This window comes from Lepisma saccharinum, chromosome 3, assembly GCF_977018435.1.
Source record: "Lepisma saccharinum chromosome 3, izLepSacc3.1, whole genome shotgun sequence".
Classification (NCBI taxonomy): domain Eukaryota; kingdom Metazoa; phylum Arthropoda; class Insecta; order Zygentoma; family Lepismatidae; genus Lepisma; species Lepisma saccharinum.
Window position 1 is genome coordinate 12,254 of NC_139231.1, and position 71,920 is coordinate 84,173.

Below are 71,920 nucleotides of genomic sequence, written 5' to 3' on the forward strand. Positions count from 1 at the left end.
GCAATGGACGTAAGGGTGGCCGAGAAAGAAGTGAGGCTGGGAAAACGTATCACATGTGTCGTTCTACGGAATTGGCACCAAAGATACTTGGGGGGTGGAGGGTATCTGGGTGACTTGACACAAGTCTTTCCCAGTTTGGGCATAATAACGGCAATGGACGTAAGGGTGGCCGAGAAAGAAGTGAGGCTGGGAAAACGTATCACATGTGTGGAAACACGGAATTGGCACCAAAGCTACTTGGGGGGTTTAGGGTATCTGGGTGACTTGACAAAAGTCTTTCCCAGTTTGGGCATAATAACGGCAATGGACGTAAGGGTGGCCGAGAAAGAAGTGAGGCTGGGAAAACGTATCACATGTGTCGTTCTACGGAATTGGCACAAAAGATACTTGGGGGGTGGAGGGTATCTGGTGACTTGACACAAGTCTTTCCCAGTTTGGGTATAATAACGGCAATGGTCCGCAGAGTGCTGGTGCGAATTAAAGAGGAGAGGTGGAAAGCTCCATGGTTTATACAGAGCGGATCAATCCTTAGGGATATATAGGTGGAGTAGGTGCCCTGTGAGTAGGTGGCGACCACAGGGCGAAAGAGCAAGTTGGGTCCGCTTGCGAGTCACGGAGAGATGGAGCAACCACTTGCGAGGGCGATGGTACTTGGCTGGAACCACGCTTGCAGTTCGTGATAGATTGCTCTGTCTGGGAAAAGTGAATAATGATTGAGTTTTCCCAGTGTGCTTGCACAAAAGGGCAATACCTGCAGAAGGAACCGCATGTGCATTGAGTCTGGGAGAAGTGTGTGAGAAAGAGAAGTTTCCCAGGCTGTTACCGTATATCGGTAGTTAGACCGTCAAACGTTGAGCTTGCGACTAAAGTCGCATAGAAGCAAAGAGAAAGCTTTTTCCAAGCTACTACTCTTTGACTTAAGTTGAGCTTGTATCTGTTGCTTAACGTAACGATAGAGGTGCAAGTTTGCATGGTCAAAAAAGAGTCAATCAATTCATTTTGATATATGGTGGGAATGGTGGCTCTTGGGCATGATTAGCATGCTCTTGAGCGATGCCCTGTGTATATGTGGCGAACACAGGGCGATACAGCACCTTGGCCCAGGTTGCGAGTCACGATGAGATGGAACTACTACCACCTCCGAGGACGATGGAGCTTGGCTTGAATCACGCTTGCAGTTCGTGATAGATTGCTCTGTCTGGGAAAAGTGAATAATGATTGAGTTTTCCCAGCGTGCTTGCACAAAAGGGCAATACCTGCAGAAGGAACCGCATGTGTATTGAGTCTGGGAGAAGTGTGTGAGAAAGAGTTTCCCCAGGCTGTTACCGTAGACAAGCTTGAAGCTTGCGTGAATTGAGGAGGAGAGGTGGAAAGCTCCATGGTTTATACAGAGCGGATCAATTCTTAGGGATATATAGGTGGAGTAGGTGCCCTGTGAGTATGTGGCGACCACAGGGCGAAAGAGCAAGTTGGGTCCGCTTGCGAGTCACGGAGAGATGGAGCAACCACTTGCGAGGGCGATGGTACTTGGCTGGAACCACGCTTGCAGTTCATGATAGATTGCTCTGTCTGGGAAAAGTGAATAATGATTGAGTTTTCCCAGTGTGCTTGCACAAAAGGGCAATACCTGCAGAAGGAACCGCATGCGTATTGAGTCTGGGAGAAGTGTGTGAGAAAGAGTTTCCCCAGGCTGTTACCGTAGACAAGCTTGAAGCTTGCGTGAATTGAGGAGGAGAGGTGGAAAGCTCCATGGTTTATACAGAGCGAATCAAATCTTAGAGGTACATGGGGGAGTAGGTGCCCTGTGAGTAGGTGGCGACCACAGGGCGAAAGAGCAAGTTGGGTCCGCTTGCGAGTCACGGAGAGATGGAGCAACCACTTGCGAGGGCGATGGTACTTGGCTGGAACCACGCTTGCAGTTCTTGATAGATTGCTCTGTCTGGGAAAAGTGAATAATGATTGAGTTTTCCCAGTGTGCTTGCACAAAAGGGCAATACCTGCAGAAGGAACCGCATGCGTATTGAGTCTGGGAGAAGTGTGTGAGAAAGAGTTTCCCCAGGCTGTTACCGTAGACAAGCTTGAAGCTTGCGTGAATTGAGGAGGAGAGGTGGAAAGCTCCATGGTTTATACAGAGCGGATCAATTCTTAGGGATATATAGGTGGAGTAGGTGCCCTGTGAGTATGTGGCGACCACAGGGCGAAAGAGCAAGTTGGGTCCGCTTGCGAGTCACGGAGAGATGGAGCAACCACCTGCGAGGGCGATGTTACTTGGCTGAAACCACGCTTGCAGTTCTTGATAGATTGCTCTGTCTGGGAAAAGTTAAGGATTTGTGTGTTTCACAGACTCTTACCGTATATCGGTACATAGACCGTCAACCAATGAGGTGAGGACTGTAGTGGGAAAGAGAAAGTTTTCCCAAGCTAATGCTCTTTGACTTTAGTTGAGCTTGGATCTGTTGCTTGATGCAAGGAGAGAGGTGAAAAGGTCCTAAGTTCAAACAGAGCAAATCAATTCATATTGATATATGGTGGGAATGGTGGCTCTCGTGCTTGCTTAGCATGCTCTTGAGCGATGCCCTGTGTATTACGTGGCGCACACAGGGCGATACAGCACCTTTGCACAGGTTGCGAGTCACGAAGAGCTGGAACTACTACCAACTCCGAGGGCGATGAAGCTTGGCTTGAACCACGCTTGGAGTTTCAGATAGATTTATCTGTCTGGGCAAAGTTAAGGAGTTGTGTGTTTCCCAGACTCTTACCGTATATCGGTACATAGACCGTCAACCAATGAGCATAAGACTCTAGTCGCAAAGGGAAAGTTTTCCCAAGCTATTACTCTCTGACTTTAGTTGAGCTTGCATCTGTTGCTTAACGTAACGATGGAGGTGCAAGTTTGCATAGTTAAAAAAGAGTAAATCAATTCATATTGATATATGGTGGGAATGGTGGCTCTCGTGCTTGCTTAGCATGCTCTTGAGCGATGCCCTGTGTATTACGTGGCGCACACAGGGCGATACAGCACCTTTGCACAGGTTGCGAGTCACGATGAGATGGAACTACCACCTGCGAGGGCGAAGGAGCTTGGCTTGAACCACGCTTGGAGTTTCAGATAGATTTTTCTGTCTGGGCAAAGTTAAGGAGTTGTGTCTTTCCCAGACTCTTACCGTATATCGGTACATAGACCGTCAACCAATGAGCATGAGACTCTAGTGGGAAAGAGAAAGTTTTCCCACGCTATTGCTCTTTGACTTTAGTTGAGCTTGGATCTGTTGCTTGATGCAACGAGAGAGGTGAAAAGGTCCTAAGTTCAAACAGAGCAAATCAATTCATATTGATATATGGTGGGAATGGTGGCTCTCGTGCTTGCTTAGCATGCTCTTGAGCGATGCCCTGTGTATTACGTGGCGCACACAGGGCGATACAGCACCTTTGCACAGGTTGCGAGTCACGATGAGATGGAACTACCACCTCCGAGGGCGAAGGAGCTTGGCTTGAACCACGCTTGTAGTTTCAGATAGATTTATCTGTCTGGGCAAAGTTAAGGAGTTTTGTCTTTCCCAGACTCTTACCGTATATCGGTACATAGACCGTCAACCAATGAGGTGAGGACTGTAGTGGGAAAGAGAAAGTTTTCCCAAGCTAATGCTCTTTGACTTTAGTTGAGCTTGGATCTGTTGCTTGATGCAAGGAGAGAGGTGAAAAGGTCCTAAGTTCAAACAGAGCAAATCAATTCATATTGATATATGGTGGGAATGGTGGCTCTCGTGCTTGCTTAGCATGCTCTTGAGCGATGCCCTGTGTATTACGTGGCGCACACAGGGCGATACAGCACCTTTGCACAGGTTGCGAGTCACGAAGAGCTGGAACTACTACCAACTCCGAGGGCGATGAAGCTTGGCTTGAACCACGCTTGGAGTTTCAGATAGATTTATCTGTCTGGGCAAAGTTAAGGAGTTGTGTGTTTCCCAGACTCTTACCGTATATCGGTACATAGACCGTCAACCAATGAGCATAAGACTCTAGTCGCAAAGGGAAAGTTTTCCCAAGCTATTACTCTCTGACTTTAGTTGAGCTTGCATCTGTTGCTTAACGTAACGATGGAGGTGCAAGTTTGCATAGTTAAAAAAGAGTAAATCAATTCATATTGATATATGGTGGGAATGGTGGCTCTCGTGCTTGCTTAGCATGCTCTTGAGCGATGCCCTGTGTATTACGTGGCGCACACAGGGCGATACAGCACCTTTGCACAGGTTGCGAGTCACGATGAGATGGAACTACCACCTGCGAGGGCGAAGGAGCTTGGCTTGAACCACGCTTGGAGTTTCAGATAGATTTTTCTGTCTGGGCAAAGTTAAGGAGTTGTGTCTTTCCCAGACTCTTACCGTATATCGGTACATAGACCGTCAACCAATGAGCATGAGACTCTAGTGGGAAAGAGAAAGTTTTCCCACGCTATTGCTCTTTGACTTTAGTTGAGCTTGGATCTGTTGCTTGATGCAACGAGAGAGGTGAAAAGGTCGTAAGTTCAAACAGAGCAAATCAATTCATATTGATATATGGTGGGAATGGTGGCTCTCGTGCTTGCTTAGCATGCTCTTGAGCGATGCCCTGTGTATTACGTGGCGCACACAGGGCGATACAGCACCTTTGCACAGGTTGCGAGTCACGATGAGATGGAACTACCACCTCCGAGGGCGAAGGAGCTTGGCTTGAACCACGCTTGTAGTTTCAGATAGATTTATCTGTCTGGGCAAAGTTAAGGAGTTTTGTCTTTCCCAGACTCTTACCGTATATCGGTACATAGACCGTCAACCAATGAGGTGAGGACTGTAGTGGGAAAGAGAAAGTTTTCCCAAGCTAATGCTCTTTGACTTTAGTTGAGCTTGGATCTGTTGCTTGATGCAAGGAGAGAGGTGAAAAGGTCCTAAGTTCAAACAGAGCAAATCAATTCATATTGATATATGGTGGGAATGGTGGCTCTCGTGCTTGCTTAGCATGCTCTTGAGCGATGCCCTGTGTATTACGTGGCGCACACAGGGCGATACAGCACCTTTGCACAGGTTGCGAGTCACGAAGAGCTGGAACTACTACCAACTCCGAGGGCGATGAAGCTTGGCTTGAACCACGCTTGGAGTTTCAGATAGATTTTTCTGTCTGGGCAAAGTTAAGGAGTTGTTTGTTTCCCAGCCTCTTACCGTATATCGGTACATAGACCGTCAACCAAGGAGCATCAGACTCTAGTCGCAAAGAGAAAACTTTTCCCAAGCTACTACTCTTTGACTTTAGTTGAGCTTGCATCTGTTGCTTAACGTAACGATGGAGGTGCAAGTTTGCATAGTTGAAAAAGAGTAAATCAATTCACGTTGATATTTGGTGGGAATGGTGGCTCTTGGGCGTGCTTAACATGCTCTTGAGCGTGCCCTGTGCATTACGTGGCGAGCACAGGGCAATATAGCAAGCTTGTCCCACTTGCGAGTCACGTTGAGGTGAAGCAACCACCTCAGAGGTGCATGGACCTCGGTTCAGGCATCGAGCTTAAGACTCTAGTCTAATTCGAACCCAACTGTTCACCCGCCACGCAAGCAACCGGGGAGGTAGGTATACCAATCGGTATCAATGCCTTCACTGTCGGTCAACCGCCGGTTGCAATTTCGTGGATGGAGTAGGGATCATCCTTTCGGATGAGACCCGAAGCGAACGTTAGCTATGCGTTCAAAGGCAACCCCACTCACGTGGGAAGTTGGGGTTCGAATTGTTTTCAGAAAAACATTGCTGTATTCATAGTTTTCGGAAAATGTCACGGCGCCCATCCTTGTTTCTGCACCGTGTACGAGTAAGTGACAGAGCCGCGCAAGCGGGAAGGTAGCCTTCCTTGGAAGACTGGTTGAACCTGAACCAAGTTTGTTGCTACTAACTTGTCAGCCCTCGTACACGGTGGTTCGCCTCCGACACGTGACGTAACCGTTTGTGCTCTTCCGAACGCATGTAGGTTGAGCATCAGACACCTTGAATTGACTTACCCACCCTAGTGGGGAAGCTTAGCTTACCTCGGGAACTCCGGCTCATCCGAACGACTCTAGGTTGAAGCCTGCACCGAGGTTAAGCATGGCATGTCTAAGTAAGGTGCCTCTCAAGCGGATAACTTGCCTACCTCTGTTCTTCCGAACGTCTCTAGGATGAGCACTCTGAGGGAAAGCAAGGTAAAACGTCAACCGTCGGAAGCCGAGCGAGTTAAGAGAACCGGTCCTGCGGGAGCACTTGCCCACCTCGGGAACTCCGGCTCATCCGAACGAATGTAGGATGAAGCCTGCACCGAGTTAAAGCAATTCATTTTGTCAGCCCTCGCTGCCGAGAAGTGACGAGACGTCAATCGCCGGCGATCCTGCCTACCTCGGGAACTCCGGCTCATCCGAACGAATGTAGGTTGAAGCCTGCACCGTGGGAAAGCAAGGAACGCCGACGTTTTGACGGTAACTCGCCCACCTCCTCTCTTCCGAACGACTCTAGGTAGAGTGGGGTGGGATAGTGAGCTACTTTTTCACATTTCGGTTAGCGGGAAGTGACACAAGGTACCCGACCGGTGTTCGCTTGCCTACCTTGGGAACTCCGGTTCATCCGAACGACTCTAGGATGAAACCTGCACCAAGGGAAAGCAAGCTAGCTCTCTCTTTTCTCTCCCGGTGACGGCGATGCCTTCTCCGGTTTGCGTTGCATCGTTTCTGAAGTTGACCCGTCCGCTCTGCCTACTTCGGGAACTCCGGCTCGACCGAACGACTCTAAGTCGAAGCCTGCACCGAAGGAAAGCAGCGGACGTGCCAGCCTCCGTGGCGAGACAACCTAAACCCGAAGGTTCCCGAGAACTTGGTACGGGTGGCCGTCGAAGCGTGCGTTCTCCGGAGCGCCGTCTTGAGTGGCTGCCTGTTGCCGTACAGGCACGGCTGTTCGCTGGGAGCTCCCAGCCTCCCAGGCAAGGAACAGAACCAGAATGCGGGCACGGTGCCAATCGAAGAAGTCGGTTCGCCGTTCCCGCGCGCAAACGAACGTCTCGAAGTTTCCAGCTTTAAAGAAAGTGGAACTACGTAGACCTCTAACCGAAGTAGTGGGAGTAGTATAATTATGTTTTCTGGAAAGCGGTGTAACCTTTCGTTCTTCAAGCGTCAGTGTTGCGTTGCCTAAGTTAGTGGCGAGCCGCTTTCCTTGCTTAAAACATGGCACTCTGCCTCGCGCGAGTACCCTGGTTGATCCTGCCAGTAGTCATATGCTCGTCTCAAAGCCTAAGCCATGCATGTCTCAGTACAGACTTGACCAAAGTGAAACCGCGAATGGCTCATTACATCAGTCATGGTTCCTTAGATCGTAGGCATCCTACTTGGATACCTGTGGCAATTCCAGAGCTAATACATGCTCACGGTGTCTCCGGCCGGGCAACCGGACGGGGTGCCGTTACCATTCAAAAGACCAAACGGTCCGCTTCTGCGGGCCGACTCAGTTGGTGACTCTAAGTAACATCTAGGCAGATCCGCTTCACCTTCTCATCCATCCGCCAGAGCGTTGAAGGGACTCCTGGATGGGGTCCCGGAGCCGGCAGATGGTACGTAGGTGGTTGTTGAAGGGTTAAGAATCGGTCCTCGGCCCCCAACGGGGGCATTCCCCCTCGCAGGGAATGCCTGGCTGAGCGGGTGTGCGGAGTAAGGCGATTCCCCCTTCGCGCCACTACGTTGTTTACCTCGAAGGAGGGCTCCTCCGGAGCCCTTCGCCGGAAGTTCAGACCCCGGTTCCGACCGGGGGAGAACTCCCTAACCGGCATGTGTGGCAAGCCGGGGCTTCCGGCAGGTGGCGGATAGCTGGACTTGGGGTTTTGTGGGTACCCCCAAGTCGGTACCCCATCACCCAGCCGACTACGTAGAGCTTTGCTTTGGAGCAATGTAAATGACCGGCACTTGTGCCGGCAGACTATAAATGACCGTCACTTGCAAAAGTGCCGGCAGAGATGGTTGTCTTTTGCAGTTATGTTGAACCTAACTGTAGAGCAACTTAAAGAAAGCACGGTGAGAATGAAAAAAAGTTGCCGGCAGACATGCTAAGCATGACCGGCCGGCACTTGTGCCGGCCAGACTGTAATTGACCGGCAGCTGCAAATGTGCCGGCAGACAAGGTTGTCTTTTGCAGTTATGTTGAACCTAACTGTAGAGCAACTTAAAGAAAGCACGTTGAGAATGAAAATAGTTGCCGGAAGACATGCTAACCGTATATCGGTATTTAGACCGTCAACCATTGAACTTGTGACTCTAGTCGCATGGAAGCAAAGAGAAAGGTTTTCCCAAGCCACCACTCTTTGACTTGAGATGAGCTTAAGACACTAGTCTAAATGGAACCCAACTTTACCCGCCACGCAAGCAACCGGGGAGGTAGGTATACCAATCGGTATCAATGCCTCCGCTGTCGGTCAACCGCCGTTTGCAATTTCGTGGATGGAGTAGGGATCATCCTATCGGATGAGACCCGAAGCGAACGTTAGCTATGCGTTCAAAGGCCACCCCACTCTTGTGGGAGTTTTGGGTTTTTCTTTTCCGCAAAGCATTGCAGTATTCATAGTTTGCGGAAAAGCCACGACACTCGTCGTTGTTTCTGCACCGTGTCCGAGTAAGTGACAGAGCCGCGTATGCGGGAGGGTAGCCTGCCTTGGAAGACTGGTTCCACCGAACGACTCTAGGTTGAACCTGAACCAAGTTTGTTGCTGCTAACTTGTCAGCCCTCGGACTCGGTGGTTCGCCTCCGACACATGACGTAACCGTTTGAGCGGTAACCCCTCTGCTCTTCCGAACAACTGTACGTCGAGCACCCCCGAGGGTAACTCCTTAGCCCACGGAACAACACCTTGAACTGACTTACCCACGCGTGTGGGGGAACGTGCTTACCTCAGCTCTTCCGAACGCCTTTAAGTCGAGCCTGCACCGAGGTAAGCACGACTACTTGTCAAAGTAAGGTGCCGACTGGCGACGGAGACTCCCAAAGGGTTCTTACTTCCTACCCCCCGCTCTTCCGAACAACTGTAGGTTGAGCGGTGACCCTCGGATAAACGCCTTGAAGTGACTTACCCACCTGTGTGGGGAAGCTTGCCTACCTCCAGCTCTTCCGAACGACTCTAGGTCGAGCCTGCACGGAGGGAAAGCAGAGCCACCCGTCAAAGTAAGGTGCCGAAAAATGCCTCTCAAACGGATAACTTGCCTACCTCTGTTCTTCCGAACGACTTTAGGCTGAGCACTCTGAGGGAAAGCAAGGAAGCTCGTCAACCGTTGGACGCCGAGCGAGTTTAGATAACCGGTCCTGTGGGAGTACTTGCCCAACTCTGCTCTTCCGAACGAATGTAGGCTGAGCACTCTGAGGGAAAGCAAGTTAGCTTGTCAGCCCTCGTTACCGAGACGTGACGAGACATCAATCGACGGAAAACAGGATTCTTGCCTACCTCGGGAACTCCGGCTCATCCGAACGACTCTAGGTTGAAGCCTGCACCGAGGGAAAGCAAGTTTCGCCGTCGTTTGGTGGTAAGTTGGCCACCTCCGTTCTTCCGAACGACTCTAGGTTGAGCGAAGGAGCAAGCCGACATCGTCAGACTTCGGTCAGCGGGAAGTGACATAAGGTACCCGACCGGTGTTTTATTGCCTACCTTGGGAACTCCGGCTCATCCGAACGACTCTAGGATGAAGCCTGCACCAAGGGAAAGCATGCGAGCTATCTTTTCCCGCTCGGTGACGGCGATGCCTTCTCTGTTTGTGTTGCATCGTTTCCGGAGTTGACCTGTCCGCTCTGCCTACTTCGGGAACTCCGGCTCAACCGAACGACTCTAGGTTGAAGCCTGCACCGAGGGAAAGCAGCAGATCTGTCAACCTCGGTTGCGATGCAACCTAAACACGAAGGTTCCTGAGAACTTTGTACGGGTTGCCGTCGAAGCGTGCGTTCTCCGGAGCGCCGTCTTGAGTGGCTGCCTGTAGCCGTACAGGCACGGCTGTTCGCTGGGAGCTCCCAGCCTCCCAGGCCAGGAACAGAACCAAGACGCGGGCACGGTGCCAATCGAAGAAGTCGGTTCGCCGTTCCCGCGCGCAAACGAACGTCTCGAAGTTTCCAGCTTTAAAAGCGGAACTACGTAGGCCTCTAACCAAAGTAGTGGGAGTAGCAGTATGTTTTCGGGAAAGCGGTGTAACCTGTTGTTCACGCAGCAGTGTTGCGTTGCCTAAGTTAGTGGCGAGCCGCTTTCCTTGCTTAAAGCATGGCACTCTGCCTCGCGCGAGTGCTGCATACGCACCGTATGCACCGTACCCTGGTTGATCCTGCCAGTAGTCATATGCTCGTCTCAAAGCCTAAGCCATGCATGTCTCAGTACAGACTTGACCAAAGTGAAACCGCGAATGGCTCATTACATCAGATATGGTTCCTTAGATCGTACGCATCCTACTTGGATACCTGTGGCAATTCCAGAGCTAATACATGCTCACGGCGTCTCCGGCCGGGCAACCGGACGGGGTGCCGTTACCTTTAAAAGACCAAACGGTCCGCTTCTGCGGGCCGACTCAGTTGGTGACTCTAAGTAACCTCTAGGCAGATCGCACGGTCAAGCACCGGCGACGCATCTATCAAATGTCTGCCTCATCACACTGGATGGTGGGTTATTGGCCCACCATGGTGATTACGGGTAACGGGGAATCAGGGTTCGATTCCGGAGAGGGAGCCTGAGAAACGGCTACCACATCTATGGAAGGCAGCAGGCACGCAAATTACCCACTCCCGGCACGGGGAGGTAGTGACGAAAAATATCGATGCGGGACTCATCCGAGGCCCCGTAATCGGAATGTATCCACCCTAAACGTTTGGGTGAACCTATCGGAGTGCAAGTCTGGTGCCAGCAGACGCGGTAAGTCCAGCTCCGATAGCGTATACTGAAGTTGCTGCGGTTAAAAAGCTCGTAGTTGGATCTGGGTCTCGGGCGGTCGGTTCGCCGTCAGGCGTTGAATTGGCCGTACCGGACATCTTCTCGGTTTCCTCGGTCTGCTCTTTACCGAGTGGATCGTGGCATTCCGGGACGTTTACTTTGAACAAATTAAAGTGCTCAAAGCAGGCTATTTGCCTCGATTCTCCTTGCATGGAATAATGGAACAGGACCTCGGTTCTCTCTGTTGGTTTTCGAACCAGAGGTAATGATTAAAAGGGATTGACGGGGGCATTAGTATTGCGAGGGGAGAGGTGAAATTCTTGGATCCTCGCAAGACTACCTACAGCGAAAGCATTTGCCAAGAATGTCTTCATTAATCAAGAACGAAAGTTAGAGGTTCGAAGGCGATTAGATACCGCCCTAGTTCTAACCATAAACGATGCCATCCAGCGATGCGCAAGGTTCAAGATGACCTTGCGCGAAGCCCACGGGAAACCTGAGGTTTCGGGTTCCGGGGGGAGTATGGTTGCAAAGCTGAAACTTAAAGGAATTGACGGAAGGGCACCACAAGGCGTGGGACGTGCGGCTCAACTTGACTCAACACGGCAAAACTTACCAGGCCCGGACACCGTAAGGATTGACAGATTGAGAGCTCTCTCTTGATTCGGTGGATGGTGGTGCATGGCCGATTTTAGTTGGTGGAGCGATTTGTCTGCTTGATTGCGATAACGAGCGAGACTCCTGCCTATTAACTAGGCGTCGGGGTACGTGTACCCCCGGCGCATCAAACCTCTTCTTAGAGGGACCGGTTGTCGCAAGCAGCAAGAGTGGGAGCTATATCAGGTCAGTGATGCCCTTAGATGCTCTGGGCCGCACGCGCGTCACACTGAAGGAGACAACGCGTCTTCCCCTGCCGAGAGGTACGGGTAACCGCTGAACCTCCTTCGTGATAGGGACCGGGGATTGAAATTGTTCCCCGCTAACGAGGAATGCCCAGTAAGCGCGAGTCATCAGCTCGCGTTGATCGAGTCCCTGCCCTTTGTGCACACCGCCCGTCGATGCATCCGATCGAGTGATACGGTGAGGCCTTTGGACCGGCGCCCTGCCACCTTAAGCAGGAACCGTCGGGAAGACGGCCGAACCTGGTCACTTAGAGGAAGCAAAAGTCGTAACAAGGTTTGGGTAGGAGAACCTGCCCAAGGATCATTACCGTACGGTATATCCGCTTCTTCCTCCAAAACTTATGGTAGTACGCAGATCCGCACGAGCGTGGAAGGGACCCAAGGGGGCCCTGGAGCCTGCGGATATGTATATATCGAGTATAGATCACTGTGTCTTGTGCAGCTTGGCCGACCACGGTGAGCCATGCTGTAGAGCACGAAGCACGTTAATAGGGGTAGGTGAGTCTCGACCTTTAAAGGTATCGCCCCGCTAAAACATGCACCCGAACCCCGTCTCGAGGCCTTGGAGACGGTGGGGGTAGGTATCATCCGGGGAGGCTCGCGAGGGCGCTTCCCGATGAACAGACACATTATTCCGCCGGAGTGCGACCTGTCGCACTCCAGCAAACCTAAACAACCCCAGGCGGGGGATCACTTGGCTCGTGGGTCGATGAAGAACGCAGCTAGCTGCGAGTCAATTTGCGATCTGCAAAACAGAGAGCATCGACGGTTTCGAATGCACATTGCGGCCCGGGTCTTTACCTGGGTCGGTCCTGGTTGAGTGTCGGAAGTTTCAAAATGACGTGCTCTGGCGAGCACAGCGCGTGTAACAGCACGCCACGAGAGTCTCGCGGCCGCCTCTCTCAAGGAGGTAAGAGCGGTCGCGAGGTCGAATCCGAAATAGGATCTTTAGGAGTCGGCCGCGAGGTCGTCTTCTCGGAGGACTCCATTCTAGTACAAGAAGTGGAAAGACCGGTCTACGGATCATCCCGGAGCAGTCCGGATCCGTATCCCGGAAGCAGCTTTCCGAGCATTCAGGGGCGAGCAACTTGCAGAGATGGTTGTCTTTTGCAGTTAGGTTGAACCTAGCTGTAGAGCAACTTAAAGAAAGCACGTGGAGAATGTAAAAGTTGCCGGCAGATATGCTATGCATGTCCGGCCAGACTATAATTGACCGGCACTTGCAAAAGTGCAAGCAGAGATGGTTGTCTTTTGCAGTTAGGTTGAACCTAGCTGTAGAGCACCGTAAAGAAAGCACGTGGAGAATGAAAAAGTTATGTCCGGCCGGCACATTTGCCGGCCCGACTATAGTTGCTCGCCGGTGATCGGGATGTAGGCTTCTTCGGACATTGTGGCTGGACCACTCGGATGCTCGGAAGGTTAAATTTCCAAAGTTTGGAATTACGTGGAGTGGGAGAGCCGGCCGGACGACTCAGTTTCGTCCGGGCGGGTGCCTCGCGTTGAACGCAGGGTAAGTTTCCAACAGTCGTCTACGGACGCGTGGAATAGCCTGTCTCTTCGGTTCGCGCGGAAGGAGAGCTCGGTCAAGGTTAGAGGTTTCCGCCGAAGCTCGAGAGCCGCCTTACCGTCTAGATAGGAGGACCTGCGTTGGGCGACGAGGAAGATCCCTCGGACCTCCTGGGAAACCGCAATGTAAAGTTAGCACCCGACCTCGACTCAGGGTTGACCACCCGCACGATTTAAGCATATCAATATGCGGAGGAAAAGAAAATAACAATGATTCCCTCGGTAGCCGCGAGCGAAAAGGGAGAAGCCCGTCACCCAAGCCTCCGGCACGGTTATCCGAGCCGGCAGGCGATTTGGTGGAAGGGAGCGTCCGTAAATCCCGCTCGGCGGGAGGTTCTAAGTGTAACTTGAAAGGACCAACATCCCACAGAGGGTGCTAGGCCCGTGCGAACCTCCGCCTTGCCGAGTCGGGCTGGGCGCTTTCCCAAGGATTCGGGATGCTCTGGAATGCATCCCTAAGTGGGAGGTAGATTCCTCCTAAGGCTAAATATCACCACGAGACCGATAGCGAACAAGTACCGCGAGGGAAAGTTGAAAAGAACTTTGAAGAGAGAGTTCAAGAGTACGTGAAACCGCCTGGGGGTCAAACGGATGGAGCTCGAGAGTTCGATGGGGGAAGGTGATTCAAGGGTTAAGGACCAAGTCTCCGGCCCCCGAGCGGGGTTGTCCCCTTCCTTAGGGACCTCCCGTCTGCGAGGGTGCGTCCGGGACGGTCCCCCTTCATTCCGCGCCCGGTAGGGCACCGCGGCTCGTTGGGATCCGTCCTAAGGGCCTGGGGTGGAGCTCTCCGGCTCGTCCGGAGAACCCCCGGTGACCCGGATGGAACCCGACGGCTCAAGGGCAGGCCTGGGGATCCGCCGCCGTTTTTAGGCGGAAGGCGTAGAGGTCGCAGCAATGTGGCGTGCCTGGCAGTGTCCCCCCGTCCCCCGCTCGTCCGAGCGGGGGTTCGCGGGGGGCGTACTGTGAGCCCCGGGCCCGTGCGGTGTTCAACGAGTGGCCCATCCGACCCGTCTTGAAACACGGACCAAGGAGTCTAGCGCGTGGGCGAGTCTAAGGGAATCACTAAACCCGAAGGCGCAGTCAAAGCGACTGGGACGATCGAGGTGACCCGGAGTCGCTCAACGAAGGGCCCTCGCGCAGTCCCGGGGCGATCCCCCACCTCCGGGTGCGGGGATCGTACCTAAGAGCCCACTCGCTGGGACCCGAAAGATGGTGAACTATGCTCGGCCAGGACGAATCCAGGGGAAACCCTGGTGGAAGTCCGAACCGCCTCTGACGTGCAAATCGACCGTCTGAGCTAAGCATAGTGGCGAAAGGCCAATCGAACCGTCTAGTAGCTGGTTCCCTCCGAAGTGTCCCTCAGGACAGCTGGCGCTCGCAAGGGGGGTCCATCCCTGTAAAGCGAATGACCGGGGGCCTCGGGGCCGAAACGGCCTCGACCCACTCTCAAACTCTGAACGGGATGGAGGTCCCGCTTGCCCCTAGGGCGAAGCGGGGCCTTCTTTTCAGGACCCGAGTGCTCAGTGGGCCGCTCCTGGTAAGCAGGACTGGCGCTGTGGGATGAACCAAACGCCGGGTTAAGGCGCCTGAATCGACGCTGCTCAAACCACGAAAGGCGTCGGTTGCTCAAGACAGCAGGGCGGTGGCCATGGAAGTCGGCATCCGCTAAGGAGTGTGTAACGACTCACCTGCCGAAGCAACCGGCCCTGAAAATGGATGGCAATCGAGCGTCGTGCCTATACCCGGCCGCCGCCGCAATGCTAATGCATTGGCATCAATGCAAGAATGATGCGGCGGTGAGTAGGAGGGCGCGGCGGTGAGCGTGGAAGGGTCTGGGCGCGAGCCTGCCTGGAGCCGCCGTCGTTGCAGATCTTGGTGGTAGTAGCAAATAATCTGATGAGACCTCGCTGAGGTCAGACGTGGAGAAGGGTTCCGCCTCAACAGCAGTTGCAGGCGGGTGAGCCGGTCCTTAGACCGCGGAGAACTCCCACCGATGCGTCGGGTCAGTTTCGTGCCTGCCATTACCTCCTATACCTCCGGGTGTAGTGTAGTGGTTAGCGCGACGCGCCGGCGTCTCGGCCGCGGTCGAAAGGGAAGTGGGGTATCCAGCCCTCCGCCGCGTCTCGGGACCGGGAGTGCGTCGCGGGTTCCCTCGAAGTCCGTAAGTCCAGGTAACTGGTGGCACCAGGAGAATCCGTCGGGTCCCGGGGGCAGAGTTGTCTGTTCTGTCAGAGCGATCCCCTACGCTCCCCGGAATCTTCCCAGAAGGAGAAGGGGACACTGGGGAAAGCTAAGAGAACCGTAGTTGGGTGCGGTTTCCCCGGGTGCCCGTCGGACCTTGAAAATCTTGGTGGGAACAGCGCAGCAGAGTCCCGAGGCCTGGCCGTACCCGAATCCGCATCTGGCCTCCGAGGTAAAGAGCCTCTTGACGATAGACTAATGTGGGTAAGGGAAGTCGGCAATCTGGATCCGTAACTTCGGAACAAGGATTGGCTCTGGGGACCGGGGCCGGTCGGGGCCCGGGGGGTCACCGCGGGTTCGGTCCGGCGTGGGTCTTTAGCGAGGGGCTGGCTCCCGAGCGTGGACCGCGCGTCGGACTTCCGCGAGCGTCCCTGGGCTCTCTGAGGGGAACGCACCGAACCCCTTGCCCCCCTCGGGGGTGCTCGGGGGAAGGTGCCTCCCCTCGAGTCGGCCGCCGACGAACGGTCGACTCAGAACCGGCACGGACCAGGGGAATCCGACTGTTTAATTAAAACATAGCATCCCGACAGCCTGGAAGGGTGTTGACGGGATGTGATTTCTGCCCAGTGCTCTGAATGTCGCGCTGAAGAAATTCAGGGAAGCGCGGGTAAACGGCGGGAGTAACTATGACTCTGGTACAACCAGAACAGGAAGTAAGAGGTCCAGCGAAACTGAGAGAACTCGGGGGCTCCAAGGAATCGGCAACAGTGGGGGTAGAGGTGAAACTCGTGGATCCCCACAGCCCCGAAAGCAAAGAGGGGAGAGGTGACACTCGTCGATCCTCGCCAGAAAGAGCCCCGGAGGCCACCACAACCACAAGAACAGTCAGGCTGGCCGCACCGGATGGAACAAGCTCGGAATCGACGGAGGAGCTCGGGGGAGCCAGGCACCCGGCAGCAGTGGGGGTAGAGGTGAAACTTATTGATCCTCACTGCCCTGGGAAGAGAGAAGAAAGGGAAGGCTCCCTCGAGAACCCGGCCTCTCAGGAGACCGAACCGGAGGCGGTAACGCCAAACCCGGAGCCGAAGATGAAAGAGCACACGGATGAGCCATACGTTATCAATGTTCACCTTATGGTGGACAAGTTGGTAGACGTGAACAGCCCAGAGGATCCTGGACCCACAAACATCCTAGCGGATCCATTTGTGGAGTACCTGGAAGGGATTCCTCCTAACCCGGAGGCGCGCCTGCGCGAACTCGACAGGGGAATAAGGGAGCTGTTCGACCTCGAAAAGGGACGAGCAGGTGAGAAACTGGAGGAGATAGTGGACGTTCTCACCAGTGTGCTGAAGGCGGGGGTGGTAGCTAGCACTCCACCCCCAAGGACAGCAACACCAAAGAAGGGGCGAAGGAAGTCAATGGGCAAGAGACCTGACCAGCTCTACGCCAAAACGCAGGCAATCTTCAAAAAGTGTCCACAAAAGATTGCGGACTCCATCGTCCAGAACTCCAGTGAGTTTCTGGACGAACAGGATGTCAGACCTGGGAACAAGGAATTCGTGGAGTTCTACCAGGATCTGTGGAGTCAAGAAGGCTCCTTCACAGCCACCTTCAGAGAAAAAGGAATTGACGGGGAGAGTAGATTGGCCATGATGCTTCCGATTTCGGTGGACAGTGTCCGTAAACGGCTAGCCAATCTCAAAGACAAGGCCGCCGGCCCCGACGGTCTCAGGAGGGTCCACCTGAGACAACTAGGGGTCGCAACAACGCTCACCCACCTCTTCAACTACATTCTATATGCGGGCTCGGTTCCGAAGAGGTGGAAGCAGAACCGAACGATCTTCCTTCCCAAGATGGGAAAGGACAGATCCCAGGTTAAGAATTGGCGGCCCATCACGATAAGCTCAATCGTATGCCGGACCTTCACCGGCATTCTTGACGAGACCCTGCGACGCTTCATTAGTTTCACGACTGAGCAGAAGGGGTTTGTCAAGGGTGAGGGGTGCGCGGCGAACTGCTTCATCCTGGATAAAGCGATAAGCCACGCCAAAAGACAAGCCCGGAGAACCCTCACCGGCTGCGCGGTGGACATAAGTAAAGCCTTTGACACCGTTCCACACGCAGCGATGATTGAAGCTTTGACTAAGAAAGGTGTCAATCAACACCTGATATCCTTAATAGCAGATATGTATGACGGAATCTGCACATCAGTATACGGCGAATCCATCGAGTTGCGAAGAGGGATCAAGCAAGGGGACTGCTTGAGCCCATTCCTGTTCAACCTCGTAATGGACGAGCTGATTGAGGATATCAAAGGCGCTGGTGCTGGCTACGACCTGGGCAACCAGAAACTAGCAGCATCAGCATACGCCGACGATCTCGTGATATTCACGAACAGCGCTGCTGGCATGAACACCCAGCTTGCCCGAGTAAGTCAATTCCTTGACAAACTCGATATGGGCATCTCGACTGAGAAATGTGTGGCCTTTCAAATCGAAGGTTTACACAAAACATGGGTTACTGGTTCCCCTCAGCTCACGCTGGGCGGTAAGCCCATCAAGGTGGTGAAAACGGGAGAGGTCTTCCAATACCTCGGGTGCCAATACACTCTGGCACAAGGCCTCTCGAATAAATACCACCTGCGGGAGGTCAAGGAAATCCTGATCCGTGCCTCCAGGCTCAAGTTAAAGCCACACCAGAAGGCGAAACTTATCGGCACCAACATCCTGCCTAAATTCCAATATGTATGGGTGAATGTCGGAGTTTCAAAGAACTTCCTGGAATCCATTGATGTGGAAGTCAGGAGGTTCCACAAGAGGGCCTTCAAGTTACCTGAATCCACCACCGATCAGTTACTGTACTGTAAAAAGCGCGATGGTGGGTTGGGCGTTCCGCGCCTGACCACTATCATTCAGCTGGGGATACTAGGAAATCTCTGTAGACTGAGAGACTCGCGGGACGAGGTGGTAACTCACCTCTTCCAAGAGACAGGCATGGGCGCCAGAATCGAAGGCATTGCCAGAGTGACCGGCGTCCAGGCACCTGTTACGCTGGACACCATTACTGCGGCCAGAAAGATAATATCTAACTTGGAGCCGGAGCGATGGAGCCAGCAACCACTACATGGCTTGGGAGTCAAGAACTTCTTCAACGACCCCATAGCCAACGCAGCTCTCGTCAACCAGGGACTACTAAAGCCCGGTCAGCTTAACGACTTGTTGAGGCTCAGATCCAACACAGTTGGACTGAACCACGTCCTCAAAAGCGCTAAGGTGGTGGAGTCCGATGAGTGCAGGAGATGCCATGCGGCGCCCGAGACCCTAGGGCACGTAATAGGCGCCTGCACAGCATCAAAAGGACTGCGGATCAAGCGTCATGATGAACTGCGGGACATCATAGAGGCTTCTGCAAAAGGGTATACGGTGGCTAAAGAGCAAACCTTCTCCATACCTGCGACCAAAGAGCGTCTTAAGCCGGACCTCGTCCTAGTGAAGGATAACGTCGCGTACGTTACCGACATGACGGTCAGGTTCGAAACTGAGACTTCACTCAAGGAAGCAGGAAAGGAGAAGGTAGATAAATACAAGAAGTTGGACGAGGTGGTAGCGTCCACACTTCAGGTCGATCGGGTGATCCATACTCCCATAGTCCTAGGGTCAAGAGGAGCTCTACCTTCAATTACACGTGCTGCGCTAAGACAGCTGGGCATCAGCAGCAACGAACTCCTCATGACGCTGAGCTTAACGGCAATCCGAACGACTATCAAGATTGTCAATCAGCACTTGGACTACAAATAGTCAACTACCAAAGGGCTCACTGGGGGAACCACGTGCCTGGTAACGACGGGGGAAGAGCTGAAACTTGTTGATCCTCGTCACCCAGGTAAAAGCGAGGGGAGACCTGAAAATCCGAGATCCCCGCAAACGAAAGAAGGTTCCCCCGAAGGAGAGACGAGAGGAGAGGAGGTGTCGGTAGCGTGGGAGACAGACACAATCATACGCTCGGTGGAGCCAAGCGCCCGGATACCATAGGGGGAACTCGCAGATCCGCGCGCACTAGACAGAAAGACATAGAGAAGGAGAGCAAAGGCGAAGAGAGTTATACAATTATATATTATACAAGAAATACTTATACACAGAGATTTATCTATATACAATCTAACTTATTCTAATTTATTACTATTTATTTATTTATTTATTTATTGGTCATACTATTGTATGGCCGGCAGAGGTGAGAGTAAGGTGGAGTAGGAGTTGGAAGAGTAGGAATGATCTTCAGTACAAAAGTACCTATGCTAACATAGGGAAGAGACGGGGCTAATAGGCTCAGTCAGAATAGCCAAATGCCTCGTCATCTGATTAGTGACGCGCATGAATGGATTAACGAGATTCCCTCTGTCCCTACCTACATATATGCTTTATCTTAGTTAATTATTTTATGTAATCATATATATATATGTTTGTATGTTTATTATGTATGTAACAACAACTTAACAATAAAGGTATGGCACAACAATATAGGGGGAACCGTAATACGATAAACTGCCGTCCCAGTTTATATCAGAGGCACTGGGACATAGCGCATGCCCTCGAAAGTATGCGGGTGGAGGTTTGGATACTTTCGGGGGTTCCCCCCATATTGTCCCTACCTACTGTCTAGCGAAACCACAGCCAAGGGAACGGGCTTGGAGAATGTCAGCGGGGAAAGAAGACCCTGTTGAGCTTGACTCTAGTCTGCCGCTGTCGGGAGACGTGACGAGGTGTAGCATAAGTGGGAGGGCTCCTTCGGGTGCCCGCCGGTGAAATACCACTACTCTCACTGTTTCCTGACTCACCCGGTTGGGCGGGACGCGGGCGTCGGGGTTCCCCATCCTCGTCGCACGCCGTTCGCGAACCAAGGCCCCTGCTACTGGCCGGCCGGACCGGACTCCTGGTCCGTGCCGGACAGGGGGCCGACCCGATCCGGGGACAACGGCAGGTGGGGAGTTCGTCTGGGGCGGAACATCTGTCAAAGGATAACGCAGGTGTCCTAAGGGCGGCTCACCGAGGCCAGAAACCTCGGGTAGAGCGAAAGGGCAAAAGCCGCCTTGATCCGCACCCTCAGTACGGGTGGGACCCGGGAAACCGGGGCCTATCGATCCTCCCCGTCCGAAGGATCTTCGGCGGGAGGTGACAGAAAAGTTACCACAGGGATAACTGGCTCGTGGCCGCCAAGCGTTCATAGCGACGCGGCTTTTTGATTCTTCGATGTCGGCTCTTCTTACCGTGGGGACGCAGCGCTCCCCGAGCGTATGATTGTTCACCAACCAACAAGGAACGTGAGCTGGGTTTAGACCGTTGTGAAACAGGTTAGTTTTATCCTCCTGGCGTTTAGAACGCGGCCAAGGTAATCCTGGTTAGTACGAGAGGAACCCCAGGTTCGGACCAATGGTACCGCGCTGGTTCGATCGAACCTTGGTGCGAAGCTACGTCCGACGGCTGAAGCCTGATCGCCTCTAAGGCCGAAGCTGTGCCCGGAGCTGCGTGACCGTGGGTCCCTGCACTCTGAAAGGCAGAACCACCAACGCTGGACCCCCTCACGGGGGACCGGTAAGGCGGGGAGCCACCAAACGGGTGGGGAAACTCACCCAAGGCTCCCCGCGAGTAGTGCCATCGAGACTCCGCCCACTTGCCCCACTGACCGAGGTCTTTGGGATTCTAGATGGGGATTCACGGGGTAATCAAGCACTCGGACGTAGGGACCCTTGAACCACTCGTAGACGACTTGAGTATCTGGCGGGGCGTCGTGAGCGGTGAAGCCTCCGTACGGTGGCGACCCGTTGAAAGGCAGCCCTCGCTTGCAGGTTCGTGCTGTCGGCTGCACGGCACCTGATTAAAGCAAGCAAGCAACTCCTATTCTCTGTTAGGAGGACCCTTCCGGGACCTTCGCCGGGAGTCCAGACCCCGGTTTCGACCGGGGGAGGACACCCAAACCGGCAGCCGGCACTACGCTGGTGGGTGGTGCCGGCCACCGGGGCTTCCAGCATTTGGCGGATAGCTGGACTTGGGGTTTATCACCCAGCCGGCCAAAAGACTGACAACCCAGGTTAACCTGGGAGTGCGGAAACGCTTGGAGAATGTCAGCGGCGGGGAAAGAAGACCCTGTTGAGCTTGACTCTAGCCTGCCGCTGTCGGGAGACGTGACGAGGTGTAGCATAAGTGAGGGCTCCTTCGGGTGCCCGCCGGTGAAATACCACAATGTAAGTGACAGGCACTTGGAAATGTGCATTCATGAATGAATGCAATGCGTGAGTCTGCCACCTTGGAACCTGATGTTGAGCCTTTCGATGACGGTATCTATATAATAGAAACTTGAGGAGGCGACATACTGCCAGGAGCACATCACCGGCGCGGGGGAGCGAAGAGAGCTCTCCCTTCTCCGGCTCGGCGGTCCCAACGTTTGGTTGGAGATCGGCGAGCATTCGGAGGCGCTTGGGTTGGTCGGCTTGGTGCTGTCCATTCCTCGGATGTGACTCTACACGGCGGTGGACATTTAGGAAGGCCTTCTGGGCCTTCCCACGGGGGTCACCCTTTCTAATAAGGGCGATCCCCAAGCCATCGGCCGGCATGCGGCCGATGGGGCTTCCGGCGGGTGGCGGATCGCCGGACTTGGGGTTTGTGGGTAACAGATTGCGTTGTACCTATAACCCAGCCGCCCAAATGCTTAAGACTCTAATCGGCCTTCGAGGACGGGACCTATATAATAGGAGCTTGAGTTGGCCAAATTCAAGTATGTGCCAAATGAGGGTCCAACTTTGGTAGGGTGACGTGGAAGTAAGCGTTCCTCACTATTCCGTGCCGCGGAGGGGCCCTTGGTACGTGGTACGATGGATGCTGTAGGTGGCCGAAAAATCCTCACCTTCTTTGCGAAAGGCCACTCGCGGAGAGGTTTGGTTCTGTCATCCCTATCGTCGTTGGAACCAGATTTGAGCACTTGCTGAAATTGAGAGAATCCGCACTCTCGCAAGAAAGAAAGACCGATGCCTGCCAAGCATCTTAAACGAATGCAGTTGGCCGACCAAGGTGAGCCACTGCGAGCAAGGTTTGAGCACTTGCTGAAAGCGAGAGAATCCGCACTCTCGCAAGAAAGAAAGACCGATGCCTGCCAAGCATCTTAAACGAATGCAGTTGGCCGACCAAGGTGAGCCACTGCAAGCAAGATGGGTACTTGCTAAGAACAGATCCGCGCGGAGTTCGTGATGTCGGTTTCACGGCACCCGGCGGTTTCTGTCTGTCTCTTTAAGGATGCCCCCTCGGGGGCATTCGCCGGGAGTCCAGACCCCGGCCGGTTTCGGCCGGCCGGGGGAGGACTCCCTAACCGGCAGCCGGCACCCACGTGCCGGCCGGCGGGGCTTCCGGCATGTGGCGGATAGCTGGACTTGGGGGTTTTTGGGTCCGTGTACGGCACGGGACCCTACAACCCAGCCGACCAAAATACTGACACCCCAGGTTAACGTGGGAGTGCTGAAAGGCTTGGAGAATGTCAGCGGCGGGGAAGGAAGACCCTGTTGAGCTTGACTCTAGCCTGCCGCTGTCGGGAGACGTGACGAGGTGTAGCATAAGTGGGAGGGCTCCTTCGGGTGCCCGCCGGTGAAATACCACCAATCCCGACGGTCGGCTCTTGCTGTAGAGCACTGGAAATTGGCGTTGATGGTGCTTGGCGGAGGTAGGAGAATGCGGATGATTATGCAATGAATGGCAATCGGTGCTGGGTAGCCGAGTGCTGGGCTGAAGAGAGTGTCGTCTTGAAGACGTACACCTGCGGAGCTTGAGACTCTAGTCGGCACGTGTGTGCCTGCCTCCTTGAATCGAGCCTTCGATGACGGGACCTGTATAATAGGAGCTTGAGTTGGCTTGCATTCAAGTATGACGCCCTGGAACTGGTCCGCAATCTTTCTTACCTCACCGCCTTCACACCGAGCTGCCGCGGAGAGTCACATCCGCGGAGTGCACGGCACCGACGCGGGGGAAGATTATTCTCCCGCAGTTACCAGTTTACTTGGTGACATCCGATCCAATGTTTGTATAGGTGTGCAATTTTATCTCTAAAAGAAAGGTGACAGGACTTGCCCGGCAGTCACATCCATCGGAGGAGGGCCTCCACCCGGGGCTCTCCGCCGGAAGTCCAGACCCCGGCCGGTTTCGGCCGGCCGGGGGAGGACTTCCAAACCGGCGGCATTCACGCAAGTGTTCGCCGCCGGGGCTTCCAGCATGTGGCGGATAGCTGGACTTGGGGTTTTTGGGTCCGTGTACGGCACGGGACCCTACAACCCAGCCGACCAAAATACTGACACCCCAGGTTAACCTGGGAGTGCGGAAAGGCTTGGACAATGTCAGCGGCGGGGAAAGAAGACCTTGTTGAGCTTGACTCTAGCCTGCCGCTGTCGGGAGACGTGACGAGGTGTAGCATAAGTGGGAGGGCTCCTTCGGGTGCCCGCCGGTGAAATACCACCAATCCCGACGGTCGGCTCTTGCTGTAGAGCACTGGAAATTGGCGTTGATGGTGCTTGGTGGAGGTAGGAGAATGCGGATGATTCTGCAATGAATAGCAATCGGTGCAGGGTAGCCGAGTGCTGGGCTGAAGAGAGTGTCGTCTTTAAGACGTACACTTGCGGAGCTTGAGACTCTAGTCTGCACGTGTGTGCCTCCTTGAATCGAGCCTTCGAGGACGGGACCTATATAATAGGAGCTTGAGTTGGCTGCATTCAAGTGTGACGCCCTGGAACTCGTCGGCAATCTTCCGCAGCTCACCGCCTTCACATCGAGCTGCCGCCAGCGACGTGGAGAGTCACATCCAAGTAATGCTCAGCACCGACGCGGGGGAAAATGATTCCCCCGCAGTCACATCCATCGGCAGCGCAGGTGCGCGCAATGTTTCCACCGAAGTGGAGAGTCACAGCCAGGCCAAGTGTAGCAATAGAACCTGATTGAAACAAGCAACTCCTAGAGTAGGAGGGCCTCCACCCGGGGCCCTCCGCCGGAAGTCCAGACCCCGGCCGGTTTCGGCCGGCTGGGGGAGGACTTCCAAACCGGCGGCCGGCACGCATGTATCGGTCGCCGGGGCTTCCAGCATGTGGCGGATAGCTGGACTTGGGGTTTTTAGGGTATCCCGTGACTTGGTTGCCCTACGACCCAGCCGACCAAAAGACATGCATCCCAGTTTAGCTCGCTGTAGAGCACTGGAAATTGACCGGCACTTGTAAATGTGCCGGCAGATAGAGGTGTCTTGTGCAGTTAGGTTGAGCTTAACTGTAGAGCACCGGACCAAAAGCACGTTAATAATGATTGAAATTGACCGGCACTTGTGCCGGCCAGCATTCAACCGTATATCGGTTGATTGAGCTTAAGACTCTAGTAGTCGCATTTAATGAAAGTGCATGAATGAATGAATGCAATGGAGTAGGAGGGCTTCCACGCGGAGCTCTCCGCCGGAGGTTCAGACCCCGGCCGGTTTCGGTCGGCTGGGGGAGAACTTCCAAACCGGCGGCCGGCACGCATGTATCGGTCGCCGGGGCTTCCAGCATGTGGCGGATAGCTGGACTTGGGGTTTTTAGGGTATCCCGTGACTTGGTTGCCCTACGACCCAGCCGACCAAAAGACATGCATCCCAGTTTAGCTCGCTGTAGAGCACTGGAAATTGACCGGCACTTGTAAATGTGCCGGCAGATAGAGGTGTCTTGTGCAGTTAGGTTGAGCTTAACTGTAGAGCACCGGACCAAAAGCACGTTAATAATGATTGAAATTGACCGGCACTTGTGCCGGCCAGCATTCAACCGTATATCGGTTGATTGAGCTTAAGACTCTAGTCGCATTTAATGAAAGTGCATGAATGAATGAATGCAATGGAGTAGGAGGGCTTCCACGCGGAGCTCTCCGCCGGAGGTTCAGACCCCGGCCGGTTTCGGTCGGCTGGGGGAGAACTTCCAAACCGGCGGCCGGCACGCATGTATCGGTCGCCGGGGCTTCCAGCATGTGGCGGATAGCTGGACTTGGGGTTTTTAGGGTATCCCGTGACTTGGTTGCCCTACGACCCAGCCGACCAAAAGACATGTATCCCAGTTTAGCTCGCTGTAGAGCACTGGAACTTGCAAATGTGAAGTTAGGCACTTGTGCCGGCCAGCATTCAACCGTATATCGGTTGATGGAGCTAGAGACTAGTCGCATTTAATGAAAGTGCATGAATGAATGCAATGTTTGGTTAACGCTCACACCTCCTGTGTTGATGGTGCTTCGCAGAGTCGCAAACCCATACGAATGCTGTGCGGGGAGAAGTTTGTGGAGAAGGGTTATTCTCCCAGCACCTTTACTTTTAGCGGTAATCTGTGGAGCAAAACCCGTATAGAAAGTCAAGCTGGGAAGAAAGCAGAGATAAAAATTTCTGTGTACCATTGCCACATTGCGGTGCTGGTAGAAGAAGTTTGTGGAGAAGGTCTATTCACCCAGCACCTTTACTTTTAACGGTAATCTGTGGAGCAAAACCCGCTTAGAAATTCAAGCTGGGAAGTAAAATTGAGGAGGAGATTTGTGTTTATCATTGCCACATTGCGGTGCTGGTAGAAGAAGTTTGTGGAGAAGGTTTATTCACCCAGCACCTTTACTTTTAACGGTAATGTGTGGAGCAAAACCCGTATAGAAAGTCAAGCTGGGAAGAAAACAGAGAAGCAGATTTGTGTGCCTTTGCCACATTGCGGTGCTTTTGTAGATGTTTGTTGGGAAGATCCATTCTCCCATAATTTTTGCCTTTAACGGTAATCTCTGGAGCAAAACCCGAATGGAAAGTCAAGCTGGGAAGCTTCATTCTCCCAGATCTTTTACCTTTGACTGTAATCTCTGGAGCAAAAGCCGAATAGAAAGTGAAGCTGGGAAGAAAACAGAGGAGGATGATATTGTGTCACTGCCACATTGCGTTGCTCGTACAAGTTTCTTGGGAAGCTTTATTCTCCCAGAATTTTTGCCTTTAACGGCAATCTCTGGAGCAAAAGCCGAATAGAAACTCAAGCAAATACCGCATAGAAAGTCAAGCTGGGAAGAAAACAGAGAAGCAGATTTGTGTGCCTTTGCCGCATTGCGGTGCTTGTAGATGTTTGTTGGGAAGATCCATTCTCCCAGAATTTTTGGCTTTGACGGTAATGTCTGGAGCTAAACCCGAATGGAAAGTCAAGCTGGGAATGAAACAAAGGAAGATGATAGTGTGTCACTGCCACGTTGCGTTGCTTGGACAAGTTTGTTGGGAAGATTTATTCTCCCAGAATTGTTGCCTTTAACGGTAATCTCTGGAGCAAAAGCCGAATAGAAAGTAAAGCTGGGAAGAAAATTGAGGAGGAGAATTGTTTGTGTGTGCGTATGCCTTTGCCACATTACCGTGCTTTTAGAAGTTTGTTTCATTCACCCAGAACTTTTAGCTTTGACGGCAATCTCTGGAGCAAAAGCCGAATAGAAACTCAAGCTGGGAAGAAAACAGAGCAGGATGATATTATGTCACTGCCACATTGCGTTGCTCGTACAAGTTTGTTGGGAAGATTTATTCTCCCAGAATTTTTTTTCGCCTTTAACGGCAATCTCTGGAGCAAAAGCCGAATAGAAAGTCAAGCTGGGAAGAAAACAGAGGAGGATGATATTATGTCACTGCCACATTGCGTTGCTCGTACAAGTTTGTTGGGAAGATTTATTCTCCCAGAATTTTTGCCTTTAACGGCAATCTCTGGAGCAAAAGCCGAATAGAAAGTCAAGCTGGGAAGAAAACAGAGGAGGATGATATTATGTCACTGCCACATTGCGTTGCTCGTACAAGTTTGTTGGGAAGCTTTATTGTCCCAGAATTTTTGCCTTTAACGGCAATCTTTGCAGCAAAAGCCGAATAGAAAGTCAAGCTGGGAAGAAAACAGAGGAGGATATTATTGTGTCACTGCCACATTGCGTTGCTTGTACAAGTTTATTGGGAAGGTTTATTGTCCCAGAATTTTTGCCTTTAACGGCAATCTCTGGAGCAAAAGCCGAATAGAAAGTCAAGCTGGGAAGCTTTATTCTCCCAGAATTTTTTTCGCCTTTAACGGCAATCTCTGGAGCAAAAGCCGAATAGAAAGTCAAGCTGGGAAGAAAACAGAGGAGGATGATATTATGTCACTGCCACATTGCGTTGCTCGTACAAGTTTGTTGGGAAGATTTATTCTCCCAGAATTTTTGCCTTTAACGGCAATCTCTGGAGCAAAAGCCGAATAGAAAGTCAAGCTGGGAAGATTCATTCTCCCAGAACTTTTACCTTTGACGGTAATCTCTGGAGCAAAAGCCGAATAGAAAGTAAAGCTGGGAAGCATTATTCTCCCAGAACTTTTACCTTTGACGGTAATCTCTGGAGCAAAAGCCGAATAGAAAGTAAAGCTGGGAAGAAAACTGAGGAGGAGAATTGTTTGTGTGTGTGCCTTTGCAACATTACCGTCCTTTTAGAAGTTTGTGGAGAAACTTCATTCGCCCAGAACTTTTACCTTTAACGGTAATCTCTGGACCAAAAGCCGAATGGAAAGTCAAGCTGGGAAGAAAACAGAGGAGAATGATATTGTGTCACTGCCACATTGCGTTGCTTGTACAAGTTTGTTGGGAAGCTTTATTGTCCCAGAATGTTTGCCTTTAACGGCAATCTTTGGAGCAAAAGCCGAATAGAAAGTCAAGCTGGGAAGAAAACAGAGGAGGATATTATTGTGTCACTGCCACATTGCGTTGCTTGTACAAGTTTATTGGGAAGCTTTATTGTCCCAGAATTTTTGCCTTTAACGGCAATCTCTGGAGCAAAAGCCGAATAGAAAGTCAAGCTGGGAAGCTTCATTCTCCCAGATCTTTTACCTTTGACTGTAATCTCTGGAGCAAAAGCCGAATAGAAAGTAAAGCTGGGAAGCTTTATTCTCCCAGAACTTTTACCTTTGACGGTAATCTCTGGAGCAAAAGCCGAATAGACAGTAAAGCTGGGAAGAAAACTGAGGAGGAGAATTGTTTGTGTGTGTGCCTTTGCAACATTACCGTCCTTTTAGAAGTTTGTGGAGAAGCTTCATTCACCCAGAACTTTTACCTTTAACGGTAATCTCTGGACCAAAAGCCGAATGGAAAGTCAAGCTGGGAAGAAAACGGAGAAGGATATTTGTGTGTCACTTCCACATTTCGGTGCTTGTGCAAGTTTGTGGAGACGCTTTAATCACCCAGAGTTTTTACTTTTGACGGTAATCTCTGGAGCAGAAGCCGCATTGAAAGTCAAAGCTGGGAAGAAAACGGAGATGGATATTTGTGTGTCACTGCTGGTACAAATTTGTGGGGAAGCTTTATTCACCCAGAACTTTTACTTTTGACGGTAATCTCTGGAGCAGACCCCGCATTGAAAGTCAAAGCTGGGAAGAAAACGGAGATGGATGTTTGTGTGTCACTGCCACATTGCGGTGCTCGTACAAGTTTTTGTGGAGAAGTTGAACGTCATTTCTTACTGTGCTGTCGCTTTTGCAAGTTCCGAGTTTTTTATTTTTTTTTTATTTACTTGTTGTAAGTTTTAGACTACATCTGACAATCGTTTTCCCAAGGTGCATAGATAGCATTTTTAAGCTGAAAGTAGATTTCATCACTGTAATTTTTTTGCGAAGGAAAGTTGTGCCGGCAGAGATATCTTGCTGTAGAGTAGATACTTGTGTAGGCCGGCAAAGACACAACAGAGTGTCTTAGCTTGGATGTGGTTGAAGAGAGCAATCCACATTCGAAGCCAAGCTGGGAGGAAAGTGGACGAGAGGCGTGTATCCCAGCTTTCAACAAAATATATGTTATCACTGAATGCAAAGTGAGGTTAACTCTCCCACCTCCGTTGTTGATGGTGCTTGGCCGAGGAGTTTGTGGAGATGCTTTATTCTCCCAGCACGGTTACTTTTAACGGTGATCTGTGGAGCAGAACCCGAATGGAATGTCAACCTGGGAAGATAACGGGGGAGGAGATTTGTGTGTGTGTGTCATTGCCAATGCTGTGCTTGTACAAGGTTTGTGGAGAAAGTTTATTCTCCCTGCACCTTCACTTTTAACGGTAATCTGTGGAGCACATCCAGCATAGAAAGTAAAGCTGGGAAGAAAACACAGAAACGAGGAGATTTGTGTGTGTGTCAGTGCCACATTGCGGTTCTCGTAAAAGTTTTTGTGGGGAAGTTGAACGTCATTTCTTACTGTGCTGTCGCAAGTTCCGACTTTTTTAAAATTTTTTTTTAAATTTATTTGTTGTAAGTTTTAGACTACATCTGTCAATCGTTTTCCCAAGGTGCATAGATAGCATTTTTAAGCTGAAAGTGAACTTTATCACTGTAATTTATTTGCGAAGGAAAGATGTTTGTTTCTGTCGTTTAGAATGAAAAGTTTTGCCGGCAGAAAACGTATGCATCGCCTTGCAACATGCACATGTGCCGGCAGAGATCTCTTGCTGTAGAGTAGATGCTTGTGTAGGCCGGCAAAGACACAACAGAGTGTCTTAGCTTACGACTCTAGGCTCGTGGAATGTGGTTGAAGAGAGCAATCCACATTCGAAGCCAAGCTGGGAGGAAAGTGGACGAGAGGTGTGTATCCCAGCATTCAACAGTATATATATTATCACTTAATGCAAAGTGCGTTAACGCTCCCACCTCCGTTGTTGATGTTGCTTGGCCGAGAAGTTTGTGGATGATGAGGTTTATTCTCCCAGCACAGTAACCTTTAACAGTGATCTGTGGAGCAAAACCCGTATAGAAAGTCGAGCTGGGAGGAAAACTGAGGAGATGAGTATGTGTGTGTGTGCCATTGCCACATTGCGGTGTTGGTAGAAGAAGTTTGTGGACAAGGTTTATTCGTCCAGCACCTTTACTTTTAACGGTAATCTGTGGAGCACATGGAAAGTCAAGCTGGGAAGAAAACAGAGGAGAAAATTTGTGTGTATCATTGCCACATTGTGGTGCTGGTAGAAGTATTGTGGAGAAGGTTTAATCACCCAGCACTTTTACTCTTAACGGTAATCTGTGGAGCAGAACCCGCATAGAAATCAAAGCTGGGAAGAAAACGGAGGAGGAGATTTGTGTGTGTGTGTCATTGATTGCCACATTGCGGTGATTGTAGAAGTTTGTGGAGAAGGTTTACCCTCCCTGCACCTTTACTTTTAAAGATAATCTGTGGAGCAAAACCCGCATAAAAAGTCAAACTGGGAAGAAAACTGAGGAGATGTGTGTGTATCTCATCATGGAACCGAACTGAAGACTCTGGTCTAATTTAAGGAATGCAACGTGTGGTTAACGCTATTGCCTCCGAGGTTGATGGTACATCTTTATTTACCTGGGAAAGGAAATGTGAGCATTTTCGTTTGAGTAAACTTAACGTTTTTAGCTTTTTATCTGTGGTTTGGTACGGAAAAGTTCAACGCTGTTCATGTCTTCTATTTCAAGTGCAACGTTATTTATCACTCTGCTGTCATTTTTGCCAAGAAAACTTCTTCAAGTTTCTTTATTTTTTATTTGCTGTAAGTGTTAAACTACCTCCGTTTGTCTTTTTCGCAAGGTGCATACATAGGTCTGAAGTTTAAGCGGTAAAGGAAAATGTCGGTTCAACGCTGTTCATGTTTTCTATTTATAGTTGAACGTTATTTATTACTCTGGTGTCATTTTTGCCAAGAAAACTTAAAAGTTTTTGTTTTATTTGTTGTAAGTGTTAAACTACCTCCGTTTGTCTTTTTCGCAAGGTGCATAGGAAATCTTGATATTTTGTTTTCGTGACTTTTAAACTATCTGTACTTCTTGCAAGGTGCAGAGGTCTGAAGTCTTAAGCGGAAGGAATACACAGTATACTTTGTATCTGTAATTTTTGGTGAATGAAATATTTAAGTAACTTTTCCGCTAAAAATGATTTTTTTATTTGATTTAAAATTCGGTGAAATTTACCGAACTTGGTTACCTTCCCAGATCATTCCTATTTCAACTTGGCTTAGGGGTTAGAGTTTTCTTCGATTTGTCTTTCTGAACTGGTCTCGTATATCGATCCTCTTATTTGTGCAACAGTCTCGGAAAGAAAATATGGACTTTCGTTACATCCGGAGGTTGGATTTCGGTTACCACGATCGAAGCAGATAACCTAACCCCTAATCCAAATTGGTCTTTCTGCTGCAAAACCCATGGTCTCTCGTTACATTCTTGGGTTTTATGAGACCGGGAATTGGGTGTTTGCTACAGAGCTGGTATACTTGCAACTGGTCTTATCTCAGCTGGCTTATTTGCACCCAAAACAGCACACGATACGTGCTTCCAAAAATGTACTCTAAATATCGCGGTTAGCTTTCCTTGCATATATTCGTGTAGGGGAAGGAAGAATCTTAGCTCCTACTAGCTTTCTTCCAGAAATTCCGTTTCGATTCCATGTTAAAGATCGTGTGAATTTAGCATTTTCCCTGAATTTGAGGTAGGGAATCAAACCTTTCCCGTGACTCGAACCCTCAACCTGCTGGTTACTGTACCTTCATGTTATCCTGCCAGGTCCTTCCCCTTTCACCCTGGCTTAGGGGTTAGGATTTTCTTTCATTTCAGGTTTCGAAATGGGATGTTTTCTGCAGTTTGAGGTACAAAAATTTGCAAGAAATGAAGTTGGCCATTATCGGTCTTTTGTCCATAATTTTGTGAAAGTGTTACAAAATGGTGAAAATGAACGTAAGTCTAGTTTCGAGACATTCTTTTGTAACGCATATTAGAGTCATTTAAAAATGTGCACTTCTTGGATGGAGCGAGAGATAGGATGGCGCTCCTTCAAGTTTCTGATTTTTTTTAAACTTTGAGCTAGAGAGCTCAATTTTTGACCAACGATAAAGAATATTAAACGAATCCGACGTGTAAATGCGTTTCCAACATATCCCAAAAAATAAGGCCGCCATTTTGGAAAAGGAATTTTTCTCCATTTTCTTGAATTTTATCATACTAATCGCTACTTGATTTTTGTGAAACTGTTATATCCTCGAAGAGGAGTTCAGACGTTATTATAATCCAAAGTTTGGTTTATCTCGCTTAAGGACGAATGCATTTTTTAAGATAAAATTCCCGTTCCTGCTCGAGGAGAGATTATCGCGTTTTCGGCCCTTTTTCTAGCATTTTCTCATACTTACCTCCACGCTAGCGTTGTGCTGCTGTATTTTCCTTATGGGGGATGTCCCACTCTACCAGATTCCAAAGTTTTGATCTTCTCGGTTACCCGGAAATACTTTTTTTTTGCCATTTTGTGCCTGGAGAAAACTGGCACGGACTTTTTACATATTTTTTTCATGCTAAGCTCGGTGCTGTACTTTCCTTAAAGCGGAGGTCAGACATTACCAAAATTATATTACTTTTCTTTTTCTTGGTTAACTAGAAATAACGTTTTTTTGACCAAAAACGCCAGCTAGTGATCTTGCATGGTCGGCCATTTTGTCGTTATTTGAGGCCTTCAGGAAATTTATACCATATCCAAATTCATTCTCTTTCGAAATATTTACTTTATGCAATCCCCCACGCCAAGTGCATTTTTCAAATATCCCGCCAAAATTAACTGCTTTTCAAATGGATTCCATATGGCATTCTCAGCCTTGATTTTCGCTCGGGTATCATAATTTTCGGGTGTCTGGTGACTCGAACCTGTAACTTCCCTGTCAAGTCACCGGTCAGGCTATCTCGCCACGTTCTTGCTTCGTCACCCTGGCTTATAAGTTAGCGTTTTTCTTAACCGAGCGCCTTGTTATCGAGATTAAGAAATAATCGAGGACTGAGAAAAATAATGTAGTAACGGCGCAGGCTATCGGATTTGCTTTCCAAAAATACACTCTCGTCCTCCTGCTTCCCTCCATCCAAAAATTATGAGTATTGGATCAAAATTAATTTTCTATTAAATTGTGAAAATTACCATTTTCACTCAAGAATCATACTTTTCAAGTGACTCGAACACTCAACCCCATTCTTACTTTACCGTCAGGCTATCCTTCCACGTTCGCTAACCTGGCCATTCGGAAAGCGTTTTCCTGCACTTTGAGCAATGACGTTGCAGTTTCCCAAGTCGAAAAGTGTCTTTCCGTACTGGTCTCAAAAATCTTTCCACTTACATGTGCTACATACCCAATCTGGATTTCGGCGGCCTAGGATAGGAGCAGATAACCTAACCCTAATCCAAATTGGTCTTCGTGCTGCAAAACCCATGGTCTTTCGTTACATTTTTGGGTTTATGAAACCGGGAATTGGGTGTTTGCTACAGGGCTGGTTTAATTGCAACTCGTCTTATTGAAGCTGGGTTAATTGCAGCAGACTTGTGATTTTGGCTTCATAAAACGTACTCTACGCATCGCGTTTAGCTTCCCTTGCATATATTCTTGTAGTGGAAGGACGAGTCATGCTTTCTACAGAAATTTGAAACTTTTCTTCCAAAACTTTATATTTTATTAAATTTTAAAAAACGGGTAAAATTGACCATTTCCGCTGAATTTCGAATGGAGAATCAAATTTTCCCGTGACTCGAACCCTCAACCTCCTGGCTACTTTACCGTTAGTCTGTCTTCCAGGGACCTTCCTCTGTCACCCATTCTTAGGGCTTAGCGAAATCTTTAGTTTGAAGTATAGAAATAGGTATATTTGTACATCAGAACGGGCAGACTTGTGATTCTTGCTTCCAAAAATCTACCCTACCCATCGCGCTTAGCTTGGTGGGGGAAACCGGTCATGCACGGTTCTCAGACACCTGCTTTGGGAGACCAGCTTCATTTCTCCCCCACCCCATCCCTTCTTCTTCGGCCGGTCGGTCGCGTAAATCCGATTGATTGACCAATAAATGACCTCGTAATTTAAATTCGAACTGGAAATCTTCCTTGGGCAACCGTTTCTTCTTCCCTTCATTGTATTGCTTGTCTTGGAGCTGAAAGGAAGCGAATCGAAAATCTCAAGATGGATTTCAGGTGAGTGGGTGGATTTTAAAATGCGCTATTTTGTTGTGTTATTTTGTGCCACGCGCATAACGATGTCTTTTCATTAAACGAATACCTTTCTTCTCCAACAGTAACGATCCTATGATGCCGAATTATGCAACGCCAGTCCAAGGAGGCCTTACCGACGAAGATGTTGCATTCCTGGACTCCATTTCCGGCGAATTGGTGCAGCTTCAACTTGACCAGAGGGAGTTACGAATCCCGGAACCCGAGACCATGTCGGTGGAGCAACTGGAAAGATCCTTGAAGATCGTAGACGAGTTAATAGTAAGTTGAGTACGGTAACAGAGACGATGTTTCACGTGTATTTTCGTGTGTGCAATATTCTAAATTGTTATGTCCGTTTCTACAGCTATTTTTCTTTCATTTTTGTCTTTGCAGCGACAAGAAACACAGGTACAGGAAGAGCCACAACAGCAGCAGCCACACCAAATGCAACAACAGCATCTACAACAACAACAACAACAACAACAGATTGAGGAGGCTCCGACACCCCCACCTCTACCCGCACTGAAGAAGAAGAAGAAGAACAATAACGTAAGGCGGAAGGTGAGTTATTCGTAGAAATTCAAATGTTCGCTCTGTGCCTGTATTTAATTGTAAATCGATAAATCTCTGCGTGTCGGTGTTAAACTCATGCCTTTGTCTTCCCTCTTTGTATTTTGCAGAAGATCTGCCCAGAGTGCGGGGAGGAGTCGGCAACTGTTCCACGGCACCTTCGGAGGAGGCACTTATATTCCAACAAGCAGATGGAGGACTACTTTGCCTCCTCTGAGGGGATGAGGAAGATAAAGAATCCTGACCGGCGCGTCAATTGTAAGGTCGACGGCTGCCGGGGAAGCGTCATAAAGATGGGCCAGCACCTTATTCAAGATCATTCATTGAAGCGGGGTACAAGAGAGTACAAGAGACTGATGGCGCTTTCCCGGGGGTGGGTGAGGGTTGACGAGGAGGAGAAGGGTGCAGCTTTGTAAATATTTTTAGTTTAATTGTGGTTGTTATCATTATTATAAACATCGAGGTGTTTAATATTTTGCTTTTCTTTGATTTTAATATTGTAAATAATATTTCTTGTGTGTTTAATTATGTTTATTTTTTATTGATTATTATCTACGATTATTATTTTATATTCATTGTATCTTGTATTGTATCATTCGGCTTCTTTGATTTGTAAATATCTATGTGCTTTCTATTTTCTATTGTTATTTTTTTATAAGATTTGGTAATTTATTTTGATTGTATGTGATTCATTGTCTTATTTTTTCTATTGTTATTTTGTTAAATAAAATTATTTTTCTTTTTTTAAAAAAATAAATATGGAATTTTATTTAAACCATCTTTGCTTCTTGTTTTTGTAATGAATATTTTGGTTTTGATAAAATTAAAGAAATGAGTAATGATAATCGTTAATCGCAACGACAGTGGTTGATGATGATTGAATTGTTTAAAGTCCACTTTATGCACAGAAAGGCTAATCAGGACTGGACCTACAGTTTAAAGTGGAATTCGAACCATTTGGTTTAATCGCAAAATGACTATTTAATTGTTAAGTCCACTTTATGCACAGAAATGCTAATCAGGACTGGACCTACAGTTTAAAGTGGGACTCGAACCATTTGGTTTAATTGCAAAAATGAATATTTAATTGTTAGGTCCACTTTATGCACAGAAAGTCTAACCAGGACTGAACCTACAGTTTAAAGTGGAATTCGAACCATTTGGTTTAATCGCAAAAATGAATATTTAATTGTTAAGTCCACTTTATGCACAGAAAGGCTAAGCAGGACTGGACCTACAGTTTAAAGTGGGACTCGAACCATTTGGTTTAATTGCAAAAATGAATATTTAATTGTTAAGTCCACTTTATGCACAGAAAGGCTAATCAGGACTGGACCTGCAGTTTAAAGTGGGACTCGAACCATTTGGTTTAATCGCAAAAATGAATATTTAATTGTTAAGTCCACTTTATGCACAGAAAGGCTAACCAGGACTGAACCAACAGTTTAAAGTGGGACTCGAACCATTTGGTTTAATCCCAAAAATGAATATTTAATTGTTAAGTCCACTTTATGCACAGAAAGGCTAACCAGGACTGAACCTACAGTTTAAAGTGGAATTCGAACCATTTGGTTTAATCGCAAAAATGAATATTTAATTGTTAAGTCCACTTTATGCACAGAAAGGCTAACCAGGACTGGACCTACAGTTTAATGTGGGACTCGAACCATTTGGTTTAATCGCAAAAATGAATATTTAATTGTTAAGTCCACTTTATGCACAGAAAGGCTAATCAGGACTGGACCTACAGTTTAAAGTGGGACTCGAACCATTTGGTTTAATCGCAAAAATGAATATTTAATTGTTAAGTCCACTTTATGCACAGAAAGGCTAATCAGGACTGGACCTACAGTTTAAAGTGGGACTCGAACCATTTGGTTTAATCGCAAAAATGAATATTTAATTGTTAAGTCCACTTTATGCACAGAAAGGCTAATCAGGACTGGACCTACAGTTTAAAGTGGGACTCGAACCATTTGGTTTCATCGCAAAAATGAATATTTAATTGTTAAGTCCACTTTATGCACAGAAAGGCTAATCAGGACTGGACCTACAGTTTAAAGTGGGACTCGAACCATTTGGTTTAATTGCAAAAATGAATATTTAATTGTTAAGTCCACTTTATGCACAGAAAGGCTAATCAGGACTGGACCTACAGTTTAAAGTGGGACTCGAACCATTTGGTTTAATCGCAAAAATGAATATTTAATTGTTAAGTCCACTTTATGCACAGAAAGGCTAACCAGGACTGAACCAACAGTTTTAAGTGGAATTCGAACCATTTGGTTTAATCCCAAAAATGAATATTTAATTGTTAAGTCCACTTTATGCACAGAAAGGCTAATCAGGACTGGACCTACAGTTTAAAGTGGGATTTGAACCATTTGGTTTAATTGCAAAAATGAATATTTAATTGTTAAGTCCACTTTATGCACAGAAAGGCTAATCAGGACTGGACCTACAGTTTAAAGTGGGACTCGAACCATTTGGTTTAATTGCAAAAATGAATATTTAATTGTTAAGTCCACTTTATGCACAGAAAGGCTAATCAGGACTGGACCTACAGTTTAAAGTGGGACTCGAACCATTTGGTTTAATCGCAAAAATGAATATTTAATTGTTAAGTCCACTTTATGCACAGAAAGGCTAATCAGGACTGGACCTACAGTTTAAAGTGGGACTCGAACCATTTGGTTTAATTGCAAAAATGAATATTTAATTGTTAAGTCCACTTTATGCACAGAAAGGCTAATCAGGACTGGACCTACAGTTTAAAGTGGGACTCGAACCATTTGGTTTAATCGCAAAAATGAATATTTAATTGTTAAGTCCACTTTATGCACAGAAAGGCTAATCAGGACTGGACCTACAGTTTAAAGTGGGACTCGAACCATTTGGTTTCATCGCAAAAATGAATATTTAATTGTTAAGTCCACTTTATGCACAGAAAGGCTAATCAGGACTGGACCTACAGTTTAAAGTGGGACTCGAACCATTTGGTTTAATTGCAAAAATGAATATTTAATTGTTAAGTCCACTTTATGCACAGAAAGGCTAATCAGGACTGGACCTACAGTTTAAAGTGGGACTCGAACCATTTGGTTTAATCGCAAAAATGAATATTTAATTGTTAAGTCCACTTTATGCACAGAAAGGCTAACCAGGACTGAACCAACAGTTTAAAGTGGAATTCGAACCATTTGGTTTAATCCCAAAAATGAATATTTAATTGTTAAGTCCACTTTATGCACAGAAAGGCTAATCAGGACTGGACCTACAGTTTAAAGTGGGACTTGAACCATTTGGTTTAATTGCAAAAATGAATATTTAATTGTTAAGTCCACTTTATGCACAGAAAGGCTAATCAGGACTGGACCTACAGTTTAAAGTGGGACTCGAACCATTTGGTTTAATTGCAAAAATGAATATTTAATTGTTAAGTCCACTTTATGCACAGAAAGGCTAATCAGGACTGGACCTACAGTTTAAAGTGGGACTCGAACCATTTGGTTTAATCGCAAAAATGAATATTTAATTGTTAAGTCCACTTTATGCACAGAAAGGCTAATCAGGACTGGACCTACAGTTTAAAGTGGGACTCGAACCATTTGGTTTAATTGCAAAAATGAATATTTAATTGTTAAGTCCACTTTATGCACAGAAAGGCTAATCAGGACTGGACCTACAGTTTAAAGTGGGACTCGAACCATTTGGTTTAATCGCAAAAATGAATATTTAATTGTTAAGTCCACTTTATGCACAGAAAGGCTAACCAGGACTGAACCAACAGTTTAAAGTGGAATTCGAACCATTTGGTTTAATCCCAAAAATGAATATTTAATTGTTAAGTCCACTTTATGCACAGAAAGGCTAATCAGGACTGGACCTACAGTTTAAAGTGGGACTTGAACCATTTTGTTTAATTGCAAAAATGAATATTTAATTGTTAAGTCCACTTTATGCACAGAAAGTCTAACCAGGACTGAACCTACAGTTTAAAGTGGAATTCGAACCATTTGGTTTAATCGCAAAAATGAATATTTAATTGTTAAGTCCACTTTATGCACAGAAAGGCTAATCAGGACTGGACCTACAGTTTAAAGTGGGACTCGAACCATTTGGTTTAATCGCAAAAATGAATATTTAATTGTTAAGTCCACTTTATGCACAGAAAGGCTAATCAGGACTGGACCTACAGTTTAAAGTGGGACTCGAACCATTTGGTTTAATCGCAAAAATGAATATTTAATTGTTAAGTCCACTTTATGCACAGAAAGGCTAATCAGGACTGGACCTACAGTTTAAAGTGGGACTCGAACCATTTGGTTTAATTGCAAAAATGAATATTTAATTGTTAAGTCCACTTTATGCACAGAAAGGCTAATCAGGACTGGACCTACAGTTTAAAGTGGGACTCGAACCATTTGGTTTAATCGCAAAAATGAATATTTAATTGTTAAGTCCACTTTATGCACAGAAAGGCTAACCAGGACTGAACCAACAGTTTAAAGTGGAATTCGAACCATTTGGTTTAATCCCAAAAATGAATATTTAATTGTTAAGTCCACTTTATGCACAGAAAGGCTAATCAGGACTGGACCTACAGTTTAAAGTGGGACTTGAACCATTTGGTTTAATTGCAAAAATGAATATTTAATTGTTAAGTCCACTTTATGCACAGAAAGTCTAACCAGGACTGAACCTACAGTTTAAAGTGGAATTCGAACCATTTGGTTTAATCGCAAAAATGAATATTTAATTGTTAAGTCCACTTTATGCACAGAAAGGCTAATCAGGACTGGACCTGCTGTTTAAAGTGGGACTCGAACCATTTGGTTTAATCGCAAAAATAAATATTTAATTGTTAAGTCCACTTTATGCACAGAAAGGCTAATCAGGACTGGACCTACAGTTTAAAGTGGGATCCTATATAAGCACAGTTTCCATTGAGGCACAAATGCTGTAGCGTCCTTGCGACTCCATCGAAGCACAAATCATGTAGCGTGCTCTGGGAGCACAGTGAACATGGAAACACAAAGCCTACGTTCGAGCGTGCTTATCCTCAGTTGACGTCTCTGCAACCTCTTGAAGAGGTCTCTCTTCTATAGCTGGAGCAAGACGGTGAGCGGTCAAGGTGGAACTTGATCTGGCACCTCCCCTGGATGGTGAGTTTAATCTTGGTTTTAAGTGAAGGTAGTGATTCAACATTCTGCATTGGTTTAGACACGTTTACGGCATTTTACCCGAATATTTGTTCTCATTCAAAATATCAACTTTCTGCATTGTTTTAAAGCACTTTCGCATCTGCCTTTCGTCATTCCGCAACACCTGGGGTGATATGATTGACACTTGTAATCGTCTTACCTGTATGTGCTCTTTATGTTTCACGGTTGGTTGGTTCCCGGCTACCTGAGGTGGCCGGCCACCTGGGGTTTTCTGATTGACAGCTTTATCTGGGTACACTTGTAATACTCTTACCTGTATGTGCTATTTATGTTTCATTGTGAATGAAAAATGGTATTTAAGATGTAAAGTAAAACTTTGCTTTCTTTTGTCTCCAGGAAAGCAAGCGTGCACGCAACAGGAAGGTGTGCCCGGCTTGCGGAATTTCCATGATGGACGTCCCGAGGCATCTCCGAAACAAACACGGATGGAGCCGCGAGAAGTCTTCTGCATTCCGTTACTTGCCAAGCTCTTTGAGGAAAAGCGTTCAAAAGAGACGTTTGAAAGTTTGCCCGATTTCCGGCTGCCCTGCTAAGGTGAGGAGGTTGGACCAGCATGCGGTGGTGGTTCACGGATACGACAGGAATTCCAAGGACTACAGAGGTCTGCTTGCAGAGGAGCGGCGAAGGAGAGTCGACGCAAGTTCGTGTCGAGAGGATGAAGATGGTGCTGGTGGAGAATATGAAGAGGAGGATGTAGTGGATGCAAGATCGGTGATATCGGAACTACTGTATGCAGATTTTCGGTCGTGGCTTGGGACGCTGGATGGCGGGCTCGTAAGGGAACGTCGGATAGTGGATCAGCATGCGTTTCAGGCAAAGTCGGCGATCGACTTTGCTTGCGTGGAACATCTGAACGAGTTAGCTTCGGATCGAGGGATCTCCAAGACTAGAGCTTTTTTCGAAGACAGCCTGGCCGACCGAAGACCGGGAACTTGCCTCTCCTACCTCGGTTCTCTGTCGAACCTTGTGAAATTTGCGCTGCAGCGGAGATTGGTTACTTCCGAGCAAGCTGGATGCTGTCTGGGTCACTACCAGAAATGGGCAAAATCGTTCCGAGTTCTGGAGAAGAAGAGGCGATCCGAGGTGATGGAAATAGAACAGAAAAATGCCGTAACCCCCGAAAATGTGTCAAAGTTTGAAAATGGGCCGGTATCCCGGCGCTTCGAGGAGATAATGCGGAAGGTAACTTCGGACGAAAGCTTCAAGCCATCGAGAGCTGATCGCGCCACCGTCCGCAACTACTTGTTGTTGCAGATTCTACTCTCCACCGCGCAAAGGCCGGCAGCAATAGTAAACATGACACTGAAGGAATTCCAGGAGACTTCCTGCTTGCAGGTACAGGTGGAGGAAGGGAAACGTGATGTGCACGTCATTAGAGTTCATGATCACAAGACGGCGGCACACTGTGGACCTGCTAACATTTGCGTCACCCAAAAAGTGTACGGCCATTTGAAGACCTACGTTGAAAACATTAGACCCGGCTGTTTCCCCGATCACGACTTTGTCTTCGTTACCGACGGAGGGAAGAGGATGTCGGTTTCCCAATTTTCACACTGCATACAGAGTATATGGGCCCAGGCTGGGTGCAACACCAAGATTACCTCCAGGGTTATGAGAAAGACGGCTGTTTCTCTTGTACACTCCCAAGCGCCGAACGAAAGGAACGATCTGGCAGGTTTGATGAGCCATTCGCTCACCACGGCTGAGAACACTTACAAGTTTTACACGCGTCCCTACCAGAGTGCTTTAACATCGGTAACCCTTCAAAACATGCTGAGGAAACCAACCAGCGCACCACACTCGGATGCAATAAGAAATGAGGACATTCAGCCTTTGTGAAATTGACACGTGTATGTTTCAGTTTGTGTTGTGGCGCAGTGTAATTTGAAATATGTTTGAACAAATGTATAATTATCTCTCATCTATAGTATAATTTGAAATAAGGCTAGATCGATCGTTCAAGTATGAACAAATGCATTTGGTGTATTTTTAATCATAATCTCTCATCTTTAGTGTAATTTGAAAAAAAGTTAGATCAATCCTTCAAGTGTGAACAAATGTATTTTCAACCAATGTATCTCTCATCTTTGTTGTGATCACTGTAGATAAGGGAAAATGTTTTCCGACAAGTGGTGCTCTCATTATTTTAATCGTGTAAGTGTACTCTAGATATCAATGTTTAACGTAATTGCTATTTTTGTGAGGTATTGTATAGATTACGCAATAAAACATGGAAATTACGTACATTACTATTTTTCTAATGATGTGTAAGAATCTACCTGCAATTGAATATTTATGTGTAAGGGCCTCCCCGATGGCGCAGTGGTAGCGTTCGTCGCCTTGTAATCAAGGGGTCCCGGGTTCGATACCCGGTAGAGGTACATAGTGGTTAGGATCCCACTTTAAACTGTAGGTCGCATCCCGATTAGCCTTACTGTGCACAAAGTGGACCTAAAACACCAAATCAATCAATATTTCTGTGAGAAAACCTTAACCTTTCCTTATGGAAAGAGTTACATTACACGTGTATGCATCCAGGATGTTGATTGATTGACGGATAATTGCCAAGGTAAGGACAAGTGATGATACACCGGGATTTGTCGTGCTAACCACTACCCCACGGAGGTCGGCACCAGCATATATATATCATAAAAATATCTGATAGGTTCAATGTAATGAGTTACGTATTCAACAACATAACTACACAAATTATTAATTATGATATATTATTTATGTAGCTGGACGCTTTGTAATAAAGGGGTCACGGGTTCGATACACATAATGGTACACTGTAGGTAAAGTCCCGATTAGCCTTACCGTCCTAGAAGTAATTTCATTCATTCATTCCATTCCTGTGGTTTACTTCTAATTCGCTATTCTGACACTTTTCGCTAATCGCGAAGACGGGGATGAGTGGTGATGCAATCACCTAAAGCTGTTCGCGTTGCTATGTAGCACAAGTCACGGTCTCCAGAGGACACCCTGATCTTTGCGACTCCCTGTTTGGCTTTTGGCATCCGTTATCTTCGCTTATAAAAGGAAGCGTGTCATCTTCTCTCTGTTGCATTTGGGGTTTGTGCTACTTTCCGCACAGTTCTTTGAGCTTCATGGAGGAACCTGAAGACCAATGCACCTCGGTGAGCAGCGATGCTGTTGCACCCATCGACAAATTTGAGGGAGAAGGTGGATTCTTGCGAGTCATGCCTCACCAGGCAGAGGAAGTTGGCCGCATCGAGTTGGAAGGCCTGAAGCCGAGGGAGACCGAAACCGTTCAAACTCTAACCACTCTCCCAGAGTTGCAGGAAACGGAGTCAAACTCGCTAGTTCCAAAGGATGTCGCCTTTACGATGGGGCTCTTGCGAGCGTTCAGAAGGATCAAGGGAAAGGCCATGGTAATTTTTTACTTTCATTCTGTGTGCGTGTATTCAAGTGTAAAGTTTTCTTTCTAATCAATCTATATTATAATTGTAATAATTTATCTTGATATAGTAACTTTTTGTTACATTTGTTTGTATGCTTGCTTACTTATACTTCATTTATCACGCATTAAAAACATCATTCTTACGTATTTAGTACACATTACAACGTGCATTTGGGCATGAATGTTTTGCACAAGGTACTTGCTCCCATTGTTGCTTACTCCTTTGAATGGTGTTCTATTCCACGTAAACTCCCAGTACATTTTATGCATTTGAGGAAATCACGACGGTGTCATGTTGGCCGGGATTCGAACCCACGTCCACTGCATTGCCAGGATAGCAATATGATGCATGTTTTAAACTTTTTTTGTCCGATTCATCTTTAAAATTGTGCGATCGGAAAGCTTGATTATAATTACTTGGAACTTCTTATCTTTTCAGGTTACCGGCAGCGAGCGCAAGAGGATGAAGAAGGTCTGTCCCGAATGTGAAGCCAGTTTAGTCAACGTCCCGAGACATCTCCGCAGGAAGCATTCCTGGAGCCACGAGAGATCTGCGAGCTATCGCTACACGCCGGGAGGATTGAGGGAATGTATCAGGGCAGGGCGTCGCAAGGACTGTCCTCTTCCTGGTTGTCCCTCGAAGGTGAAAAGGTTGGATAAGCACTGCAAGTTTGTTCACGGTTACGAGAAGAACGCGATGGAACATGATCAGCTCATGCGGAAGATGCCTTTCGGAAAGATCACGGCCGACTCGTCGAACTGCTTGGAGCAGGTTGCCAACCACAACGACGAGGAAGCTCATCCGTCGAATGAGCTCCCCATGGACCCGTTTGCTGAATTCCGGGAGTGGTTGAGATCGACGGATGCCAGCACCGATCCGAGGATGGCAGCACAGCACATGTCACAGGCGAAGTCGGTCATCCACACCGCCGGTCTGGAACGTCACGACAAAATCGCCAAGGAACCGGCAATTGCCAAAGTCGGCCTCTTCTTTAGAGATCAAATACGGGATAGAAGACCTGGGACGTGTCTATCTTATCTAGGTTCCATTTCACGTTTTGTTAAATTTCTTGAGCTTCGGAGGAAGGCCATTTCGTCAGACGAGGCAGAACGCTGTCTCGCCGAGTATCGTGAGATTGGAAGATGGTTACGTGCTTCGGGGAACAAGAAACGATTAAAACAATGTTAAATTACACTTGTTAATTAAACTGAAACATTGTATTGTTTTCTCTCATGGACATTGGAAACGAACTTGAATGTGTATCTTGCAAATTTAATGTAGAGAAAAGTGTTTTCTATTATGTGCACTGTGGAGTGCAGTTTAAATAAATCACTCATTGTTAATAAATAATTTTGTACTTTCACTCTGTTGCATGTGATTTGAAATAATAAAATGAACATTTAATTTAAATGAAATATTGAGAAACTTTACGAACTTGAATGTGTATCTTCCAAATAAAATGTAAAGAAAAGTGTCTTCTATTTTGTGTATTGTGGAGTGAAAGTTTAAATAATTCACTTATTGTTGATAAAGAATTATGTACTTTCACTCTGTTGCATGTGATTTGAAATAATAAATGAATATTTAATTTAAAACAAATATTGAGAAACTTTACGAACTTGAATGTGTATCTCCCAAATTTAATGTAAAGAAAAGTGTGAATTATGTACCTTCACTCTGTTGCATGTTATTTGAAACAATAAATGAACATTTAATTTAAAACAAACATTGAGAAACATTTTGTTTAATCCAGTCGATAAATCTCTTTCTCAACTGGTTCCATAAATCGATCCTCGTATATGTGCTACAATATAGTCTTTCGTTACATTCGGAGGTTGGATTTTGGTTACCACGACAGAAGCAGATAACCTAACCTAACCTAACCTAACCTAACCTAACCATGCAAACTTGCACCTCTATCGTTACATTAAGCAACAGATGCAAGCTCAACTAAAGTCAAAGTGCACAAAAGGGCAATACCTGCAGAAGGAACCGCATGTGTATTGAGTCTGGGAGAAGTGTGTGAGAAAGAGAAGTTTCCCAGGCTGTTACCGTATATCGGTATTTAGACCGTCAAACGTTGAGCTTGCGACTAAAGTCGCATAGAAGCAAAGAGAAAGCTTTTCCCAAGCTACTACTCTTTGACTTTAGTTGAGCTTGCATCTGTTGCTTAATGTAACGATAGAGGTGCAAGTTTGCATGGTTAAAAATACTCACAGGGCACCTACTCCCCCCAATAGTCATTAAGAATTGATTTGCTCTTTATAAACCATGGAGCTTGCCACCTCTCCTCTTTAATTCGCACCAGCACTCTGCGGCCCATTGCCGCCATTATAACAGCCTGGGGAACTTCTCTTTCTCACACACTTCTCCCAGACTCAATACACATGCGGTTCCTTCTGCAGGTATTGCCCTTTTGTGCAAGCACACTGGGAAAACTCAATCATTCTTCACTTTTTCAAGACAGAGCAATCTATCACGAACTGCAACCGTGGTTCCAGCCAAGTTCCATCGCCCTCGCAGGTGGTTGCTCCATCTCTCCGTGACTCGCAAGCGGACCCAACTTGCTCTTTCGCCCTGTGGTCGCCACATACTCACAGGGCACCTACTCCCCCTAATAGTCATTAAGAATTGATTTGCTCTTTATAAACCATGGAGCTTTCCACCTTTCCTCTTTAATTCGCACCAGCACACTGCGGCCCATTCCCGCCATTATAACAGCCTGGGGAACTTCTCTTTCTCACACACTTCTCCCAGACTCAATACACATGCGGTTCCTTCTGCAGGTATTGTCCTTTTGTGCAAGCACACTGGGAAAACTCAATCATTCTTCACTTTTCCCAGACAGAGCAATCTATCACGAACTGCAAGCGTGGTTCCAGCCAAGTTCCATCGCCCTCGCAGGTGGTTGCTCCATCTCTCCGTGACTCGCAAGCGGACCCAACTTGCTCTTTCGCCCTGTGGTCGCCACATACTCACAGGGCACCTACTCCCCCCAATAGTCTAAGAGAATTGATTCGCTCTTTATAAACCATGGAGCTTTCCACCTCTCCTCTTTTATTCGCACCAGCACTCTGCGGCCCATTGCCGCTATTATAACCGCCTGGGAAACTTCTCTTTCTCACACACTTCTCCCAGACTCAATACACATGCGGTTGCTTCTGCAGGTATTGCCCTTTTGTGCAAGCACACTGGGAAAACTCAATCATTCTTCACTTTTCCCAGCGTAACTTCTTTCTCGGACACCCTTACGTCCATTGCCGTTATTATACCCAAACTGGGAAAGACTTGTGTCAAGTCACCCAGATACCTCCCACCCCCAAAGAGAAAACGGCTATTTTTCGGTCACTCTTCACCCTAAAATCAAAAAACCTTTTTTTTTTAAATGAATCGTATATGCATGTAGATAATGAAAAAAAACTCCCGAACCTCAAAATCGCTGTTTTCTATGTTTTTGGACTTTTCAACTTCGAGCTAGGGAATCAAAATTCGGCACGAAGGTAGCCCAGGTCAAAGGAATAAAAGTTTCGAATGCGATTTTCAGATATCTCCAAAATCGCGGCCTCCATCTTGGAAAATGGCGGATTTCGTCCCCAGCGACCTGCACCTCCGCCCCTGAAAACGCATTCAAACTGGTTTCAGCAGGCGCATCGCACTAACCACTAACGCAGGGTGGTAGGGGAAGGACGCGGGAAGATAACTTAAAGGTCACGTGAGCAGCAGGTCGAGTGTTCGAGTCACGAAAGAGGTTGATTCTCCGTTTGAAATGAATGAAAAATGCTAAATCTTAACGGTTCTTCAAGTTTGAATTGAAAATCGAGTTTTGGCGCCAGCCTCAAAATATCTCGTAGGATGGAAGCTGCATCATCCCTCTACACGAAACCATGGAGAGCGACACAAAATCAAAGATGGAAGTGTCACTTTTCTGATGAAATCCGCGATCCTGCGTTCTTTTCATTACCTAAACATCCATTTTGTGAAAAGCCGTTAAAGTGTACTTCGGGCTAACCGTGGCATACCAAACTTTGTGGATTCGGGTAATTCGGGACCTCTCCTTTGAAAAATTAAAATTTGGTAACGATCGAACCACGCAAAGTATGAATAATTCAAGAAACAAAAAAAGACAATCTCCTTCTCGTCCCCTAAGGAGCCCTTCTCGACCCCAGAGCCATTTCTTCGATTTCGAGCAATCGAGTTCACATTTTACACAGAGGTAGATCAAGTCAAGGGAACAAAAAAAGTTAAATGCCATTTCGAGATATCTTGAAAAACGCGGCCTCCATCTTGGAAAATGGCGGATTTTCTCCCGTGCGACCTGCACCTCCGCCCCTGGAAACGCATTCAAACTGCTTTCAGCAGGCGCATCGCACTAACCACTAACGCAGGGTGGTAGGGGAAGGACGCGGGAAGATAACTTAAAGGTCACGTGAGCAGCAGGTCCAGTGTTCGAGTCACGAAAAAGGTTGATTCTCCGTTTGAAATGCATGAAAAATGCTAAATCTTAACGGTTCTTCAGTTTGAATTGAAAATCGAGTTTTGGCGCCAGACTCAAAATATCTCGTAGGATGGAAGCTGCATCATCCCTCTACACGAAACCATGGAGAGCGACACAAAATCAAAGACGGAAGTGTCACTTTTCTGATGAAATCCGCGATCCTGCGTTCTTTTCGTCCCCTAAACCGCCATTTTGTGAAAAGCCGTTAAAGTGTACTTCGGGCTAACCGTGGCATACCAAATTTTGTGGATTCGGGTAATTCGGGACCTCTCCTTTGAAAAATTAAAATTTGGTAACGATCGAACCACTCAAAGTATGAAAAATTCAAGAAACAAGAAAAGACAATCTTCTTCTCGTCCCCTAAGGAGCCCTTCTCGACCCCAGAGCCATTTCTTCGATTTCGAGCAATCGAGTTCAAATTTTACACAGAGGTAGATCAAGTGAAGGGAACAAAAAAAGTTAAGTGCCATTTCGAGATATCTTGAAAAACGCGGCCTCCATCTTGGAAAATGGCGGATTTTCTCCCGTGCGACCTCCACCTCCGCCCCTGAAAACGCATTCAAACTGGTTTCAGCAGGCGCATCGCACTAACCACTAACGCAGGGTGGTAGGGGAAGGACGCGGGAAGATAACTTAAAGGACACGTGAGCAGCAGGTCGAGTGTTCGAGTCACGAAAGAGGTTGATTCTCCGTTTGAAATGAATGAAAAATGCTAAATCTTAACGGTTCTTCAAGTTTGAATTGAAAACCGAGTTTTGGCGCCAGACTCAAAATATCTCGTAGGAAGGAAGCTGCATCATCCCTCTACACGAAACTATGGAGAGCGACACAAAATCAAAGATGGAAGTGTCACTTTTCTGATGAAATCCGCGATCCTGCGTTCTTTTCGTCCCCTAAACCGCCATTTTGTGAAAAGCCATTAAAGTGTACTTCGGGCTAACCGTGGCATACCAAACTTTGTGGATTCGGGTAATTCGGGACCTCTCCTTTGAAAAATTAAAATTTGGTAACGATCGAACCACTCGAAGTATGAAAAATTCAAGAAACAAAAAAAGACAATCTCCTTCTCGTCCCCTAAGGAGCCCTTCTCGACCCCAGAGCCATTTCTTCGATTTCGAGCAATCGAGTTCAAATTTTACACAGAGGTAGATCAAGTGAAGGGAACAAAAAAAGTTAAATGCCATTTCGAGATATCTTGAAAAACGCGGCCTCCATCTTGGAAAATGGCGGATTTTCTCCCGTGCGACCTCCACCTCCGCCCCTGAAAACGCATTCAAACTGGTTTCAGCAGGCGCATCGCACTAACCACTAACGCAGGGTGGTAGGGGAAGGACGCGGGAAGATAACTTAAAGGTCACGTGAGCAGCAGGTCGAGTGTTCGAGTCACGAAAGAGGTTGATTCTCCGTTTGAAATGAATGAAAAATGCTAAATCTTAACGGTTCTTCAAGTTTGAATTGAAAACCGAGTTTTGGCGCCAGACTCAAAATATCTCGTAGGAAGGAAGCTGCATTATCCCTCTACACGAAACTATGGAGAGCGACACAAAATCAAAGATGGAAGTGTCACTTTTCTGATGAAATCCGCGATCCTGCGTTCATTTCGTCCCCTAAACCGCCATTTTGTGAAAAGCCGTTAAAGTGTACTTCGGGCTAACCGTGGCATACCAAACTTTGTGGATTCGGGTAATTCGGGACCTCTCCTTTGAAAAATTAAAATTTGGTAACGATCGAACCACGCAAAGTATGAAAAATTCAAGAAACAAAAAAAGACAATCCACTTTTCGTCCCCTAAGGAGCCCTTCTCGACCCCAGAGCCATTTCTTCGATTTCGAGCAATCGAGTTCAAATTTTACACAGAGGTAGATCAAGTGAAGGGAACAAAAAAAGTTAAATGCCATTTCGAGATATCTTGAAAAACGCGGCCTCCATCTTGGAAAATGGCGGATTTTCTCCCGTGCGACCTGCACCTCCGCCCCTGGAAACGCATTCAAACTGGTTTCAGCAGGCGCATCGCACTAACCACTAACGCAGGGTGGTAGGGGAAGGACGCGGGAAGATAACTTAAAGGTCACGTGAGCAGCAGGTCGAGTGTTCGAGTCACGAAAAAGGTTGATTCTCCGTTTGAAATGCATGAAAAATGCTAAATCTTAACGGTTCTTCAAGTTTGAATTGAAAATCGAGTTTTGGCGCCAGACTCAAAATATCTCGTAGGATCCCTCTACACGAAACCATGGAGAGCGATACAAAATCAAAGACGGAAGTGTCACTTTTCTGATGAAATCCGCGATCCTGAGTTCTTTTCGTCCCCTAAACCGCCATTTTGTGAAAAGCCGTTAAAGTGTACTTCGGGCTAACCGTGGCATACCAAACTTTGTGGATTCGGGTAATTCGGGACCTCTCCTTTGAAAAATTAAAATTTGGTAACGATCGAACCACGCAAAGTATGAAAAATTCAAGAGAAAATCTCCTTCTCGTCCCCTAAGGAGCCCTTCTCGACCCCAGAGCCATTTCTTCGATTCGGAGCAATCGAGTTCACATTTTACACAGAGGTAGATCAAGTCAAGGGAACAAAAAAAGTTAAATGCCATTTCGAGATATCTCGAAAAACGCGGCCTCCATCTTGGAAAATGGCGGATTTTCTCCCATGCGACCTGCACCTCCGCCCCTGGAAACGCATTCAAACTGGTTTCAGCAGGCGCATCGCACTAACCACTAACGCAGGGTGGTAGGGGAAGGACGCGGGAAGATAACTTAAAGGTCACGTGAGCAGCAGGTCGAGTGTTCGAGTCACGAAAGAGGTTGATTCTCCGTTTGAAATGAATGAAAAATGCTAAATCTTAACGGTTTTTCAAGTTTGAATTGAAAATCGAGTTTTGGCGCCAGACTCAAAATATCTCGTAGGATGGAAGCTGCATCATCCCTCTACACGAAACAATGGAGTGCGACACAAAATCAAAGATGGAAGTGTCACTTTTCTGATGAAATCCGCGATCCTGCGTTCTTTTCGTCCCCTAAACCGCCATTTTGTGAAAAGCCGTTAAAGTGTACTTCGGGCTAACCGTGGCATACCAAACTTTGTAGATTCGGGTAATTCGAGACCTCTCCTTTGAAAAATTAAAATTTGGTAACGATCGAACCACGCAAAGTATGAAAAATTCAAGAGAAAATCTCCTTCTCGTCCCCTAAGGAGCCCTTCTCGACCCCAGAGCCATTTCTTCGATTTCGAGCAATCGAGTTCAAATTTTACACAGAGGTAGATCAAGTCAAGGGAACAAAAAAAGTTAAATGCCATTACGAGATATCTTGAAAAACGCGGCCTCCATCTTGGAAAATGGCGGATTTTCTCCCGTGCGACCTGCACCTCCGCCCCTGGAAACGCATTCAAACCGGTTTCAGCAGGCGCATCGCACTAACCACTAACGCAGGGTGGTAGGGGAAGGACGCGGGAAGATAACTTAAAGGTCACGTGAGCAGCAGGTCGAGTGTTCGAGTCACGAAAAAGGTTGATTCTCCGTTTGAAATGCATGAAAAATGCTAAATCTTAACGGTTCTTCAAGTTTGAATTGAAAATCGACTTTTTGCGCCAGACTCAAAATGTCTCGTAGGATGGTAGCTGCATCATCCCTCTACACGAAACCATGTAGAGCGCCCTCGTTAGAAGGTTCGAATCGGTCGCCTTCCAGAGAGCAGAAATTCCGTTTCGATTCCATGTTAAAAATCGTGTAAATTTAGCATTTTCCCTGAATTTGAGGTAGGGAATGAAACCTTTCCCGTGACTCGAACCCTCAACCTGCTGGTTACTGTACCTTCATGTTATCCTGCCAGGTCCTTCCCCTTTCACCCTGGCTTAGGGGTTAGGATTTTCTTTCATTTCAAGTTTTGAAATGGGCTCTTTTCTGCAGTTTGAGGTCCAAAAATTTGCAAGGAATGAAGTTGGCCATTATCGGTCTTTTGTCCATAATTTTGTGAAAGTGTTACAAAATGGTGAAAATGAACGTAAGTCCAGTTTCGAGACATTCTTTTGAAACGCATATTCGAGTCATTTAAAAATGTGCACTTCTTGGATGGAGCGAGAGATAGGATGGCGCTCCTTCAAGTTTCGGATTTTTTTTTAACTTTGAGCTAGAGAGCTCAGTTTTTGACCAACGATAAAGAATATTAAACGAATCCGACGTGTAAATGCGTTTCCAACATATCCCAAAAAATAAGGCCGCCATTTTGGAAAAGGAATTTTTCTCCATTTTCTTGAATTTTATCATACTAATCGCTATTTGATTTTTGTGAAACTGTTATATCCTCGAAGAAGAGTTCCCACGTTATTACAATCCAAAGTTTGGTTTATCTCGCTTAAGGAGGAATGCATTTTTTAAGATAAAATTTCCGTTCCTGCTCGAGGAGAGATTATCGCGTTTTCGGCCCTTTTTCTAGCATTTTCTCATACTTAGCTCCACGCTAGCGTTGTGCTGCTGTATTTTCCTTATGGGGGATGTCCCACTCTACCAGATTCCAAAGTTTTGATCTTCTCGGTTACCCAGAAATACTTTTTTTCTGCCATTTTGTGCCTGGTGAAAAGTGGCACGGAACGGGCAGAAACTGCCCGGAACGGACTTTTTACATATTTTTTTCATACTAAGCGCCAGATTATGGCGTCGGTGCTGTACTTTCCTTAAAGCGGAGGTCAGGCATTACCAAAATTATATTACTTTTGTTTTACTTGGTTAACTAGAAATAAAGTTTTTTGACAAAAACCGCCAACTAGTGATCTTGCATGGTCGGCCACTTGGTCGTTATTTCAGGCCTTGAGGAAATTTATACCATATCCAAATTCATTCTCGATCGAGATAAATACTTTATGCAATCCCCACACCAAGTGCCTTTTTCAAATTTCCCGCCAAAATTAACGGCTTTTCAAATGGATTCCATATGGCATTTTCAGCCTTGATTTTTGCTCGGATATCACAATTTGCTGGAGTCTGGTGACTCGAACCTGTAACTTCCCTGTCAAGTCACCGGTCAGGCTACCTCGCCACGTTCTTGCTTCGTCTCCCTGGCTTATAAGTTAGCGTTTTTCTTAACCGAGCGCCTTGTTATCGAGATTAAGAAATAATCGAGGAATGAGAAAAATAATCTAGTAACGGCGCAGGCTATCAGATTGGCTTTCCAAAAATACACACTAGTCTTCCCAATTGACCTCGCGTCAACAAATTCCTTTAGAGGAAAGATCCTGCTTGCTTCCATCCAAAAATTATGACTATTGGATCAAAATAAATTTTCTATAAAATTGTGAAAATTACCATTTTCACTCAAGAATCATACTTTTCAAGAGACTCGGACACTTTACCGTCAGGTTATCCTTCCACGTTCGTTAACCTGGCCATTCGGAAAGTACACTTTAACGGCTTTTCACAAAATGGCGGTTTAGGGGACGAAAAGAACGCAGGATCGCGGATTTCATCAGAAAAGTGACACTTCCATCTTTGATTTTGTGTCGCTCTCCATGGTTTCGTGTAGAGGGATGATGCAGCTTCCATCCTACGAGATATTTTGAGTCTGGCGCCAAAACTCGATTTTCAATTCAAACTTGAAGAACCGTTAAGATTTAGCATTTTTCATGCATTTCAAACGGAGAATCAACCTTTTTCGTGACTCGAACACTCGAACTGCTGCTCACGTGACCTTTAAGTTATCTTCCCGCGTCCTTCCCCTACCACCCTGCGTTAGTGGTTAGTGCGATGCGCCTGCTGAAACCAGTTTGAATGCGTTTCCAGGGGCGGAGGTGCAGGTCGCACGGGAGAAAATCCGCCATTTTCCAAGATGGAGGCCGCGTTTTTCGATATATCTCGAAATGGCACTTAACTTTTTTTGTTCCCTTGACTTGATCTACCTCTGTGTAAAATTTGAACTCGATTGCTCGAAATCGAAGAAATGGCTCTGGGGTCGAGAAGGGCTCCTTAGGGGACGAGAAGGAGATTGTCTTTTTTTGTTTCTTGAATTTTTCATACTTTGCGTGGTTCGATCGTTACCAAATTTTAATTTTTCAAAGGAGAGGTCTCGAATTACCCGAATCTACAAAGTTTGGTATGCCACGGTTAGCCCGAAGTACACTTTAACGGCTTTTCACAAAATGGCGGTTTAGGGGACGAAAAGAACGCAGGATCGCGGATTTCATCAGAAAAGTGACACTTCCATCTTTGATTTTGTGTCGCTCTCCATTGTTTCGTGTAGAGGGATGATGCAGCTTCCATCCTACGAGATATTTTGAGTCTGGCGCCAAAACTCGATTTTCAATTCAAACTTGAAAAACCGTTAAGATTTAGCATTTTTCATTCATTTCAAACGGAGAATCAACCTCTTTCGTGACTCGAACACTCGACCTGCTGCTCACGTGACCTTTAAGTTATCTTCCCGCGTCCTTCCCCTACCACCCTGCGTTAGTGGGTAGTGCCGTGCGCCTGCTGAAACCAGTTTGAATGCGTTTTCAGTGGCGGAGGTGGAGGTCGCACGGGAGAAAATCCGCCATTTTCCAAGATGGAGGCCGCGTTTTTCAAGATATCTCGAAATGGCATTTAACTTTTTTTGTTCCCTTGACTTGATCTACCTCTGTGTAAAATTTGAACTCGATTGCTCGAAATCGAAGAAATGGCTCTGGGGTCGAGAAGGGCTCCTTAGGGGACGAGAAGGAGAATGTCTTTTTTTGTTTCTTGAATTTTTCATACTTTGCGTGGTTCGATCGTTACCAAATTTTCATTTTTCAAAGGAGAGGTCCCGAATTACCCGAATCCACAAAGTTTGGTATGCCACGGTTAGCCCGAAGTACACTTTAACGGCTTTTCACAAAATGGCGGTTTAGGGGACGAAAAGAACGCAGGATCGCGGATTTCATCAGAAAAGTGACACTTCCGTCTTTGATTTTGTGTCGCTCTCCATGGTTTCGTGTAGAGGGATGATGCAGCTTCCATCCTACGTGATATTTTGAGTCTGGCGCCAATACTCGATTTTCAATTCAAACTTGAAGAACCGTTAAGATTTAGCATTTTTCATGCATTTCAAACGGAGAATCAACCTTTTTCGTGACTCGAACACTCGACCTGCTGCTCACGTGACCTTTAAGTTATCTTCCCGCGTCCTTCCCCTACCACCCTGCGTTAGTGGTTAGTGCGATGCGCCTGCTGAAACCAGTTTGAATGCGTTTCCAGGGGCGGAGGTGCAGGTCGCACGGGAGAAAATCCGCCATTTTCCAAGATGGAGGCCGCGTTTTTCGATATATCTCGAAATGGCACTTAACTTTTTTTGTTCCCTTGACTTGATCTACCTCTGTGTAAAATTTGAACTCGATTGCTCGAAATCGAAGAAATGGCTCTGGGATCGAGAAGGGCTCCTTAGGGGACGAGAAGGAGATTGTCTTTTTTTGTTTCTTGAATTTTTCATACTTTGCGTGGTTCTATCGTTACCAAATTTTAATTTTTCAAAGGAGAGGTCCCGAATTACCCGAATCCACAAAGTTTGGTATGCCACGGTTAGCCCGAAGTACACTTTAACGGCTTTTCACAAAATGGCGGTTTAGGGGACGAAAAGAACGCAGGATCGCGGATTTCATCAGAAAAGTGACACTTCCGTCTTTGATTTTGTGTCGCTCTCCATGGTTTCGTGTAGAGGGATGATGCAGCTTCCATCGTACGAGATATTTTGAGTCTGGCGCCAAAACTCGATTTTCAATTCAAACTTGAAGAACCGTTAAGATTTAGCATTTTTCATGCATTTCAAACGGAGAATCAACCTTTTTCGTGACTCGAACACTCGACCTGCTGCTCACGTGACCTTTAAGTTATCTTCCCGCGTCCTTCCCCTACCACCCTGCGTTAGTGGTTAGTGCGATGCGCCTGCTGAAACCAGTTTGAATGCGTTTCCAGGGGCGGAGGTGCAGGTCGCACGGGAGAAAATCCGCCATTTTCCAAGATGGAGGCCGCGTTTTTCAAGATATCTCGAAATGGCATTTAACTTTTTTTGTTCCCTTCACTTGATCTACCTCTGTGTAAAATTTGAACTCGATTGCTCGAAATCGAAGAAATGGCTCTGGGGTCGAGAAGGGCTCCTTAGGGGACGAAAAGTGGATTGTCTTTTTTTGTTTCTTGAATTTTTCATACTTTGCGTGGTTCGATCGTTACCAAATTTTAATTTTTCAAAGGAGAGGTCCCGAATTACCCGAATCCACAAAGTTTGGTATGCCACGGTTAGCCCGAAGTACACTTTAACGGCTTTTCACAAAATGGCGGTTTAGGGGACGAAATGAACGCAGGATCGCGGATTTCATCAGAAAAGTGACACTTCCATCTTTGATTTTGTGTCGCTCTCCATAGTTTCGTGTAGAGGGATAATGCAGCTTCCTTCCTACGAGATATTTTGAGTCTGGCGCCAAAACTCGGTTTTCAATTCAAACTTGAAGAACCGTTAAGATTTAGCATTTTTCATTCATTTCAAACGGAGAATCAACCTCTTTCGTGACTCGAACACTCGACCTGCTGCTCACGTGACCTTTAAGTTATCTTCCCGCGTCCTTCCCCTACCACCCTGCGTTAGTGGTTAGTGCGATGCGCCTGCTGAAACCAGTTTGAATGCGTTTCCAGGGGCGGAGGTGGAGGTCGCACGGGAGAAAATCCGCCATTTTCCAAGATGGAGGCCGCGTTTTTCAAGATATCTCGAAATGGCATTTAACTTTTTTTGTTCCCTTCACTTGATCTACCTCTGTGTAAAATTTGAACTCGATTGCTCGAAATCGAAGAAATGGCTCTGGGGTCGAGAAGGGCTCCTTAGGGGACGAGAAGGAGATTGTCTTTTTTTGTTTCTTGAATTTTTCATACTTCGAGTGGTTCGATCGTTACCAAATTTTAATTTTTCAAAGGAGAGGTCCCGAATTACCCGAATCCACAAAGTTTGGTATGCCACGGTTAGCCCGAAGTACACTTTAATGGCTTTTCACAAAATGGCGGTTTAGGGGACGAAAAGAACGCAGGATAGCGGATTTCATCAGAAAAGTGACACTTCCGTCTTTGATTTTGTGTCGCTCTACATGGTTTCGTGTAGAGGGATGATGCAGCTACCATCCTACGAGACATTTTGAGTCTGGCGCAAAAAGTCGATTTTCAATTCAAACTTGAAGAACCGTTAAGATTTAGCATTTTTCATGCATTTCAAACGGAGAATCAACCTTTTTCGTGACTCGAACACTCGACCTGCTGCTCACGTGACCTTTAAGTTATCTTCCCGCGTCCTTCCCCTACCACCCTGCGTTAGTGGTTAGTGCGATGCGCCTGCTGAAACCGGTTTGAATGCGTTTCCAGGGGCGGAGGTGCAGGTCGCACGGGAGAAAATCCGCCATTTTCCAAGATGGAGGCCGCGTTTTTCAAGATATCTCGTAATGGCATTTAACTTTTTTTGTTCCCTTGACTTGATCTACCTCTGTGTAAAATTTGAACTCGATTGCTCGAAATCGAAGAAATGGCTCTGGGGTCGAGAAGGGCTCCTTAGGGGACGAGAAGGAGATTTTCTCTTGAATTTTTCATACTTTGCGTGGTTCGATCGTTACCAAATTTTAATTTTTGAAAGGAGAGGTCTCGAATTACCCGAATCTACAAAGTTTGGTATGCCACGGTTAGCCCGAAGTACACTTTAACGGCTTTTCACAAAATGGCGGTTTAGGGGACGAAAAGAACGCAGGATCGCGGATTTCATCAGAAAAGTGACACTTCCATCTTTGATTTTGTGTCGCACTCCATTGTTTCGTGTAGAGGGATGATGCAGCTTCCATCCTACGAGATATTTTGAGTCTGGCGCCAAAACTCGATTTTCAATTCAAACTTGAAAAACCGTTAAGATTTAGCATTTTTCATTCATTTCAAACGGAGAATCAACCTCTTTCGTGACTCGAACACTCGACCTGCTGCTCACGTGACCTTTAAGTTATCTTCCCGCGTCCTTCCCCTACCACCCTGCGTTAGTGGTTAGTGCGATGCGCCTGCTGAAACCAGTTTGAATGCGTTTCCAGGGGCGGAGGTGCAGGTCGCATGGGAGAAAATCCGCCATTTTCCAAGATGGAGGCCGCGTTTTTCGAGATATCTCGAAATGGCATTTAACTTTTTTTGTTCCCTTGACTTGATCTACCTCTGTGTAAAATGTGAACTCGATTGCTCGAAATCGAAGAAATGGCTCTGGGGTCGAGAAGGGCTCCTTAGGGGACGAGAAGGAGATTTTCTCTTGAATTTTTCATACTTTGCGTGGTTCGATCGTTACCAAATTTTAATTTTTCAAAGGAGAGGTCCCGAATTACCCGAATCCACAAAGTTTGGTATGCCACGGTTAGCCCGAAGTACACTTTAACGGCTTTTCACAAAATGGCGGTTTAGGGGACGAAAAGAACTCAGGATCGCGGATTTCATCAGAAAAGTGACACTTCCGTCTTTGATTTTGTATCGCTCTCCATGGTTTCGTGTAGAGGGATGATGCAGCTTCCATCCTACGAGATATTTTGAGTCTGGCGCCAAAACTCGATTTTCAATTCAAACTTGAAGAACCGTTAAGATTTAGCATTTTTCATGCATTTCAAACGGAGAATCAACCTTTTTCGTGACTCGAACACTCGACCTGCTGCTCACGTGACCTTTAAGTTATCTTCCCGCGTCCTTCCCCTACCACCCTGCGTTAGTGGTTAGTGCGATGCGCCTGCTGAAACCAGTTTGAATGCGTTTCCAGGGGCGGAGGTGCAGGTCGCACGGGAGAAAATCCGCCATTTTCCAAGATGGAGGCCGCGTTTTTCGATATATCTCGAAATGGCACTTAACCTTTTTTGTTCCCTTGACTTGATCTACCTCTGTGTAAAATTTGAACTCGATTGCTCGAAATCGAAGAAATGGCTCTGGGATCGAGAAAGGCTCCTTAGGGGACGAGAAGGAGATTGTCTTTTTTTGTTTCTTGAATTTTTCATACTTTGCGTGGTTCGATCGTTACCAAATTTTAATTTTTCAAAGGAGAGGTCCCGAATTACCCGAATCCACAAAGTTTGGTATGCCACGGTTAGCCCGAAGTACACTTTAACGGCTTTTCACAAAATGGCGGTTTAGGGGACGAAATGAACGCAGGATCGCGGATTTCATCAGAAAAGTGACACTTCCATCTTTGATTTTGTGTCGCTCTCCATAGTTTCGTGTAGAGGGATAATGCAGCTTCCTTCCTACGAGATATTTTGAGTCTGGCGCCAAAACTCGGTTTTCAATTCAAACTTGAAGAACCGTTAAGATTTAGCATTTTTCATTCATTTCAAACGGAGAATCAACCTCTTTCGTGACTCGAACACTCGACCTGCTGCTCACGTGACCTTTAAGTTATCTTCCCGCGTCCTTCCCCTACCACCCTGCGTTAGTGGTTAGTGCGATGCGCCTGCTGAAACCAGTTTGAATGCGTTTTCAGGGGCGGAGGTGGAGGTCGCACGGGAGAAAATCCGCCATTTTCCAAGATGGAGGCCGCGTTTTTCAAGATATCTCGAAATGGCATTTAACTTTTTTTGTTCCCTTCACTTGATCTACCTCTGTGTAAAATTTGAACTCGATTGCTCGAAATCGAAGAAATGGCTCTGGGGTCGAGAAGGGCTCCTTAGGGGACGAGAAGGAGATTGTCTTTTTTTGTTTCTTGAATTTTTCATACTTCGAGTGGTTCGATCGTTACCAAATTTTAATTTTTCAAAGGAGAGGTCCCGAATTACCCGAATCCACAAAGTTTGGTATGCCACGGTTAGCCCGAAGTACACTTTAATGGCTTTTCACAAAATGGCGGTTTAGGGGACGAAAAGAACGCAGGATAGCGGATTTCATCAGAAAAGTGACACTTCCGTCTTTGATTTTGTGTCGCTCTACATGGTTTCGTGTAGAGGGATGATGCAGCTACCATCCTACGAGACATTTTGAGTCTGGCGCAAAAAGTCGATTTTCAATTCAAACTTGAAGAACCGTTAAGATTTAGCATTTTTCATGCATTTCAAACGGAGAATCAACCTTTTTCGTGACTCGAACACTCGACCTGCTGCTCACGTGACCTTTAAGTTATCTTCCCGCGTCCTTCCCCTACCACCCTGCGTTAGTGGTTAGTGCGATGCGCCTGCTGAAACCGGTTTGAATGCGTTTCCAGGGGCGGAGGTGCAGGTCGCACGGGAGAAAATCCGCCATTTTCCAAGATGGAGGCCGCGTTTTTCAAGATATCTCGTAATGGCATTTAACTTTTTTTGTTCCCTTGACTTGATCTACCTCTGTGTAAAATTTGAACTCGATTGCTCGAAATCGAAGAAATGGCTCTGGGGTCGAGAAGGGCTCCTTAGGGGACGAGAAGGAGATTTTCTCTTGAATTTTTCATACTTTGCGTGGTTCGATCGTTACCAAATTTTAATTTTTGAAAGGAGAGGTCTCGAATTACCCGAATCTACAAAGTTTGGTATGCCACGGTTAGCCCGAAGTACACTTTAACGGCTTTTCACAAAATGGCGGTTTAGGGGACGAAAAGAACGCAGGATCGCGGATTTCATCAGAAAAGTGACACTTCCATCTTTGATTTTGTGTCGCACTCCATTGTTTCGTGTAGAGGGATGATGCAGCTTCCATCCTACGAGATATTTTGAGTCTGGCGCCAAAACTCGATTTTCAATTCAAACTTGAAAAACCGTTAAGATTTAGCATTTTTCATTCATTTCAAACGGAGAATCAACCTCTTTCGTGACTCGAACACTCGACCTGCTGCTCACGTGACCTTTAAGTTATCTTCCCGCGTCCTTCCCCTACCACCCTGCGTTAGTGGTTAGTGCGATGCGCCTGCTGAAACCAGTTTGAATGCGTTTCCAGGGGCGGAGGTGCAGGTCGCATGGGAGAAAATCCGCCATTTTCCAAGATGGAGGCCGCGTTTTTCGAGATATCTCGAAATGGCATTTAACTTTTTTTGTTCCCTTGACTTGATCTACCTCTGTGTAAAATGTGAACTCGATTGCTCGAAATCGAAGAAATGGCTCTGGGGTCGAGAAGGGCTCCTTAGGGGACGAGAAGGAGATTTTCTCTTGAATTTTTCATACTTTGCGTGGTTCGATCGTTACCAAATTTTAATTTTTCAAAGGAGAGGTCCCGAATTACCCGAATCCACAAAGTTTGGTATGCCACGGTTAGCCCGAAGTACACTTTAACGGCTTTTCACAAAATGGCGGTTTAGGGGACGAAAAGAACTCAGGATCGCGGATTTCATCAGAAAAGTGACACTTCCGTCTTTGATTTTGTATCGCTCTCCATGGTTTCGTGTAGAGGGATGATGCAGCTTCCATCCTACGAGATATTTTGAGTCTGGCGCCAAAACTCGATTTTCAATTCAAACTTGAAGAACCGTTAAGATTTAGCATTTTTCATGCATTTCAAACGGAGAATCAACCTTTTTCGTGACTCGAACACTCGACCTGCTGCTCACGTGACCTTTAAGTTATCTTCCCGCGTCCTTCCCCTACCACCCTGCGTTAGTGGTTAGTGCGATGCGCCTGCTGAAACCAGTTTGAATGCGTTTCCAGGGGCGGAGGTGCAGGTCGCACGGGAGAAAATCCGCCATTTTCCAAGATGGAGGCCGCGTTTTTCGATATATCTCGAAATGGCACTTAACCTTTTTTGTTCCCTTGACTTGATCTACCTCTGTGTAAAATTTGAACTCGATTGCTCGAAATCGAAGAAATGGCTCTGGGATCGAGAAAGGCTCCTTAGGGGACGAGAAGGAGATTGTCTTTTTTTGTTTCTTGAATTTTTCATACTTTGCGTGGTTCGATCGTTACCAAATTTTAATTTTTCAAAGGAGAGGTCCCGAATTACCCGAATCCACAAAGTTTGGTATGCCACGGTTAGCCCGAAGTACACTTTAACGGCTTTTCACAAAATGGCGGTTTAGGGGACGAAATGAACGCAGGATCGCGGATTTCATCAGAAAAGTGACACTTCCATCTTTGATTTTGTGTCGCTCTCCATAGTTTCGTGTAGAGGGATAATGCAGCTTCCTTCCTACGAGATATTTTGAGTCTGGCGCCAAAACTCGGTTTTCAATTCAAACTTGAAGAACCGTTAAGATTTAGCATTTTTCATTCATTTCAAACGGAGAATCAACCTCTTTCGTGACTCGAACACTCGACCTGCTGCTCACGTGACCTTTAAGTTATCTTCCCGCGTCCTTCCCCTACCACCCTGCGTTAGTGGTTAGTGCGATGCGCCTGCTGAAACCAGTTTGAATGCGTTTTCAGGGGCGGAGGTGGAGGTCGCACGGGAGAAAATCCGCCATTTTCCAAGATGGAGGCCGCGTTTTTCAAGATATCTCGAAATGGCATTTAACTTTTTTTGTTCCCTTCACTTGATCTACCTCTGTGTAAAATTTGAACTCGATTGCTCGAAATCGAAGAAATGGCTCTGGGGTCGAGAAGGGCTCCTTAGGGGACGAGAAGGAGATTGTCTTTTTTTGTTTCTTGAATTTTTCATACTTCGAGTGGTTCGATCGTTACCAAATTTTAATTTTTCAAAGGAGAGGTCCCGAATTACCCGAATCCACAAAGTTTGGTATGCCACGGTTAGCCCGAAGTACACTTTAATGGCTTTTCACAAAATGGCGGTTTAGGGGACGAAAAGAACGCAGGATAGCGGATTTCATCAGAAAAGTGACACTTCCGTCTTTGATTTTGTGTCGCTCTACATGGTTTCGTGTAGAGGGATGATGCAGCTACCATCCTACGAGACATTTTGAGTCTGGCGCAAAAAGTCGATTTTCAATTCAAACTTGAAGAACCGTTAAGATTTAGCATTTTTCATGCATTTCAAACGGAGAATCAACCTTTTTCGTGACTCGAACACTCGACCTGCTGCTCACGTGACCTTTAAGTTATCTTCCCGCGTCCTTCCCCTACCACCCTGCGTTAGTGGTTAGTGCGATGCGCCTGCTGAAACCGGTTTGAATGCGTTTCCAGGGGCGGAGGTGCAGGTCGCACGGGAGAAAATCCGCCATTTTCCAAGATGGAGGCCGCGTTTTTCAAGATATCTCGTAATGGCATTTAACTTTTTTTGTTCCCTTGACTTGATCTACCTCTGTGTAAAATTTGAACTCGATTGCTCGAAATCGAAGAAATGGCTCTGGGGTCGAGAAGGGCTCCTTAGGGGACGAGAAGGAGATTTTCTCTTGAATTTTTCATACTTTGCGTGGTTCGATCGTTACCAAATTTTAATTTTTCAAAGGAGAGGTCTCGAATTACCCGAATCTACAAAGTTTGGTATGCCACGGTTAGCCCGAAGTACACTTTAACGGCTTTTCACAAAATGGCGGTTTAGGGGACGAAAAGAACGCAGGATCGCGGATTTCATCAGAAAAGTGACACTTCCATCTTTGATTTTGTGTCGCACTCCATTGTTTCGTGTAGAGGGATGATGCAGCTTCCATCCTACGAGATATTTTGAGTCTGGCGCCAAAACTCGATTTTCAATTCAAACTTGAAAAACCGTTAAGATTTAGCATTTTTCATTCATTTCAAACGGAGAATCAACCTCTTTCGTGACTCGAACACTCGACCTGCTGCTCACGTGACCTTTAAGTTATCTTCCCGCGTCCTTCCCCTACCACCCTGCGTTAGTGGTTAGTGCGATGCGCCTGCTGAAACCAGTTTGAATGCGTTTCCAGGGGCGGAGGTGCAGGTCGCATGGGAGAAAATCCGCCATTTTCCAAGATCGAGGCCGCGTTTTTCGAGATATCTCGAAATGGCATTTAACTTTTTTTGTTCCCTTGACTTGATCTACCTCTGTGTAAAATGTGAACTCGATTGCTCGAAATCGAAGAAATGGCTCTGGGGTCGAGAAGGGCTCCTTAGGGGACGAGAAGGAGATTTTCTCTTGAATTTTTCATACTTTGCGTGGTTCGATCGTTACCAAATTTTAATTTTTCAAAGGAGAGGTCCCGAATTACCCGAATCCACAAAGTTTGGTATGCCACGGTTAGCCCGAAGTACACTTTAACGGCTTTTCACAAAATGGCGGTTTAGGGGACGAAAAGAACTCAGGATCGCGGATTTCATCAGAAAAGTGACACTTCCGTCTTTGATTTTGTATCGCTCTCCATGGTTTCGTGTAGAGGGATGATGCAGCTTCCATCCTACGAGATATTTTGAGTCTGGCGCCAAAACTCGATTTTCAATTCAAACTTGAAGAACCGTTAAGATTTAGCATTTTTCATGCATTTCAAACGGAGAATCAACCTTTTTCGTGACTCGAACACTCGACCTGCTGCTCACGTGACCTTTAAGTTATCTTCCCGCGTCCTTCCCCTACCACCCTGCGTTAGTGGTTAGTGCGATGCGCCTGCTGAAACCAGTTTGAATGCGTTTCCAGGGGCGGAGGTGCAGGTCGCACGGGAGAAAATCCGCCATTTTCCAAGATGGAGGCCGCGTTTTTCGATATATCTCGAAATGGCACTTAACCTTTTTTGTTCCCTTGACTTGATCTACCTCTGTGTAAAATTTGAACTCGATTGCTCGAAATCGAAGAAATGGCTCTGGGATCGAGAAAGGCTCCTTAGGGGACGAGAAGGAGATTGTCTTTTTTTGTTTCTTGAATTTTTCATACTTTGCGTGGTTCGATCGTTACCAAATTTTAATTTTTCAAAGGAGAGGTCCCGAATTACCCGAATCCACAAAGTTTGGTATGCCACGGTTAGCCCGAAGTACACTTTAACGGCTTTTCACAAAATGGCGGTTTAGGGGACGAAAAGAACGCAGGATCGCGGATTTCATCAGAAAAGTGACACTTCCGTCTTTGATTTTGTGTCGCTCTCCATGGTTTCGTGTAGAGGGATGATGCAGCTTCCATCGTACGAGATATTTTGAGTCTGGCGCCAAAACTCGATTTTCAATTCAAACTTGAAGAACCGTTAAGATTTAGCATTTTTCATGCATTTCAAACGGAGAATCAACCTTTTTCGTGACTCGAACACTCGACCTGCTGCTCACGTGACCTTTAAGTTATCTTCCCGCGTCCTTCCCCTACCACCCTGCGTTAGTGGTTAGTGCGATGCGCCTGCTGAAACCAGTTTGAATGCGTTTCCAGGGGCGGAGGTGCAGGTCGCACGGGAGAAAATCCGCCATTTTCCAAGATGGAGGCCGCGTTTTTCAAGATATCTCGAAATGGCATTTAACTTTTTTTGTTCCCTTCACTTGATCTACCTCTGTGTAAAATTTGAACTCGATTCCTCGAAATCGAAGAAATGGCTCTGGGGTCGAGAAGGGCTCCTTAGGGGACGAAAAGTGGATTGTCTTTTTTTGTTTCTTGAATTTTTCATACTTTGCGTGGTTCGATCGTTACCAAATTTTAATTTTTCAAAGGAGAGGTCCCGAATTACCCGAATCCACAAAGTTTGGTATGCCACGGTTAGCCCGAAGTACACTTTAACGGCTTTTCACAAAATGGCGGTTTAGGGGACGAAATGAACGCAGGATCGCGGATTTCATCAGAAAAGTGACACTTCCATCTTTGATTTTGTGTCGCTCTCCATAGTTTCGTGTAGAGGGATGATGCAGCTTCCTTCCTACGAGATATTTTGAGTCTGGCGCCAAAACTCGGTTTTCAATTCAAACTTGAAGAACCGTTAAGATTTAGCATTTTTCATTCATTTCAAACGGAGAATCAACCTCTTTCGTGACTCGAACACTCGACCTGCTGCTCACGTGTCCTTTAAGTTATCTTCCCGCGTCCTTCCCCTACCACCCTGCGTTAGTGGTTAGTGCGATGCGCCTGCTGAAACCAGTTTGAATGCGTTTTCAGGGGCGGAGGTGGAGGTCGCACGGGAGAAAATCCGCCATTTTCCAAGATGGAGGCCGCGTTTTTCAAGATATCTCGAAATGGCATTTAACTTTTTTTGTTCCCTTCACTTGATCTACCTCTGTGTAAAATTTGAACTCGATTGCTCGAAATCGAAGAAATGGCTCTGGGGTCGAGAAGGGCTCCTTAGGGGACGAGAAGGAGATTGTCTTTTTTTGTTTCTTGAATTTTTCATACTTTGAGTGGTTCGATCGTTACCAAATTTTAATTTTTCAAAGGAGAGGTCCCGAATTACCCGAATCCACAAAGTTTGGTATGCCACGGTTAGCCCGAAGTACACTTTAACGGCTTTTCACAAAATGGCGGTTTAGGGGACGAAAAGAACGCAGGATAGCGGATTTCATCAGAAAAGTGACACTTCCGTCTTTGATTTTGTGTCGCTCTACATGGTTTCGTGTAGAGGGATGATGCAGCTTCCATCCTACGAGACATTTTGAGTCTGGCGCCAAATCTCGATTTTCAATTCAAACTTGAAGAACCGTTAAGATTTAGCATTTTTCATGCATTTCAAACGGAGAATCAACCTTTTTCGTGACTCGAACACTCGACCTGCTGCTCACGTGACCTTTAAGTTATCTTCCCGCGTCCTTCCCCTACCACCCTGCGTTAGTGGTTAGTGCGATGCGCCTGCTGAAACCAGTTTGAATGCGTTTCCAGGGGCGGAGGTGCAGGTCGCACGGGAGAAAATCCGACATTTTCCAAGATGGAGGCCGCGTTTTTCAAGATATCTCGTAATGGCATTTAACTTTTTTTGTTCCGTTCACTTGATCTACCTCTGTGTAAAATTTGAACTCGATTGCTCGAAATCGAAGAAATGGCTCTAGGGTCGAGAAGGACTACTTAGGGGACGAGAAGGAGATTGTCTTTTTTTGTTTCTTGAATTTTTCATACTTTGCGTGGTTCGATCGTTACCAAATTTTAATTTTTCAAAGGAGAGGTCCCGAATTACCCGAATCCACAAAGTTTGGTATGCCACGGTTAGCCCGAAGTACACTTTAACGGCTTTTCACAAAATGGCGGTTTAGGGGACGAAAAGAACGCAGGATCGCGGATTTCTTCAGAAAAGTGACACTTCCTTCTTTGATTTTGTGTCGCTCTCCATGGTTTCGTGTAGAGGGATGATGCAGCTTCCATCCTACGAGATATTTTGAGTCTGGCGCCAAAACTCGATTTTCAATTCAAACTTGAAGAACCGTTAAGATTTAGCATTTTTCATGCATTTCAAACGGAGAATCAACCTTTTTCGTGACTCGAACACTCGACCTGCTGCTCACGTGACCTTTAAGTTATCTTCCCGCGTCCTTCCCCTACCACCCTGCGTTAGTGGTTAGTGCGATGCGCCTGCTGAAACCAGTTTGAATGCGTTTCCAGGGGCGGAGGTGCAGGTCGCACGGGAGAAAATCCGCCATTTTCCAAGATGGAGGCCGCGTTTTTCGATATATCTCGAAATGGCACTTAACCTTTTTTGTTCCCTTGACTTGATCTACCTCTGTGTAAAATTTGAACTCGATTGCTCGAAATCGAAGAAATGGCTCTGGGGTCGAGAAGGGCTCCTTAGGGGACGAGAAGGAGATTGTCTTTTTTTGTTTCTTGAATTTTTCATACTTTGCGTGGTTCTATCGTTACCAAATTTTAATTTTTCAAAGGAGAGGTCCCGAATTACCCGAATCCACAAAGTTTGGTATGCCACGGTTAGCCCGAAGTACACTTTAACGGCTTTTCACAAAATGGCGGTTTAGGGGACGAAAAGAACGCAGGATCGCGGATTTCATCAGAAAAGTGACACTTCCGTCTTTGATTTTGTGTCGCTCTCCATGGTTTCGTGTAGAGGGATGATGCAGCTTCCATCCTACGAGATATTTTGAGTCTGGCGCCAAAACTCGATTTTCAATTCAAACTTGAAGAACCGTTAAGATTTAGCATTTTTCATGCATTTCAAACGGAGAATCAACCTTTTTCGTGACTCGAACACTCGACCTGCTGCTCACGTGACCTTTAAGTTATCTTCCCGCGTCCTTCCCCTACCACCCTGCGTTAGTGGTTAGTGCGATGCGCCTGCTGAAACCAGTTTGAATGCGTTTCCAGGGGCGGAGGTGCAGGTCGCATGGGAGAAAATCCGCCATTTTCCAAGATGGAGGCCGCGTTTTTCGAGATATCTCGAAATGGCATTTAACTTTTTTTGTTCCCTTGACTTGATCTACCTCTGTGTAAAATGTGAACTCGATTGCTCGAAATCGAAGAAATGGCTCTGGGGTCGAGAAGGGCTCCTTAGGGGACGAGAAGGAGATTTTCTCTTGAATTTTTCATACTTTGCGTGGTTCGATCGTTACCAAATTTTAATTTTTCAAAGGAGAGGTCCCGAATTACCCGAATCCACAAAGTTTGGTATGCCACGGTTAGCCCGAAGTACACTTTAACGGCTTTTCACAAAATGGCGGTTTAGGGGACGAAAAGAACGCAGGATCGCGGATTTCATCAGAAAAGTGACACTTCCGTCTTTGATATTGTGTCGCTCTCCATGGTTTCGTGTAGAGGGATGATGCAGCTACCATCCTACGAGATATTTTGAGTCTGGCGCCAAAACTCGATTTTCAAATCAAACTTGAAGAACCGTTAAGATTTAGCATTTTTCATGCATTTCAAACGGAGAATCAACCTTTATCGTGACTCGAACACTCGACCTGCTGCTCACGTGACCTTTAAGTTATCTTCCCGCGTCCTTCCCCTACCACCCTGCGTTAGTGGTTAGTGCGATGCGCCTGCTGAAACCAGTTTGAATGCGTTTCCACTGGCGGAGGTGCAGGTCGCACGGGAGAAAATCCGCCATTTTCCAAGATGGAGGCCGCGTTTTTCAAGATATCTCGAAATGGCATTTAACTTTTTTTGTTCCCTTCACTTGGTCTACCTCTGTGTAAAATTTGAACTCGATTGCTCGAAATCGAAGAAATGGCTCTGGGGTCGAGAAGGGCTCCTTAGGGGACGAGAAGTGGATTGTCTTTCTTTGTTTCTTGAATTTTTCATACTTTGCGTGGTTCGATCGTTACCAAATTTTAATTTTTCAAAGGAGAGGTCCCGAATTACCCGAATCCACAAAGTTTGGTATGCCACGGTTAGCCCGAAGTACACTTTAACGGCTTTTCACAAAATGGCGGTTTAGGGGACGAAATGAACGCAGGATCGCGGATTTCATCAGAAAAGTGACACTTCCATCTTTGATTTTGTGTCGCTCTCCATAGTTTCGTGTAGAGGGATGATGCAGCTTCCTTCCTACGAGATATTTTGAGTCTGGCGCCAAAACTCGATTTTCAATTCAAACTTGAAGAACCGTTAAGATTTAGCATTTTTCATTCATTTCAAACGGAGAATCAACCTCTTTCGTGACTCGAACACTCGACCTGCTGCTCACGTGACCTTTAAGTTATCTTCCCGCGTCCTTCCCCTACCACCCTGCGTTAGTGGTTAGTGCGATGCGCCTGCTGAAACCAGATTGAATGCGTTTTCAGGGGCGGAGGTGGAGGTCGCACGGGAGAAAATCCCCCATTTTCCAAGATGGAGGCCGCGTTTTTCAAGATATCTCGAAATGGCATTTAACTTTTTTTGTTCCCTTCACTTGATCTACCTCTGTGTAAAATTTGAACTCGATTGCACGAAATCGAAGAAATGGCTCTGGGGTCGAGAAGGGCTCCTTAGGGGACGAGAAGGAGATTGTCTTTTTTTGTTTCTTGAATTTTTCATACTTTGAGTGGTTCGATCGTTACCAAATTTTAATTTTTCAAAGGAGAGGTCCCGAATTACCCGAATCCACAAAGTTTGGTATGCCACGGTTAGCCCGAAGTACACTTTAACGGCTTTTCACAAAATGGCGGTTTAGGGGACGAAAAGAACGCAGGATAGCGGATTTCATCAGAAAAGTGACACTTCCGTCTTTGATTTTGTGTCGCTCTCCATGGTTTCGTGTAGAGGGATGATGCAGCTTCCATCCTACGAGATATTTTGAGTCTGGCGCCAAAACTCGATTTTCAATTCAAACTGAAGAACCGTTAAGATTTAGCATTTTTCATGCATTTCAAACGGAGAATCAACCTTTTTCGTGACTCGAACACTGGACCTGCTGCTCACGTGACCTTTAAGTTATCTTCCCGCGTCCTTCCCCTACCACCCTGCGTTAGTGGTTAGTGCGATGCGCCATCTGAAAGCAGTTTGAATGCGTTTCCAGGGGCGGAGGTGCAGGTCGCACGGGAGAAAATCCGCCATTTTCCAAGATGGAGGCCGCGTTTTTCAAGATATCTCGAAATGGCATTTAACTTTTTTTGTTCCCTTGACTTGATCTACCTCTGTGTAAAATGTGAACTCGATTGCTCGAAATCGAAGAAATGGCTCTGGGGTCGAGAAGGGCTCCTTAGGGGACGAGAAGGAGATTGTCTTTTTTTGTTTCTTGAATTATTCATACTTTGCGTGGTTCGATCGTTACCAAATTTTAATTTTTCAAAGGAGAGGTCCCGAATTACCCGAATCCACAAAGTTTGGTATGCCACGGTTAGCCCGAAGTACACTTTAACGGCTTTTCACAAAATGGATGTTTAGGTAATGAAAAGAACGCAGGATCGCGGATTTCATCAGAAAAGTGACACTTCCATCTTTGATTTTGTGTCGCTCTCCATGGTTTCGTGTAGTGGGATGATGCAGCTTCCATCCTACGAGATATTTTGAGGCTGGCGCCAAAACTCGATTTTCAATTCAAACTTGAAGAACCGTTAAGATTTAGCATTTTTCATTCATTTCAAACGGAGAATCAACCTCTTTCGTGACTCGAACACTCGACCTGCTGCTCACGTGACCTTTAAGTTATCTTCCCGCGTCCTTCCCCTACCACCCTGCGTTAGTGGTTAGTGCGATGCGCCTGCTGAAACCAGTTTGAATGCGTTTTCAGGGGCGGAGGTGCAGGTCGCTGGGGACGAAATCCGCCATTTTCCAAGATGGAGGCCGCGATTTTGGAGATATCTGAAAATCGCATTCGAAACTTTTATTCCTTTGACCTGGGCTACCTTCGTGCCGAATTTTGATTCCCTAGCTCGAAGTTGAAAAGTCCAAAAACATAGAAAACAGCGATTTTGAGGTTCGGGAGTTTTTTTTCATTATCTACATGCATATACGATTCATTTTAAAAAAAAAAGGTTTTTTGATTTTAGGGTGAAGAGTGACCGAAAAATAGCCGTTTTCTCTTTGGGGGTGGGAGGTATCTGGGTGACTTGACACAAGTCTTTCCCAGTTTGGGTATAATAACGGCAATGGACGTAAGGGTGTCCGAGAAAGAAGTTACGCTGGGAAAAGTGAAGAATGATTGAGTTTTCCCAGTGTGCTTGCACAAAAGGGCAATACCTGCAGAAGCAACCGCATGTGTATTGAGTCTGGGAGAAGTGTGTGAGAAAGAGAAGTTTCCCAGGCGGTTATAATAGCGGCAATGGGCCGCAGAGTGCTGGTGCGAATAAAAGAGGAGAGGTGGAAAGCTCCATGGTTTATAAAGAGCGAATCAATTCTCTTAGACTATTGGGGGGAGTAGGTGCCCTGTGAGTATGTGGCGACCACAGGGCGAAAGAGCAAGTTGGGTCCGCTTGCGAGTCACGGAGAGATGGAGCAACCACCTGCGAGGGCGATGGAACTTGGCTGGAACCACGCTTGCAGTTCGTGATAGATTGCTCTGTCTGGGAAAAGTGAAGAATGATTGAGTTTTCCCAGTGTGCT

General features: G+C 46.8%; 2 non-coding genes and 1 pseudogene across 2 annotated transcripts; all 3 read left to right on the plus strand.

Moving 5' to 3' along the window:
- The first annotated feature begins 10,315 nt into the window (after positions 1–10,315).
- On the plus strand, positions 10,316–12,136 carry LOC145986108 (small subunit ribosomal RNA). Its single transcript, XR_014441543.1, has one exon. It is a non-coding gene; the product is annotated as a small subunit ribosomal RNA (ribosomal RNA).
- A 367-nt stretch (positions 12,137–12,503) lies between these two features.
- LOC145986032 (5.8S ribosomal RNA) lies at positions 12,504–12,655 on the plus strand. Its single transcript, XR_014441479.1, has one exon. It is a non-coding gene; the product is annotated as a 5.8S ribosomal RNA (ribosomal RNA).
- Positions 12,656–13,535: 880 nt separating this feature from the next.
- Positions 13,536–21,424, plus strand: LOC145986110 (large subunit ribosomal RNA; annotated as a pseudogene).
- The last annotated feature ends 50,496 nt before the right edge of the window (positions 21,425–71,920 follow it).